Source organism: Phalaenopsis equestris, unplaced genomic scaffold (assembly GCF_001263595.1).
Source record: "Phalaenopsis equestris unplaced genomic scaffold, ASM126359v1 Scaffold000090, whole genome shotgun sequence".
NCBI classification, from domain to species: domain Eukaryota; kingdom Viridiplantae; phylum Streptophyta; class Magnoliopsida; order Asparagales; family Orchidaceae; genus Phalaenopsis; species Phalaenopsis equestris.
The window spans coordinates 1,569,487-1,640,712 of NW_018164532.1; the positions used below are offsets into that span (position 1 = coordinate 1,569,487).

A 71,226-nucleotide genomic window follows, 5' to 3' on the forward strand; every position below is an offset into this window, starting at 1 on the left:
TCCGGCTCTGTATCCTTTGCTGATAATATTCCAATTGAAGGGACGAGAACTCGAAAACGTAAAAGCCGGTGGGACCAGCCTGCGGATGTCACCATTCCAGATATTGATGTCTCAAAACAAAAATCGGAGATTCAAACTGAAGGAAACAACTCTTCAGATGTAGTCATTGCATCTATTCCTGTGTCTGTTGAGCAAAATAGTGATGATGATGGTGAAATGCCCCCAGGATTTGGGTCTGCCTCCATTAATGACGGTGCTCGGGTAACCAGCCCGAGTCCAAATGTTACAGGAGAAGTGATTGGGTATCCATCAGAGAGATATCTTCCAAACTTGACTGTTTCTTACGGCATCCCCCTTGACCTGATGCATCAACTGGGAATCCCTGAAACTGACGCAAGCAATCAGATCGATCCATCCTGGAAAATCGCTCCTGCTATGCCTTTCAAACCTTTCCCTCCCCTGCCGTCTTATCCTCGGAACGACCCCTCTTATTCATCAAACAGATGGAAAGCATCTTGTAATGGAAACTCTAGCAATGTTAACGGTGTAGAAGAGAACAATTTCCATTCTAGAAATGAAAGTGCAAGGTTTCCGAAGGACGACAATGGGAGAAGGTTCTTCAAACCTCAGCAATGGAATAACCAGAGGCCTCCGCGGTGCGGGTCTCGCTGGTCGCAGGGAGGGAATGGTTTCAGTTGAAAGGTAAAAATTCAGGAACAGAAGTGGTTTTAGACTTACTGGAAATTATAGGAAAGTTGTTGGTGGAGGTCTCAGTATTTTTTTTGTCCCAGACGGTGTAAATACTGCTGGTGTTCACTCTCAACTTGGCCGACAACGCAGAACCTGAGCTTGAGATTTGATTAATTGAAAACCAAAAAAAAAAAAAAAGAGTAAAAGCGGCAAATAGGTGATCCTCTTTCTAATTGTGATTTCTTTTATAGGTTTATATATATATATATTATGTCAATGGAACCCCTCATTTTTATTTGCAAATAAATGTTTTTCTTTTTTTAATTTTATTTTATGTCTGATTTATTTGCACGATATTTGAATGTAGTATTTAGTTTCAGTTCATCTCTTAAATTCCTTGTTTTTATTCTAAAATATGAAAGTTTAAAAAATGGGGGCATTTATATGCATTGCACACAATTCTTTTCCATTTACATATCTCACAGCTGAACTTTCATATTTACAAAAATAGCTTTCAGAACTTCAATATCACATAAAAACAACATTATTACACTTTAAAAAAATGAAATATGAAGTTTTAGGTGTGAGAGATGTGAAGATAGAAATGATCTACAGGACTTGGTAGGGAATGTTGGAGATTGGTATTGCCACTTCAATCATGATCGATGAAGACATTGCTTTTTACATTATTATTTTTTTTTTTGTACTTTTCACACAGTCGATCGTCCAAAAGCTGAAGAGAAGAAACTAGGCAAAATTACTCACTAAATATCATCTAATTGCACTAAATTTGTGTATTGTAAATGTATGATATTACATATGAATTGTTAAAAGAGACTTTTTTTTTCCTAAATACATGTATTTTACTTCCATATATGTTTATATTATAAGCAGTATTCATTTATTTATCTCATCTTGGACTCATGAAGATTTAATTTTACTTTCAGAAAAATTTAATAAGTTATATTTTAGTTTACTTGTAGTTTGTATTTCAAATTTGATGAAACAAGTCCTACAATTTAAAATCTTGAAAAACCCAATTAATCCTCATTACATATATCGATCTAACTTGGGCATATAGGTGTGTGTTATATTATTACATGGGAATTTAAGTGGCCTGTGTGTAAACCATCCTCACTAAAAATTTGAATACTTTTCTTTCCTTGCCACTCTCCTTCAATCCCCACTCATTTAAAAGCGCCTAATATGTCATAATCACCTCTGTTCCTACAGTCTTTTCACAACTGCCAACTACTTCCCATACCTTGTCCCTTAAATAAACCCTGCTCTCTCATGCTTCTACTAATACCCATCACCATTTCCCCACCTTTTTCTTATATTTTTTTTATTAAATTAAAATAAAAAAATTAATTTATTATCCCTTAAATAAACCCTGCTCTCATGCTTCTACTAATACCCATCATCATTTCCCCACCTTTTTCTTATAATTTTTTATTAAATTAAAATAAAAAAATTAATTTATTTATTATGTAGGTATTATAACCATCAAATTTAATCTTTTTCCTCTTAAGAGTTACTCTACTCCTTTCTCCATAAGGTCTGCAATCTTCCACTACTGGGGCTCCTTCAACTCTTAGCAGCATATAAATACTCGCATCTCAACCTATTTAATTATAAAAAAAATTCACATCTTTTTAACCAAAATAAAATAAAATAAATTCACCCAAAAAAAATCATTTTTTTTACAATATGTCTGCAATGTCTGCTTCAAGAAAGCTCAAAAATGAACTAAATACAAAATAGTAACACAGCACTAATCTCTCGCTAATTCCAACCCCCTTTGGCTGAAGACAAATAAGAGGATTAATTAATTAATTAAACAGTAAGGTCATGGAATAAAAATCCCCAGTGGGATGAAGGAGGAGGGCACATCAAACCACCTCTCACCCCCCCAAAATCCCATTATATTTCAGTTTAAATAAAGTAAAAGTAAACTGTACAAAAATCAGCCATGAATTCAATCAAAAGCTCGAAGAACGGCCACATCTCTCTTTCAAGTAATCTTCCAAGGAGGTATTTGATGTTAAGAAATTTACAGATTGATCCATGCTGCTTGAGGAGAGCTCATCTTCTTCTTCCACGTCGAGCAGAGCAAGATTGATGTGGGACTGAATGTTCGAATGGAGGAGAACAGAGTCATCGTCGGAGTCCTCGGAAGCCATTGAAGCCCTCAGCTCTGCTCTCGCCCACTCCACCACTTCATCTTCTTCACCTTTCAGAAGCTTCAAAACCTGAACTTTGGAGCTGTTATGTTAGTAAATGTTTTGATCACATAAAAGAGAGTTTTTTTTTTTTTTTTGAAAAATTGGGCATGTTCTTACAAGAGCTGCTGAAGGTCTGGAATGAGCATCACATAAAAGAGAGTTTTTGTTTGAAAAATTGGGAATGTTCTTACAAGAGCTGCTGAAGGTCTGGAATGAGAAGCTTGGCTGATGCAGAGAGAAGCAGAAAGGCACATCCTTTCTATCTCATCAATGTTATAATCATCACCCAGTGATGGATCAACCAGTTGATCAAAATTCTCTTCTTGAAGAATTGGTTTTGCCTGTCAACAAAAGCTCAATATATTCAATCCAAATATCCTTAATTTTATTTACATATCTAGCACAAATTTCTAATGTATTTACATATCTCACATCTAAACTTTCATATTTATATATATATATATATATAGCATTTTGATGTTTTAAACCTCTGCATGAAAGGTGCGTTTAACTTTTTAAAGTAGTCCCAAGTCCTTTTAAACCTTATATTACAAGAGTTCAAAGACTAATTTGACATTTTTATAGACTCGATGACAAAAATGATTTCATGTAAATAGTCAAGGAACTATTTTGACGCTTAAATCATGAAGTAGAAGGATCTGCGTTGATCAAGGAATTATTTGACTGGATTTAGCTTAAATCCTATCTAAATCATACAACCAGGCAACTCCCAAGTTTAATAAGTGACTCACCCACATCGCCAAACTCTCTTCGCCCTTCGGGCGGCTAGTGCATATTGGTTTCCTTCGAGAGAGAAGCTCAAGAAGAACAATGCCGAAAGCGTAGATATCGATCTTTGCATCGACGTTGCCATACATGAAGTATTCCGGTGCAAGGTACCTGCGGAGAGGCGACGAGCAATTTTAGCTTGAATGAATATGTACAAACTAACTTCATCGCGAATAAACACAACAATAAATTGTCTTTATGCATACCCAAATGTGCCTGCCAAATCACTGCAGTCTGTGTTTTTACTTGTTCGAGTTGATGAGGATGCCCACTGAGCCAGACCAAAATCAGACAGCTAAAGCAAGAAAATACAAGTATTTCAGTATGTTCATTCACAAAAATCAAAAGGAGAATTATAGTTTATAGTTATTGATTGTAAGGACAAAAAGATAATACCTGAGGCTCAAAATCATCAGATAAAAGAATGTTTGATGACTTTATATCTCTATGGATCACAGGCTCTCTATTGCTATCATTGTGCAGATACTCTAAAGCTTCCGCAACGCCGATCGCAATCTTATATCTGTCGGCCCAGGAAAGCTCAGTCTTGCCTCCTCTGATCCCTATATTCAAAAACAAGAACAATATAAGATTCTCATAAAAAAATAGATGAGAATAAAAAATAAGGAAACTTTACATTCGCACGACACAATTCTTATGGATCTACATATTTTACAACCAAAGTTTGAAAATTTATATTTATAACAGCTTGGTGCTATAAATCTAAGCATAAGAAATTGTATTTGGCTTTTTAAAAGTTTGTAAATGTAGAATTTTTGATGTGATGTTGAAGATTTGAGCACTATGAATGAAAATATTAAAGTTTAGGCCTTAGATATGTAAACTCATAGGAGAATTGTTTGGCATGTATGTAATATCAAGTTTGTGTGTGCCTACCATGACCATGAAGATTTTCATCCAAGCTGCCCCTTGAAAGGAATTCATAAACTAAGACGACGTGGCGGCTCTCAAAGCAAAATCCATAGAGGGAGAGGATGTTCTTGTGATGCAAATTGGTAATAATTTCAATTTCTGAAATGAAATCGTCCATCTGATTGTCCGATCGTCGCAGAACTTTGAATGCGAGCTCCTTCCCATCAGGCAGGCAGCCCTTGTACACCTTGCAGCTCCCTCCCTTCCCAATTATATTAGCTGCATTGTTTTCATAACTTGCATAAGAATTCATACAACAACGGATAGAAGTTACATACATTGCACCAAATTCTCATGTGTAAACATCAAATGTTATATCAGTAAATATAAAGATTTAAGTGTTGCATGTTGGAAAAATAATAAAATATGTTGGCCTACATATGTAATTAAATATGTATTATATGGTATTTTAAAATTTAACATTTTTAATCTTTTTCAGATAAGATCTGATCTTTCAGAAAAGATGTATTATTTCATAATTAAATAATATGATTATAGTCCTTAATCCAAATGATTAAAAAAAATCTTATTTCCATTATCTCTAACATCCCATAATCAAAAGAATCCGGAGATTCTTCTTAAAAGAAAATTCATATTAGATTCGAAGATTAATAACCCAAAACCATCTTCCTTTCATATCAGATTCTTGGTTTGCTTCCACATTTATTTATTATAGTGAATGCAACAATGAATTGATTAATTAAAAAGAGGAATTACATTCTTAGCACCCGAAACATTGTTATTTACAAAATCTACGACCTATGTGATATTTTTGAACCAAGGAACTGATGTATTTACACGTGCCACAACGATCAAAATATTGAGAATTTGATGAAAATGAAAAATATGGGATGGGGTTTTATCATGAATCTTGGTAATTGAGTGAGAATTTGAGAAATACATGGGAGTTTAGCAGTATGTGCAGTAATAATGTTAGTAATAGGGGTAGAAGAAGGCGAACCAAGAGCGAAGTTGGATGTAGCCTGCAGGAGTTCCTTGTAGCTAAACAGCCTGCAAACAGAAGAGTAATTCTCCAGAAGAGAAAGCAACTCTTTAGGGAGCTCCTCAAACACAGAGGCTGGGCTCAATGGATCCATAGCACCAACCCCCCCATCAAAACCAGTTTTTTTTACAAGATCCGATTTTGCCCGCCGATAATCAGGATGAACTACAGATGAAGCATAATACCGGCTTGGAAGCCGCATGACCCATTTAACAACCGAAGGTTTAGATGTCACATGCGGCCAATTCATCTTCTGGTTCAGAACTGGTCTTCTAAGAAGAAGGCACCCTGGTTTTCTTTCAGGAAATTCATGAATCGCCATGGATGAACAATTCATGGAGCTTTCATGATCCTTTGTCGGGTCCAGTTCTGAGGACACATCAGATTCATCAACTCGAGATTCATCATTGTCCAAGGAATCAAAACTTGAGCTTTCTACAGATTCGGTAAGCCGGCAAGAGATGGAGGGGCTTGAAGTATCAATGTTTATATCATCCATTTTTATGGAATCACGTTTCTGTAGAAGCTCTTCTGTCGACTTGATTCCTGTCACAACCCAAAAAAATTCAATTTTGAAGCTTATTCTGCTAATCCAACCAAAGAATTTCAGAGATATTTTTGAAAAAAATTGTAAAAAAATAAAACCTGCAGCATCTTTTTCGTAAATAATCTTCCCATTGTTTACAGCAAGCACCAAACAGCCGCGAGAAAGTTTCTTTGCACAGTACTTAGCCATGGATACGGATGAGGAACTGTAAATTTCAGCCAAAGAATCTCAATGAACAGAGCAGAAACAATATATAGTAAATCAAATGGGGCGGATGAGTTTACCATATAATATTACTGTTCTTGGAGCTTCCAATAATGAGCTTAGATGCTGAAACAGAGTACGCCTCCTGAACCAGCATCTTCCGGATGGAAGAACCCCGGCATAACTTCATCTTCAGCTCGACCTGAACCAAAACAATCACCAAAAACAGAAACTTTTTTAATCCCTGCTTTAAATCAAATCAAATCGCATAAAGAAGAAATGCCGAATTGGCAAACCAAACCTGCTTGAGATTACAGAAACCCTCATAAACAGCAAGCACGTCCTCAAAATGCTTGATAAGCGAAATCAAAGAAGAGGTACTCCAATCTGAATCCGCCGCCTCTGCAACAACAAAATTCGCAACAAAGATCAAATCTTTCCCGCACCAAAACAACAAAAAACATATATATATATTTTTCCTCATGGATTCACGTAATTACCAGTGGGAAGAACATGGATCGCGATTACCCGATCACCGGCCTCTGCAAGCTTGACAAGAGACCAAGTTAAAAGCTCCCTACCTCTGGAATCCATCTTCATTGCTACGATCAACGTCTTCCCCCCCTTCTCCTCCCCCGCAGCCATCTTCTTCCTCTCTTTTCCACTGAACAGTCAACACTCAGATGATAAAGAAGGGACGTGGAGCAGCTTCGTTAGCTTTCTTCCTTCTACGTTACAATAATGGCGTTTGCTTTTTTTCTCGCTTTCAAGTAATCAGCTTTTTTATTCACGTGAATGGATGGATGATGGATGCCATTCTTTGAACTTCTTATTACGCGACGGCATCAATTTTGTATGGTTGAAACTTAATTTTTTTAAAAGTTTAATCTTTCTTCGCGTTACATCTTCGTCAAAATTGAACTATTTTTTTAAAGTTTTTTTTTTCTTTTAAAATTGCCGTCAAAATTGGTTTTTTTTTTTTTTTTAATTTATTAATTGCAGTATGAGTGAACTGTGTTGAAATTATTTTTTAGATTATTTAACTAAAGTTTTCACAAATTTTTAAACTTTGTTTGCTTGTAATTTCCGTTGTGAACTGATTGCGATTTTTTTGATCGTGTCGGTCGCTAAATATTGGTTTCACATGCATTTTATAATTTATAAAACAAAAGTTTATTTACATGCATACCACCTAACTCTTATGTATTTATATATCTACCACCTAAATTTTAATTTTTGTATTTATGCAACCTGAAGCATATGATTGCCAGTCATACGTTCTTTATGGTAGATACATTATTAATTATAGATGTCATTATAAGAACTTGCATTGATCAGAATAGATGACAAGAATGAAGAGAAAAAGTTGTTAACATACTTTTGCACGTTGATTCATGTTAATCACCATACATTTTTTAAATAGAAGCTTGTGAGTGGAGGTGGTTAGCTCGATCGTGATCATTTAATCGTGATATTGGTATCCCAAATATTATGTGTGGATAAGTGTATTATTGGTCATTGAGTAATCCTCGTGTGATGGGTTGAGAATATAAGTCCGAACATAATTAAACCAAAGTACTTTGAAACACAACATTCACGAAAAAAATCTCTACAAAAGCCACTAATAATCAGAGAACCAAAAAGAAAATTTTTATTCTGGGGTCAATAGTCTCTCAGAGGAATGTATCACTCTAGTTAATTTCATCTTAAGGAATAACTAATAATACTCTCGATAAAAGAAGTTTCGCTTATATTAACATGTATATAGAAAAAAAGACCATCAAAGGATAGTTATTTCGTATGGGAACACCTCGATGTTTTCAAAGCTTTCGCTAAGCCACAGGGCATAGAGTAAGTCTCTCACATCCCAAATGAGTAGCGGCTCGTCGGAATCAGAACCTATGAAATAACCAAAATCACCTTGACGGGGATATCTCTATACGTCAAAGCTCACCAAGCTATAAGGACAGAGGGAATCACCATATCTCAAACGGGCGACAGCTTAATAGGAATCAGGTCTTTAAGATGATATCAACGAAGTCAAATGAGCGACAAGGCTTAAAGGGACTCATCAAGAGGAAAGGTAGAGTAATCCTAAAAGGTAGAGGTTGTCGAGTCGGGGTCCATAGTCTCGTCATCAATAACTACTAAGACCCTAAGTCTACTTGGTCGTAAAGGTAATCTACTCAACACGTCCAGATATCTCTGGTCAGCAGTTCTTGGATTTTATCGTACACGGGAACCTCGGTAGTCTTATGGTCAAAGGAACGAAACTATATTCTATAACTGTCAGGTGATGATCCAAGAAATGGGACTCATACATGCCGAAATGACAAAATTGCCGCAGGAAAAGAGGAAAAAGAGTGATTGGACCATAAAGCTAGAAAAATTCCCAATAAAAGGAATTATGCTTGTCAGGGTAGGAAGCCTTCTAACACCCTAAAAACATTAGATAACTACTTAAGTAGAAATCTATGATGGGCCGGTGAGGATGGAGAAGCGCGAGGGCTTCTCCTCGAGATATTAAAAATGATGCAGTGAGCTAATCAATTATAATATTCATGCCTTATTAAATGTGACAGGGGTGATAGTCATGCATACAACACATTCAAAATCTGACCCAAAGCCCATGCAAGAAAATAAATGTGTGAATTTTGACATCCTGAATATTTTAATCTTAAAGTTTTCATTGCTTTGAATATTTTATCGAGATTTTGTAGCAAATTTAGAATTTTAATTCTTGAAGAATCTATATTATATTCGTGATTACCAGACAAACTATAGAACGAAAAAATGAAATCCATTTCAAGCACGCAAGCATGCAATATAAAATAAGAAAATAAGTAACATCAAAATAATAAGAAAAGATCAGTGTTGCTCGGTCGGCAATATATCTCAAAAAAGAAAAAAAAAACTGCATACCACATTTACTTGCCCGATCCTAAATCTATCATCAATATCAAATGCAGAATTAAGATACGGGACACAAGCTATTGCTTCTGGTCCCCGTCACGTGGTTCTCACGACGAAATGCCTCGGAACCCTTGCCCTTATATTATTTTCGCTACAGGACTCTCCCTTTCAAAAAACAGGTGAAGATAGTTGTTACAATAATTGTGCTCCATAATTTTATACAGATGCATCAATCCTGAAATGATATGGATTTTGAGGTCGTAGATGATGATCCTACCTACATGCCTGAGGAAGCTAAACAACATCAAGTCAGACCTTCAGTGCAAGAAAAGGAACGTAGGATGAGCAAGTACAACACTTCTAAGGGAGAATGCGTCAAGGAGATGTTACAGTTGAGAGAGGAGTTTGCTAATGATTTGGTGAATGCAACGACCTTACTTATGTAGCATCTCCTAGTTATTTATAATTGATGATTCATATTTCATCTCTATGTTTTTTTCTAGATGTATTTTTTCAAAATATATATAACAGCTTGTGATGTATCTTTCTTTTTTGTGCATCGATAAACTTTACTTCTTAATTTTAAGTTTAATTATATTTTTTTTAGAATTTCTCTAATGTTGTATCAACTTAATTTTTTAATTAAAACAATGTTGTATTATAATAATAGAAAATATGAGCTCAAGATTATCAAGCACTTCAAAAGTTCCAAATTGTTATTGTGGTGATATGTGTGTTCAGTACTAGTCCAAGAAGGGAGGCAGCTGCCGAAGAAGATTTTATTCATGTTCCAGAAAAAGGACACCTGCTGATTGCAACTATTTTCGTTGGGTTTATGTCACTGACGAGGTATCTTCGGACCGTGATAAGCCGATGAGAGATGCAGAGATGGAGAGAAAATTGTCCGGAAGACTTGATTATTAGGATTTCAAGTCAAGCATCATTCTAGACAGTTAGTTTTTTTAGCAGTGAATCTGTTGCTATTATTTAATTCTGAATATTCTGAAAACTATATTTATTTCAATATATATCATATATAACGACAAAACAGTCTTTCTCATCAGAAATAACAGTAACATAACAAATCTCCCCAAACAGGTATCAACTTATTCATCAGCAGCTTTCTGATAGTTCATAAAAAGCTGCTTATCCAGGAAGCAACTTTACAACAACTTCTTTAAAAAGCAAATAAAAGAGTAGCGGTTGCTCTAAACACACCCTTATTGTCTTTTGCTTCTATCACCTCAACTAATATATATCCTTTTCAATTCTTCTTCTCTCCTCTTCAACATCTCCAATCATCTATTCATGTAGTAACCTCACATATGAAAGAAACTCTAAAGAAAAAAAATCGTCATCGTAGTTATCTTCTAAACATAGAAAAATGATAAATGGAATGAGTTGACCAACTACAATCTTGCTTGGGATGTTAGCATCCATATTCCTTTGAGGTTGCATTTATGATTGCCCTCCACAATCCTCACATGCTTCAAATAAATTTAATGCATAAGCAGAGGGCGAGAAGAATCATGTACATATAACATTCCTCATAATATTGATGTAAATGCCTTTTCATGCTACGGGTATAGTCAAGTTTGACCACAGCCTAGGATCATTTTCCTTAGTATGTTATAATATTTCATGCGAGAGCATTCATGTCATAGAGAGTAAGAGTCTATCATCTTAGCAATGTACAAATATTATACAAACACATAGATTAATAGAATAAATATTATGCAAACACATGGATAAATAAGTTGGGAGTAGTTCATAAGATATTAATTTTTTCTAATGAAAATAGATTAACAAGAATCAAAAATTTTTTTATTAAAAGTCTCTTATTAGCATATTCAATTAAAAAAAATGGTAATGAAATTAATTAAATGCATTTTAAAAACAATAAAATTCTTCTATATTTTACACTTATTTTGTAAGAAAGATTTTTTATGAGACTAACAAGTGTTAAATTATTAAATATCTACCTAAAACTTATATTATAGGGCCAGAGGTATTTTCACAATATATATATATATAATATGTTTTATTTATTTATTTATTTTAGAGCAATGATATTCCTCAAATTTCTTAAATCATAATAATAATAATATTAATATTATTATTAGTACTAGTATTTGGATTATGATGCTTCTTATTTTGTAATATGAAAATATGTAATATTTGATAAATGCCAAAAAGGACATATTACAGATATGCCCACAACATTTTTTATTTAAAAATTAATAAAAAAAATAAACAATGCTTTTGTAATTAGTTAACTAGAAAACAGAAATGAAGGAAACTACGTAGAAGTTAAACAATTCTTTTTTTATTTTAATTTTTTCTTAAAATTCATGTGTATGAAATATTTTTAATAAATAATATATCATATAAATATATTTATTATATATAGTAATATGAGAGGAAACCCTGACGTGACGTTGAACGGCTGATGTGATTTTTCCGTGCCGGTTTGGAGTTTGATGGCCGGCGGGTAACTTTTACATTGCTGGAGACAGATTTTTTTTTTTTTTTCCTTCAGAAAATAAATTTATTCGATAAATACATTTTAGAATTGATCAGGGTAATAAAAAATTATTATTTTCTATATATTTCAGCAATTGTAGCATAAAAACAAAAGTTTTAAGACTGTTTTTTATTATTTATTTTCTTTAGTTTTTTTTAGAATATTGAAAGGTTTATTTTACTTAAAAAAATTAGGAGTTATATATATATATATATAAAGAAAATCGGTATTTGACAGAACCCAAATACCGATTTCTCATGCGCATCATCATGTGCCTAAATATGCGAGAGTCATTGAGAATCGTACCCGTGACCTGAAGTGACTTACAGTGAACCCCGTCAACTAACAGACCACGGCTTGCGACACACACACATATATATATCAACACTTAGGATAGAATTGTTTATTCTTCTTTATTGGCTGCCCAGGAGAGATACTATTGCTATCAATACGGAAAAAAACTAATTATGAACAAAAAACTACTGGTCTTTCTTTTTTAAAAGATGATAGAAATACTGTTCATTATCATGCTTTAATCAAAAAGAGAAGAAGGCAAAATTATATTGTGCGAATCAAACATTATAATGATAACATTATTCAACCTCTTGGTCAAATTGAAGCTGATGGTATTAATTATTTTTTAAATTTGTTTAAAAGTGATGACAGCATCCTCTTTGATATTAATAATGACTTATTTGTTGATATTGTTAATCTTGTTGTTGGAATTGATTTTGCCATTATTCCTGATCATTATGAAGTTAAAGATGCTCTTCTTTCTAGTGATAGCAATAAGTTTTTTGGTCCTGATGACTTCACTTCTGCTTTTTAAATTTCATGCTCTAACATTGTTGGGAATGATGTTGTTCTTTGTGTGCAAGATTTTTTTATAGGAAGGGATCTTGCTAAGTATTTTAAATCATCTAATCTTGTTCTTATTCCTAAAAAGACGAATGCTAACAGTTGGAATGATTTTAGACTTATTAGTCTTAATACTGTGATTTCTAAAATCATTTCTAATATTGTGGTTATTATACTGCAAATTCATCTTATTATTTTGATTTCTTTGCTTTATTGTTGAAAATCCTTTGATTGTGCAAGAAATAGTTTTAGATCTTGATAAGAATTATAGAAATGGGAACATTATTTTTAAATTTGATATTAAGAAGGCTTTTGATACTATTCGTTGGGATTTCATTTTGAAAATTTTCAATGCTAGGGATTTTAATAATTGTTCTTCTTTTATTATTCAAAGAATTCTTCAAAATAAATTTTATTTTGTTCTGATTAATGGTAAGAAATGTGGTTTTTTTTTCTTCTACTCGTGGGATTAAGCAGGGAGACCCTTTGTCTCCTATTATTTTTATGCTGGCTTTTTAATTTTTGTCTAGATATCTTAACAATTTATTTAATAATTTTCCTACTATGTATTATTCTATTAAAGGAAATTTGGGAATCTCTCATCTTGCTTTTGTTGATGATTCGGGTATTTTTACAAATGCTAATAAGAAGTCTATCAAAAGACTCTGGGATGCACACTATATTTTTCAAAGCATTTTTTGTATGTCTTTCAATATGAATAAATGTTATTTATATTATTCCAAGAGAATTTCTAGTATCAAGAAGGATTGGATCAAGGACTTCACTAAGTGCAACAAAGGGAATTTGCCTTTTACTTATCTAGGCTTTAATCTAGATAAAGAAAAAAAGAAAAGTTCTTTTTGATAATCTTATTAAAAAGATCAATAAGAGAATCATGTCCTGGGATAACCTTCTTCTATCTTTTGATGGTAAGATTACTCTTCTTAAAAGTATTCTTACTTCTTTACTTTTATATACGTTGCTTTTCATGAAAATTCCTAATTGTTTGATTATGAAAATTGAGAGCAATTTCACTAATTTTTGTTGGCCTGGTAATGATTTTAAACGTTATTGGATGAGTTGGAAGAAAATGTGCAAGCCAATTCATAATGGAGGCTTGGGATTTAGAAGCATTACAAATTCTACGAACATCAGCTACATGGAGCTTTGGTTTCATTTTTGTAAAGGTAATTCTATTTGGTCCACTTCATTGAGGACTAAATATTGTGGTAACTCTCATTCCCTTTCTATTACTTCTAATTCTAATGATTCTTTTATTTGGAAAGAAATGCTTAAAGTTGCTCGTATTGCTGAAGATTTCATTTGTTGGGATGTCAGTGAAGGTAATTATAGTCTTTGGTTTGATTGGTGGATAGATTATGCTCCTTTGGCTAATTCGAATTTGGGTCCTTTCGATATTAGTTTTTCAATTAATAACTGTTAGAATAATGGTCATTGCAATTTTCATAAACTTTATAGTTTAGTTGGGAAGGATCAAGCAATTCTTATTGAAAAACCCCTATTACAAATGATATTGACAATATCAATATTAAAGGTAATTATGGAGTTTCTATTTCTAAAACTTTTGTTAGATCCTTGCCTTATTTCAATGGTTTTGATTTATTTTGGGTCTGGATTTATTTTATTAACCCTTCTCAGTCCTTTTTCATTTGAAGGCTTTTTCATCATATCTTACCTACCGATGATATTATTAAATTAAAAGGTTTACGTCTTCCTTCTCGATGTTTTCTTTATAAACATGGGGAAGATAATTTGGAGCATATTTTTATTTCTTGCACCCATGCTAAGGAAGTTTGGAATAATATTTTCACTTTTTGTAATATGTGGATGAATGATGTCATTAATTTTTTCATCAATGATTTCTTTAAATTTTAGAGAAATGTTGGTGGAAAATATTTTTTTTTACCTCTATTCCTATTATTTGCTAGAAATAAAACTAAACATAATGACAATTTGATTACTACTCATTCATATTTTATCTTTATTACTAATTTCATTTATAAAGTTTTTTTTTTTTTTTTTTTGGTAATTTTAAGAAACCTTTGGGTTTGAAATTAAGAAACAACTTTTGTTAGATGTAATATAGATATTCCTTACTATTGTAAGCATGTTACTAATTTAATCCATTGGAAAAAACCTTTGCATGGTTTTCTTAAAATTAATATTGATGAGAGTTGAAATAATTTTTGTTTGGAATTTGTGGAGTGTGTCAAAATTTTGAAGAAAAATGTACTTTTTGGTTTTTTGCTCCTGCTATAGCAATGTCTCGTATTTTTACTGAAGCTGCAGCCGTTATAGTTGCATTAACTTTAGTTGTTATTTGCGACTGACATTTGATTGATATTGAAATTGACTCTTTGGAACTTTGAAACTATTGTACTAACAAAAAAACGTATCATTAGAGTTTTATTATTCAAATGGAAAAAAAAATATTTGCTCTCCTTAATATTGTGCATGTTAATTGGTTATTTACCTATCGAGAAGGAAACCAATGCACAAATTAGGCTGCTAAACATGAGTTGGAGAAACAAAACTTCATAATTTTGGTTTGAATACCTCACAAGCTTTCTATTCTATTCATGATGATTGTTTAGAAACTTCTTATATTCGATGTGATAGTATTTTTTAGACTTTTTTGTGATTGTTTAGAAACTTCTTATATTCGTTGTGATAGTATTTTTTAGACTTTTTTGAATGAGTTGTATTTAATGACTGACGGTTTCTTAGGTTTTTATTTCATTGCGTGAGTGTAGGGTGATTGGTGTGTAGTGAAATTGTAGGTCGCAGACTGCTTTATTGGAATAAAATTTTCTACGGTATTATTTAATAGAGACAAAAATGAAATTTGGGGCACTAAAACTCTAAGTTTTTAATTAATGCAATGTTTGATATGTGTTGAATACACGTGTCCAATTTAAAAATTAAAGTCTTAATATAAAACAGACACGTATGCCATTAAAAAGTTAAATTTAAAGTTTAAAATAGGATCAAAAGATAGAATAAACTATTAAATTTTATATAATAAATCATGTTTATTTTTTTGGTAATTGTGTGAGAAATTATTAATGGTATTTTTTTATTTTTTAATTATTAATTATTTTATTTAATATTTTTATATTTTTCATTTTCTGACTATTATATTATTTTATGAATAATATGATAATCATTTATATTTTTTTGCTTTCTTAAGTATCATTATTTTTTCAACCTTTTAAAGAAAGATATGATCATTTTCTATTATTTCATGTTTTTTAAAAATGTAGGTACTTTTAATCAATGAGTTAATAGTGGGTAGGCTTGTTTAAGGCTTGTTCATGATCATAAGATAAACTAATTAATAGAATTTGAACACGATTATAGGTAATATATACAAGCACATATAAAGCGTGAGTAAAACTTGTTCGACGATTGATTATGCCTTGTTTATTCTGTTCAACGAGTTGCTAGTTAAAAAGCTCGATTATCCATACATGAACTGCACTCAAATAAGCTCAAGCCAAATACGAACAAACTCGAGCCCGGTTTATTTGCAGCCTGAACAATGACATTATAATTCGTATATATTATTCATAACTTGTTTATTTTGTTCAACGAGTTGCTAGTTAAAAAGCTCGATAATCCATACATGAACTGCACTCAAATAAGCTCAAGCTAAATACGAACAAACTCGAGCCCGATTTATTTGCAGCCTGAACAATGACATTATAATTCGTATATATTATTCATATATTTTATCTTCAAATAATATAATTTCTATATATTATTTAATCCTTAGTGGGGACCAAAAAAATAAATAAATAAATATGATTTTGAAATTCTATATATTTGATGTAGTTTAAATGAATTGGTATTATCCCAATTATTGAACTCCACAACTATAAGATAATTTAAAGTGTTTGCCATCTAGAGTTGAGATGATTGTTTAATATATAGAAAAAATAATAATGTTTATTATTATTTGAATTACATAATTTCTTTTTAATTAAAGAATTTGAAATTAATATTTAAATAAATAATTAATTTAAAACAATCCGAAGAGGATCCATTCCCGGCTGGATGGGAGGGTTTAATTGCTTCATCTGTTTGGCAGAACTCCGAAGCAAATTGGAATTTTGCAGGCCACATATTTTGGCGGACATGTTATTTCAATCGTCAATGGGACGGATGATCGTACTCATAGCCTTTTCTAGTGATTTTTTTTTGGACCTGACTAGATCGATCATTTTGTTAGGTGAGTTCAACATGACCACTTCAGCAGGTCGACTTAGCTCAATTTTCTTATATGATCTTTTGGAACCCATGGATTCAAGCGTACCCTAAATACCAAAGGAGGTATTTTGGGAGTCTACTTTCACATTGCGATGAATTTTGTGGATAACAACGTCAAAGAATGGACGAATCAAATTCCAACAAAAAAAAAAAAAAAAATCAAATTCAAATTATATCTATCATGTTGATTTGTTCTTAATTTCCTTGTTTTTTAAACTAATTTAAAAAATAAGAAATATTTATATTTATAACGTATTTTCTTGTTTATAAGAGTGAGCAGGACGAAGTGTATGTCAAAATTGAGTATATTATTTTTATTTTAGATTAAGAAAATAAGCTTAATTATCTTCAAATTATGACGGCTCACGCAAAGACACGAACATATTATAATAGAAATAGCTCTCTCCCTCTTTTTACTAAATAATTATTACATAATGACATATTAATAAATTGTATTTAATTAAAGCCTCTTAATTTTTAACATCCTCAACCATGTTATTGCATTAGCCCGTGATAAAATAGAGAAAATATTAGGTCAGGACTCTGATCATCCGGAGTCCAATAAGGAGGCACCACATGTAAAGTGATCAATCACAATATACTGTGATTGGTCTATTTTACACGTGTCACTTCCCTATAGGACTCCGGACCTAATATTTTTTCGAGAAAATGCGTATTTACATACGCTGTTTATTTATTAATGGAAGATTTAAGTTCACGTCACTGAAAAAGTATTTATAATTTGTATATCTAAGTGCTAAATTTCTTAGAGTATGCATCTCTCTATTTGCCACAATATATATAGGATGTGATTTATGGATAAATATGAATTCGATACCTTAAAAGGCGTGGTAAGCGCGGATCATACAATAAATAAGAAGATAAACTATACAAGGAGTCAAACTAAGTCATAGAGAATTGACTCACAACATGTGATGAAGTATAGAACTTGTCCTAGAGAGTTGTTGCTACTCAACCTCCATTAGTCAATCCTTATTTGTGGGCTGTCATCAAGCAACCCCTTCCAATTAGCATATTCCAATCAGCCTCCTCCACTTGATGTCATGGACTCGCCCTCCTTCGCTCAGCCTCCTATACTCAACCACTTGTGTTCAACAGAAGAATTGGGAATTCACCCCTTCAATTAGCATATTCCAATCAACCTCCTAACTCTAACAGGGAAAATTTATTAGAGTCCTCTTTCTTATTTTTGTTTTATTGAATTTATGTTTTTTAATTTCTTCAATGTGAATTCGCCCATAATAGTTGATAAACTTGCTCCTTGTAGGCAAGTTTTCTAAGAGAAAAAAGAAAATGGCATAAACTTTCCTAAGAGAAAAAAGAAAATGGCATAAACTTTTGGATTTTACTCGGCTCAATAGTTGAATACTATGGACAAATTTAGAGAAGAACTATAAGAAATATAACTCGGTCAAATAAGTAATAAATTTAGTTAATTTGGAGATTGAATACCACAAGATCTTGATCAAAGTAAAATTTAAAAATTACAGGTACTACTTTTGAATGAGAGCTACGACTATTATGCGAATGATAATCTAAATTTAATGAAAACAGATGAATTTCTTTGTAACCGGGTCATGTTATAAGGAAATAGTCAATCCAGTCCCACAAAAAGAAGAGACTTGTTTCACAGATAACACTTGAGAAACTTTATCTATAAGATTGTCACATCATTTGTCATGAAAATGAACTGAAAATCTATGAAACTACTCTTTTAAGGTGAGCAAAAAACTACTCTTTTAAGGTGAGCAAAAATTCCTTCACGACAAAATCTTGTAGGTGTAGCCAAAGTGTTCCCATGATAATTCCCTGTAAGAGAGCTAAGAGCCCTCAGATAGATGAATAGTCGACACATGATGAGATGCACTACTTATTCTTATTTAAGCAATTTTTAACTTCTATTTAGAGGGAATAGTACATCTAATAAATTTTTTATTCAGAACAAATTAATATGCACTTATTTTATAGAGATAAGAATGTTTGTTTCATATTCATTACTCTCTATTATTTTCACTTTTGTCTTTCAATAAGATAAGATAAAATATTTGCTAATATATATAACAAAAAATCCTCATTCTCAGTTTATGTGGGCGAGATTTTTCAGAGAACTTGTTGAACTCAACCACTCGCCCCTTGGCTCTCACCACTCGTCCCTCTCCTGGCATTTATTAGTGAACCCTCTTCAGTTAGCCTTCTCATCAGACGATCATATCTATAATCAACTCTCTCAAATCGAAAAAAAATTTCTATTCGGACTCCTGACATAGTTCTACGTGAGGCGCAGGGTATTCCTGAGTTATCTTCAGGTTATTTATGAGTTATTTTCCCGAAATAACCCAGAAATAACTCGCGGTCTTGATTTTTTTTGTTATTTCTAGGTTATTTCGGGATTATTATAAATAACCCAGAAATAACTTGAACTCAGGAATAACCTGAACCGCACGTAGAGGTACATCATGTGTCCGAACATAATCATATCTATAATCAACTCTCTCCAATCGAAATTTTTTTTTTATGCGGACTCTTGACATAGTTCTACGTGAGGCGCAGGGTATTCCTGAGTTATCTTCAGGTTATTTATGAGTTATTTTCAATAATTCGAAATAACCCAGAAATAACCCGCGGTCTTTATTTTTTTGTTATTTCTGGGTTATTTCGGGATTATTGCTGGGTTATTTCGGGGTTATTTCGGGATTATTGTAAATAACCCAGAAATAACTTGAAGTCAGAAATAACTTGAACCGCACGTAGAGGTACATCATGTGTCCGAACAGAAAATACGCGCCTCAAATCGACCCCAAAAAAATGCTATCTAACCAACTAATACGTATAAAATATGTTATCTCTAATATATTTTACTCAAAATACAATGGTTGTTTATGTATATTTTATAACAAAATAAAATCTAGTTAAATGGGGAAGAACCAATCAATATACATATATAGACACAACTAAAATTATGAGTAACATTTTGTCGATCATATAAATCTGATAGAATAAAAAAATAAATTTAAATAACAAAACGATGCCCATCTTTCACTGGAAAGCGACAACACGTAGCAGTGGCACGTGCGAATCTCGATAAATTAAAATTTAAAAAGAGAAATAAATTAAAAAATAAAAAATACCGGTTTGCGGCGGACCCACTGCCTTTAATGGCAACGAAAGGGCACGTGCACCGTTGCGATTGAGGGGCCATGAACGTGGCCTCCTTTCTGCGGACTTTCAGGGTCTGTTACAATTATAACGTTTAAAATTTTTGTATTTATTTACCTCATTGAAATTTGTAATTTATTTTTCATGCAAGCTTTACTTTGAATTACAATATTGTCCAAAATTTTGATTGGGATTGATTAGAGCTCAATTCATGAAGGAATTATCGAATTTATTAATACATAAGTTAATTACCATAATTAAGCATTAATTAAGTGTTAATAATGCTCTATATGAGTAGCTTCTTTTAAAAAATCAAAGGGGAGGGGGGGTGGTAATTTGATTTTATTGTCCCTCCTGAAAAAAATCAGGGGGGGTGGTAATTTGATTTTATTGTCCCTCCTGAAATATCATTGCTCTTCGTTGCCCTAACCTCTCTCATGTTGGTTCTAGAGAGACAATTTGCCCCTTATAAAAAAGGGGTTGCTTCCACCTTTGTTTGTTATCACTTGTTTATCTTTATCGAATATTGATGGACACTAACACTCGTGATCTTTATCCGCTTCTTTGGTGCTATTTACTTCACTCACAAAAAGTTATGACACAAATCTCAACGTGACGCCAGTATTCTCGAATAGGAAATAACATATAAGACCATAACCTAACAATATAAGACATACAATAATACAACAATTATAAATTGTATTGTGAAACAACTTACATGCCAACTCTCTACCCCATTACCAAATGCTCAATACTCTTAATTTCTATTGATGTCTCAATGATTTATATTTGAACATGTAATCACTAACAACAAATCTTTATTTATAAAGCACGACTTATGATACTGCAAAACAAGTATTTTGCAATTTTTATGATACGATAATTAGTTGCCTTAACAACTATTCTCTCTGTCCTCTATACGAGAATACAACCAGCTTATTATGATTGTTTTTAAGCAAAACTAATTCGATGTTATTTTATTTTATTTTAAAATACATTTCATTTCAATTTGATTTTCTCAAGTCTCAATCATCACAAGACCTACCACATGGACTAATTTCTTCCATAATACTTAGAATCATCAAAAGCTTAAATATAAAATAGATGGTAAGTGCAAAATAGGTAATTGCATAGGGATTCAGTGGTATGAATATAAATAGTCCTTAAAATTACTTCGCCCAAAAGTGATAAATAAGACTTACACCCTTAGAAAAATATTTCAAATTTAAGCTAAAAAAATATATATGTCCGATAGAAAGTGGGACAACATAATTGCACTCTAATTATTATTATTGTTAGCTCTATTATATCTAAGACCAAATTTGATATTCTAGTCTTTTTCACAGTGAGACCCACCAATTATAAAGGAATTGACACCAACTGAATATGAGATATTTCAATCTCATTAATTTTCAAAAGAGCAATGATATTTTATTGGTGGTAGAATAAGACTTTTAAATCATACATATTGCTCTTTGTATGATTTGAACTCATGAGAGGGAAATATGAGCCCAAAGAGCAATACGTATGATTTGAACTTATCATCTCATGATGAGAGACTACTTTTTCAGCGATTATATCATGGATAATGCGCCCTTTCACACTAGTTAGAAAAACATAAACTAAAAAATATTTCTAATCTCACTACAAATTGTGGCACAACTAAATGAGCAAAGTATTATAATAATTCTTAGTATTGAAAATAGTTAATTTGAATCATATGATATATTGCATTCTATTCGAAATAAATAAGCTTCTGACAAAATGGCAAATCAATAAGGGATTTACTGAGGGGCTGAGTGAAAAATCAAATCGGAAAAGAGCTCCTCGTCCTCCTCCTCCTCGCGATCTAGGCGAGCTTTCTCGTACTTCTCCATCCCAATTGAAGCTAGTCCTCCTCAGCCGACGCGAAAGCTCCCCACTTTCATTCCCCTTATGGAAAACCCCTCTTCTTCTTCTTCTTCGCCTCCTCCTATCCGCTCATCCTTCTTTGCTGTGCTTCTTTTTGGGGTTTTCGCTTCTGCTCCTGAAATCTCTTGCAGTCTCTTTTCTTTTTCATCCTGCTCTTTCCGGTTTTTGGGTGGAGATGGGTCGGGGAAAGATAGAGATCAAGAGAATCGAGAACTCAACCAACCGGCAAGTGACCTTCTCGAAGAGGCGGAATGGAATCATGAAGAAGGCGAAGGAGATCAGCGTGCTCTGCGACGCCCAGGTTTCGCTTGTCATCTTTTCCAGCCTTGGAAAGATGTTTGAGTATTGTAGCCCATCCACCACGTAGGTTGATTTAATCTATCGATTTCAAATTTCTATTTTGCTTTTGTTTTCTCTTTCTTATAACGGGGAGTTGTGGGATTTGAAGGCTGTCGAAGATGCTGGAGAAATACCAGCAGAACTCGGGGAAGAAGCTCTGGGACGCCAAGCACGAGGTAAAATTCGGTGAAACTGTTGTTATTTTTGTTTAATATGGCGGGGATCTCTGGTAATTTGCTGAGTTGGGAGTGCAATTGCAGAACTTGAGCGCGGAGATTGATCGTATCAAGAAGGAAAATGATAATATGCAGATCGAACTCAGGTAATTTGAAAAACGTCTCTTTGATTGATGATTAGGGACTGTTTGTGTCAACTGAGATTTATTAGGTTTTCCTGGGTTTTGAGCAGGCATTTGAAAGGGGAGGATCTGAACTCTCTTAACCCAAAAGAGCTTATTCCGATTGAGGAAGCCCTGCAGAATGGTCTCACCAGCGTTCGGGATAAACAAGTAACAGTTTTTCCTCTTTATTTTCATATGCATTTTTAACTATACCAACCTTTTTTTACTTTGAATTTGTGCATAAAAGGAGGCAGATGACCTCAAGCTTGTGAATTTTTTAGTGACGATTTTTTTTTGGTTGTTAATCTTGACAGATGGACTACTTGAAGATGCTAAAAAAGAATGTATGCTTCATGAACCAACAAGCCTTTCTGTTTTTGACTTTTTTATGTTGGTAACTGGTTTTAATTATTGGGTTCTTACACTTACAATATGCAGGAAAGGATGCTTGAAGATGAAAATAAAAGGCTCACATACCTATTGGTAATGACCATTCCACGTTATTCTTATTAGTGCTTAAGAAATTTTAAATAGGCATTTACATATATAGCACACATGGCTTATGTATTTACATATATCACGCCTAAACTTTCATATTAACATGCATAGAACTCAAATTTTTAATATCACATAAAAAATAGCCCTATCATCACTTTTTAAAAGTGAAATACGCATGCATAGGCTTAAAGCACTAAAATCCTTAGTAAATATGAAAGTTTAGGCGTGCGATATGTAAACACATGAGAATTTAAAAGCACTCGTGCATACACTTTTGCCCGACACCATTAAGATTATTGAAATTAAATTGTAACTGTTATGAGGGTGTCTAGCCTAAGGGCAAAATTGTCTTTTGTACGCCTAAGGGCAATTTAGTCTTTTCTTATTATTATTATTGTTGGGTATAAATATGCTTGTTATGTCTAGGGTTAGATTTTTGCAGGAGATTGTATTGTGAGGCTTAGGTTTTGGTTTTGGGAGAGATTTACTACCTCTCAAATTATAGGAATTGGAAGAATCATTGGTGCTTATCTTTGTATTCTCATTGAGTTGTTTGAATTATTGAAATAAGAAATCTGTTTGCCCTAATTTCTTTGGAGAAGCGTGCCAATTTTGAGATTGGATCGAATTAGTAACATCTTATAGGAACTTAAATGTTCATGTTGCCTTTTGTTAGCCTATTTGTCTTCTGATTTGCAGTTTTTTGGAACTGTTTCGGCTGGAAGTGTTAGCAATGATCCAATATTTAGATGCAGGCTGCTTTTGAACCATTTTTCGACTTGGAATGCTAATTTGTGATTATTTTGGTACTGAAATGTGATTTTGATCAAGGAGTGCTAGATTCTAAAACTTATACCAAGCTCAGGGAGGTTGAATATTCAGCTTTTTCGACAGAGTATTTAGGATTATAGGGAGAGCAGGTATGCCTATTAGCTTGCAGGTTTGAGTTAGATGGCACCTTACACGAGATGCTAAATAGTTATTGTTTAATGTAGTACTTCCCAAGTAGGATTATGAGATATGGAGAGTGATTGATGAATGTGTAGAACCAAAAGAAGAATAATGGAAACTTGTAAATTAAACTTGGGGATGGTGATACATTTAAGTTGGATTTAACTCAAATCTAGCTAGACATTAAATATGAACTTTTAAATCTTGGATTTAGTAAATCCCGATTTATAGGATTTAGTAAATCCATGACCAAACAATCCCTTGGAGGTATACCTTGGTTTAGGTGATGACTTCCTTGCTTCACCTTCTTTTGTGAATTGCTTTCCCTTTTTGTTCTTTTATTTCCATTACATTTGCCCCCATATTTAAGCTTGAGACGTGATTTAGAGAAAGAGAAAGGGAGAGAGTGAAAGAGGGAATTTAATTAGAAAAGTATGCAAGACTTATGCCCAATTGCCATCTAATTGTAATAAAAAATGAATGTAAATAATGATTCTATTTATAGACTCCAAGAAATAATAGAATTTTCATATTAAAACTAATTGCGTGAAAATGTCCTAAAAATAAGCTGATCTCCTATTTATTTTATTTGTCTGCCCTTCAACATTCTGTTAATAAAAACATTGATAAAACATTCGGCGGGAATAGCTTTATTAGTTAAGTATTTTTTTAAAATATTCAAACTAGGGTTTGGTTATTCGGAATAGTAGCAATGGTACGGGCCTTTTTTTTTGGCTCCTTATGTGCCTTGGTTTACTTTCCATGCAATTTTTCTAAAATTTGGTCTAGCCATTCTCCATATAAGATTGTTGTAGTCACATTGGTTTAGCCTCCTTGTGGGCTGGGTCTATCCATACTGGTTTTCATGCTCTTTATGTAGTTTAACCTAATTTAGGTTACATTAGCCCAACTTTAGTGCATCATGTTTGTTCACCAATGTAACTTAAATATCTAAGTAGCCAAGTTCAATATTGGGAGGGCCTTTTAAATCATGCATATTTTTTCAACTCATTTCTTCCTATAAACATTGAAGTATGGGGACTTTCTTAGTGTGAATCTTTCTTTAAAGCTTGGGTTTGTGTGAATCTTTTCTTATTTCCATACTTCAATTATTGCTGGCGAGTGTTAGTACGAAAAATGGCAAGTAACCTAATTGACTAACTTGAGCAGACCAAGTAAATATGATTTTATTGGATATAGCTCTCTTTTAACATGATAAATTTAACCATTAACATTCATAAAGTATTCAGTATAGTGTATATTTTCCAGATAAGTAGGTATTCCTTCTTGGCTTTTTTTATCCTTCCGTTGTCTCTATGATGGAATTTAGAGGCTCAACTATAGGGAATGCTATAGTTGCAATCAGAATAGTTTTAGTTTCTTGTAAGGACAAGTTTTATGCTGCTATATTGTGATTATATTGGAGATCATAAGGAGACAAAATAGTTGAAGGCTTTCTTATGAAGCAGACCTTGCAAAATTGAGAAATAGGGAAGAGAGAATAGTTGACAAAATAAAGGAGTTGAATCTTAAACTTTTTTTGCAGTTCATGAATGATGAAAAATATATTTCTCATTACTTATTTATGGAAATAGGGTTATAATTAAAATGGAAGACTAATTTCATCCAATTGATTAACATTTAAATTTAAGAGTATTAAAATATATGATTTATCTTAATTTAAATAAAATTAAAAATTTCTAGAGTTCTATGAAAGGCATCATCAAATTTAGTGGAATTATGATTTTCTACTTCAATTTGGATGCCAAATTTTAAGTCATTTATAAAATTGGGTTTCATCATCCACTCAACTTCTCTAACTTATCAATATAGTAAATCCTTAAATCTATTTAAATATTTAATTACACTTAGGGAATCTTTATGTAAAATTATGGTTCTTGGTATGCAATTGATCTTTATGATATATAGGAAATAAAATCTGCTTTGGCCTACCTTTCTTTTGATCGCATTTATTGTTGACTGCTTATCTTCAAAAATATTTTGCAAAGATAGTTAATTTATTATTAAGCAAACAAAATTTTATGTGCTATAGCTTATTCACTAATTTGAAGTAGTTCTTTATGTTTGTTATCCAATTTAAGTATGCATTTGGGTTATACCTTCCATTGAAAGAGGAACAATCAACTTAATCCTCCTATAATGATTGTTATAGCTTCAGCCTTATGCTGATGATGGCCATGTTCAGGATACTATCCAATTTGTCTGAGGAGGATCTACTCTAATGCATGATGATCTCATTTGACTTATAAAAACCTATGTGAACCTTGGGAAACAATAAATTTCAGATTTTGTGTAGAAAATTGTAGGCCATTGGCAATATTAGAAAGTTCCGCTCTTGAAGTGGCTACTTCATTTCCTTCAAGAAAGATTTTTTGCATCAAAATTTCAATTTTTATTTTAAGGCCATGAACCATCTCAACTAGACTGGCGGTCTCATCAATTCTAATTTTTATTTCAACCAAAATTACTGTGAGTGTTGTATCCTTAAATCCATGTTGTGTAACATCAAGTTTTCTTGATTGTGTAAGCATTCACATGCTTCATGATGCATAGGCGATTTGTCTATAACAAGGTATTGCTGAATGAACATTATGTGCTATTTATTAAAAACATAAATAAATTTGCAATGTTATTTTTATATTATGCCAATACAAATGATTATTTGTGAGAGGGGAAAGGGCTTTGAGAGGAAATAAAATAAAATAAAATGAATCAGGATATGGAATGAAGAAAAAGCTACCTGCTCCAACATAGTTCTCATAAATTTTTTTTTTTCGGTCTTGCGGACATGCCACTCAATTCCTGTGTATTTACATATCTAACACCTAAACCTCAATTTGTATTGCCTTCACTATGCTTGATATAAAAAGTAAAGTTTTAGGTGTTAGATATGTAAATATATAGGAATTTGATGGTATGTACTTTTTGATTTGCCTGTCATTTTTGGAACTCAGTGTTTTCAATTTGCAGCACCAACAACAAATGGCAATGGAAGGGAGTATGAGAGAACTCGACATCGGCTATCATCATAAAGATCGCGAGTATGCGGCTCAGATGCCAATGACTTTTCGTGTCCAACCCATTCAGCCCAACTTGCAGGGAAATAAGTAACTGTGTTAGCCTACTGCTTTCCTGTTGTTTAAATGAATTATTATATTAACTTTTGGCAGTTCTGTGAGAATATGAAAACTTATATTGCTAATTATCAGATATGTGCTTACTAGTGATATTCATATTGTAACTCTCCAAACTCATTAGTAACTATGGTTAAATATTTTTATGTTCTAGTCAATTTTGATATCTATGTGCTTCTGAGTATTCTCTCTGATTTTTTACATTGTTTTGTGAACTTAATTGTTTGTTGATTTCTTTTGCCAATTTTTAGATGACCATGTACTTTTATGGATTATTGTGCATTTATTTGCTGTGATATTTACATATCTTTTGCAAAATGAGAGTGTTATTTACATGCTCGTGTGGTCAATGGGAACAAAAAAGGGGTTATTTACTTGTCGCATAATTCTTATGAATTTACATATTTAACTCCTTAACTTCGATTTTTAGATTTGTAATACTCAAATCTTTCTTATTGCATTGAAAGTACCACTTTCTCTAACTTTCTAAAAGTGAAATGCACCTTTTGATGCATATCTAAAGTTCTATTAATGTCAATATATCAAATTTTAGTTGCTAGATATGTAAATACATGGGTAGGGGGTGGCTTGTATGTAAATCTTTTTAATTTTTTTTTATACGCTGATTTATTTGGAGAGCAAGTATATCATTATTCTTGGTTTGCACTAGAAATATTAAGCTGACTTTTTTTCCCTTGTAAGCGGTATTTTTGTAGAACTCCTGTTTTTTTATGTATTTAATTTCTAGGCCAAATTTGGCCCCATGTTGACATTGACAGATTATGACCTCCCATTTGGTGGGACTCGTACTCTGTTAATGTCAATCAGTGTTTGAATTCTGCTTATTTAAGCAGCACACTATTGAGTTGGAAGCCTAAACGATGTGTGCCAAAATATATATTGATGAAAAAAAAACTATACTGCCCAATTCACACTGAAGAAAAAAAAGAGAACTTGCAATATGTTGACATTAACGTCAATATAGGTGTATCTATCTAACACATAAATTTCAATTTTTACATTCATGCATCTTATTTATGCATGGACATAGGTGTATATCACTTTTAAAAAGTTAAGCTAGTGATATTTTTGATGTGCTACGAAGGATTTGAGTTATATAAATGTAAAAGCAAAGTTTAAATGTTAGATATGTAAATAGCTAAGTATTGGGCGGGGTACGCATTGTAAAAGCCTCCACTTTTTTTAATGCTGCAATAATGGAACCCTTTCTGCTTTTGAGCAGAACTGTGTGATGAACAAAATCAGTGGTCCATCTTACCCTATCCGTACTAGTGACATGAATATAGGAAGTAATTGTACTGTTGTGCTAGGCTACTCTCAGTGGGGATAGGCGTTTAAATCTGCATTATATGCTAGGCCCTTTGTCCAGTATAGGTACTGTCAATAATCAAACCTTTTTGTAGGTTGTAAAAGCTGTGAATTTGTCGTTAAACCATTTTTGGGATTCTCAAAAGATTTGATATCAATGATACAACATTCACCTCTAGCCTAGTTAAGATCTTGTGCCACATTTATGAGATTTGTACCCTTGCTGACATAATTCTGGTTTATTAGTTCAGTTGATGGATTTAGTAACTTAATGGTTATGAATAACTTGATTTATGATCAAGTTAATGTGAGAATTAACGGCCAAGATCATTCACAATACCAATCCACTCAAATTTCTTGTCATCTTCATCTATGGTAGTGCTCTCTCAAAAAATAACCCAAAAAATTAATGATTTGATTGATGCTTATGCCTGAGTCTAGTGTATGATGTCGAATGTTGGTCTATATGTGACTCGCTTTTTGAAATTGTGCCTCTAATGCTTAGGGCCCAAACTTTAATTTAAGGTAACCCTTTTTTGGGCAATAATGCACCAGTCTACCAGCTGTCCAAAAAGTTATGGCATTGTGTTACATTGAGTTGGTATAAAGGGTTTGGGAGTAGTGCACATTGGATTATTAAGCACTCTCTTCCTCCCTCCTTTTTTCCCTCTCTAATTTTTCTTTTAGTGCTGAGAAATCAAGGATTTTTGGGGCTGTCAATAGGGCAATATTGCTTTATTCTTCTTTGATTTTTTTTTTTTTTGGTTAGAAAGTGCTATAGGCTAAAAGGATATTACCCTATTTGGATCATGACAAAGTGGTTAAAGGCTCCTTGTAGTTATATGGCTTATCAATTAACTAGATTAAGTAGGTATTATAATTAGCATTTGGGGGAGCAAAGAGAATTTTATCGAGGTATTTTAATTTTTATATGGGTATATTATTAATTGCAAGGAATGACATAATTTTTATTTGCAGAGGCATTTATCAAGAGCAAATATGATGAACAAATAAAGCTATTACAAAAGGCTAAGAATAATAGGAAGACATGTTGATTTGTATGGAACTAAATCATGCCTACTTCCATGAGAAAGAAGAGATCGCTTGATCCACCATTTTTTGTCAAATCAAAGTGTATATCTTATCTTTAAAATAATAATAAAAAAAAGAAATATTCTGTAACTTTCTACCGGAAAACTTCTCAAAAGAGTGCTTTTTTTTTTGCATAATTATAGACTTATTCAATTTTTATAGCATCGATTATTCGAGGATCATAAAAAAAAAAAGAGTTAAAATTTATTTAGTCTTCTCTCCCATCTTTTTTTTCTATATTCCTTTTTATAAATTCCTGAACCACCAACTCTATTTTTCCTTTCTAATAAAACTATTGCAAGTGAAAATCTTAGAAATCCCTTTTTCTTAGAAGTTGAACTCATAATTATCGGGGCATTGTTTTGTATATTAATTAGAAGTTAATTGGAGATTATAAAGTTAAGTGTGTTTTTTATCGAAGCACTCTTGAGATGGTGATTTTTCAGGATGTTACATTACACCAACGGGATAAAACCCATTAGATTAGTCCAAAGCTCATAATATCTCAATGTTGGATGGTTAATAAGAGGTTTATGAAGCATATCTTTTACCCAACTAAGTAGATCCACTGATGTTAGAAGTACACCATCTATTATTGATTTCTTTTATACTCCTAAAGTGGCAGTTTCCTCACTCTAAATGTTGGTATAACCTGGCATGATGGGAAGTTATACAACATGAGATTGATTCCTCTGATCATTTCTAATCGTCATCCCCTTAGCTGTGCCATCTTCTATTCTAGAGCTTGGCTAGTAGCCAACAAACTAAACCTTGTTTTGCTTCTGCAAGTTTTATTGCTATAATGTGTAAGACGATACTAAACAACTCCAATCAAGGTTGTTTCCAACAATAAATAATTTGTGAAACTTCTCTCGGCCTTCATGAGACCTCATGTCCCTCTACAAATTTTAGAGGGTGTCTGGTCCACACTTTTAACAGGATTTAGCATGGATTTAACCTATATCCAGCCAAACACTAACAAAAAAAAAAGGGAAAACAAAATCCAACTATCCGATCACCCCCTCGTTCCGTCTGTTGTGTAACGTAAATTTGGATTTATTAAATCCGAATGTGAGGCGGATTAAATGAATTTACTCCACCATCTCCACTCCACTTTGTCGCAAGCTCGTATGATTTCATGGATTTGATAAGTCCTATTTAACGTAAATCTGCATCGCAGCCAATCACCGTCTTAAGAGCCGTTGCTCACGTTCTCCACTCCACTCCGTCGCAAGCTCGCATGATTTCATGGATTTGATAAATCCTATTTAACGTAAATCTGCATCGCAGCCAATCACCGTCTTAAGAATACCAGCATCTTTCGAGAACTTGCATATTGCATCAATAAGAGCGCTTAAAAAATATGTATATTTTACTTCGCCATTCTTATATAAATATAGCCACAAGCATGAGTCATATGTGAAAAAACGATTCCTATTGAGGACCCATATGGTACAAATGAATTGAACTAGAATTCACTAAATTTTACATTTATCTAACTTTAATAATCATCATAAGAACATCTAATATACTTTCAATTAACCAAACTATATAAGACGGTCATAGATTTGTATGTCCTCAATGCAGCTATCATTGGTGTGTTGCTTCATCTTCCTCAAAGTGCGTCCATCTATATTTATGTGCCTTCGATCTTATGATAAAAGCATGTCCCATCTCTCAACCTTTTAAGAGATTTACTTTAAAAAAATTTATAATTGATAAGCCACCAACACATTTTTATCATCCACGAATCTCAAGATAATTTTTTGAGCAAGAAACATTTAAACTTTGATTAACAGTCTTCCAGAGCTCTGATTTCAGTAAGCTTATAGTCAAACTAACCAGCTCGATGAGAAGGATTTAATGATATCAAAGTTAGTCAACTTCGAGTCAAATCAAGCCTAGATCAAGTCATTAAAACTTTATTTAAAGATTTTCGGACACATTTGGAAAGTCAAACATATGCCAAATTTGGCAATCTTATAGTCGAATCGAGCGTCTCGACAAAAAGAATCCAATGAGCTCAAGATCAATTAATTTCGACATAATTAAGACACCCAATTGCCCATTAATCACCGTTTGATTGAGGGAAGCTCTCCGGACCGTCCGATTAAAATGGTTCATATTCCTGCATTAATTGTACTCAAAACACTATAAATAGAGCCCCTCCTCTCTCATGAGGAGGGAGCTTAAGCCTAGAGAGCCTGAAACCTTGAGAAGGAGCTGCAGCTCAACATCATCGCCGACCACCGCCGACCTCCTTCGACCATCGTCAAGCCCCGTCGACTGCAGTTGACCGCAGCCGATCTCCGTCGGCCATCGTCTCTCGTCTTTGACCACCGCCGACCTTCGTTGATCTCTGTCAATCGTCATCAATTACTATCAACCAGACGCAGACAATCAACGCTGTAATTTAAAAAATATAGTTTTTCATTTTCCATTTGTGGGACAAGAGATTTTCATAATCATTAATCAATAGTAAATTTTTGCAATTGGGTCATGTCCCGTGGTTTTTACTTCTCCGGGTTTTTCACGTAAAAACTTCTGGAGTCAACACTGCTTGTTTCTCTTTCATCAGTGTGTGTGTTGAATTTTCGTACAATGCTAAGACAATAATCTGTTACTCTACCGCCAGAGATTTTCTAGCGTGCATCAATAGTAATATGAATAGTAATGACATATTACTATTGTTTTTGAGCCTTTCATCACTCAAAATGACGACATTCAACAACATGTCCTTTCGGTGTGCAAGAATTAGGAGGACATAAGGAGCTCTCCATTATGACTTCTTAAGGTGACCTCTTAGTTATTTCCTGTTCCTCATCGACATACCCTCTCAATGGCTTAAGGGTACATATAAAAAAGATGGTAAATTTACATACATAGCACACAATTCTTATGCATTTACATATCTCACATCTAAGCTTTCATATTGTATTTCACTCTTTCAAAATGATGATAATGCCATATTTGATGTGATATTAAAGATTTGAGTGCTATGTGTGTAAATATGCAAGTTTAGGTGCGAAATATATAAACGCTCCTTTCTTTTTTGGTTCAACTTTATGTCCTTGTTTCTAAGTTATCTTTATTGACTTCTATAAAATTCAGATTCCAAACTTTGGTCTGTAGAACAACTACTGAGCAAATGAGTCTTTTTTTCTTCTTTCTGCTTTTCAATTTATGACTTTCTGGACCTTAAAACCTTTGACTCCTCTCCTATTGTCTTAACTGCAAATTAAGAATTTCAAGTGGTTTCCTTCGTATTGAACTAGTTTACATCATTTTGAAGCTTTATTTTGGGGATTGGAATCCTCTCCAATTACCATGATAAATGATTATTGGACAGCTTAACTAGAGCTCATCTCGTCCGTTGAATCCGTTTTGAGCGGTTGGGACCTTAAAACCTTTAACTTCCTTGGGAGCATATGCCCCACTTTCAAAAAAGAAAATAAAATTTAAAAAGTTGAAATGGAAAAATATTAATTCATGAATTTTGGCTATCTATTCTTCAAAATATTTATGCTTGATTTTTGGTGAGCCCTTCCGTGGTTCAAGGTAGAGAAGGGTGTTCAAGTGTTTCCTTGGCTTATGTAAGTTTGAGAAGTGTGAAACGAACAATCTCTTAAACTCGTAATAACTTGGGATGGTTTTAGTTGGCAGATTGTTTAACCACCGAAGGGCCGGCTCCTTAGGGTGGTTAAGAAGAGACGACACATTATGGGATTGTTGAACTGGAGTAGAGCGATTGATTAATCAAATGACATTATGTGGTCGATTGGTTCGGTCCTCCCTTAGTATGAATCTAGGCAAGGCTAGACAAGCATTTAAATTGGAATTCTAATATGTTTGAATTAATTATATATATTTCATATCATATTTGTATTACAATTGGAATTCTAATTTGTCGGTAATTGGCTGAACGACTTGCTTGAATTTGACTCTGAGGCGACCTTCTGAGTAAAGATTGCGCATTGAGTTGGTCGGCCGAGGCACCCGGTCGAGTGGTGATCTCGTTTGCTGTGGTAAAAGTGGGTTGGCCGATTGGCCGGGATTAGGAGTTCACTTCTGCGTTCTTGCCAATTGGGACTGCGGGCGTGGTATGTCGTTCGAATCTCTCACCATAGCGTGCTAGTCGATTCTTAATTATGCGGTTGGTCGAAAGACGATAGGACGCCCAAATCGTATGGCCGTCATCTGAGCCGTTTGATTGATTTGAGATCCGCGCTGACAACTTTGGTGTATACGATATCGTTAGAGAATGATCACAACCACATGAATTAGTATGAAGTCATAAAGTGCTATATCTACCATAAATGTCTCAACCCCTTAAAGTTCAAAGGAGTGTTCTGTCAATATTGGCAGCACTTTAGGACCAGAAATATCATGAGCCTTGCTATACCATTCAAGTAAATGTATATAAAAATATTTTTTTTAATTTTTGGGGCATTTAAATAAATACTCTATAACTCATATGCATTTACATATCTACCATTTAGACTTGGATTTCTTACATTTCTAGCACTCAAATATTTTATTTCATTTTAAAAAATATCTTTATCAATCCATTTTTTTTTTGAAGTGGCATAATCAAAATATTAGGGGTGTCAAATGTAATTTTACTTTATAAGTTGACATCATGTTAGCTAATCCTTGAAGGAAAAAAACTTCTATATGCTATTCTTCAAGCTGACGTCATTATTATCAAACACCTAAAAAAAAAGGAATTTTTGGATTTATTTATTTTCGCATGAATATTCAATAAGAGAGAGTTCGGATGGAGATGCAAATAAGATTCCATTCATATGAATTAATATAGTTCAGAGCTCCTGTCATTGTTTTTCTTAATTTTTTAATATTAATAAAGTTGACTTTACTTCATGATGAGATTCCGTTTAAATAACCAAAGAAAAAAAGAAATATTTAAATGACTTGATTTATTGTCATCTTTTTATATTTAATATGGTTTAATTTGATTCCTTGTAGTTAGGGACTACAATAAAAAAGGGGAGTGTGTTATCAATTTTTGATATCGTAAGTATAAGTGTGGGATGTTAGCTCGAGCGCTATGAAAGTTTGTTTAAAGTGATGTCGGTTGGTGTCGACGTTCTTGGGCGGTCGATCGAGACGTAAGTGATGTCGATTGGTATGAGATGACCGATCGAGGCAAAGTGGCACTGAAGGAGTCGAGCAAATTGACTAAATCTATTATTTAATTATTTTTTAGTTAAAATCACCATTTATTCAAAACAAGTGATGGTGGTTGGTGGTCAGTGACGGTTAGCTAGAGTTAGCGGGCGATGATCGATGACAGCCGATGGTGGTTGACAGGGGTTGATTTGGCTCTGATATAACCAACTTTGGCTGATAAGTTCGTCTCATCGAGTCAATTAATTTGAGTATAATTTTGTTGAAATCGAAGTTTTGGATTACTCTTCCTAAGAGTTTGAATATTTATTGGTAAAAAAAAAATGCTTAAAGAAAAAAAAAATATTATTACTTTTTTCTATTTATATATTATTCCAAACGTGGCGATTCTCCCAAGTGCTTTTAAATTCGCGTTGAAAATGCAAAGAGATGGAGGTTGGTTTTGGCCACCCAAAAACTTGACTCCGACGACGACTCTGCGGCAGCATTGAAGACACGTCAGCAAATGGGCGACGTGGAAGGAAACACCATCTTATTTATTGATTTGGCCGACCAAATAAGTGGGGACTGTCGTCAAAAACAGAAAAGCGAGTCTCTTCTTACATTTTGACTCCGATGAGCACGCGTCTCTTCAACTCGGATGTAATCCTGATTAATTACATTATTATTAAAATTATGAAATATATAAATGCATAAGAATTAGATGGTATGGATGTAAATGTCTCTAAAGTTGAATAAAATCTAATCTTACGAGTTTAGTCCGGTAAATTGATTAAGTGATTGATGAGTTGCTCGTAGATTAACTTAATTAATAAATCACATTCATAATCGTTTGACAAAATAAATTTGTTTGAACTCTTATAATTATTTAATTATTAATGAGTAATCTCAAACAATTGTTTGATTAGTTTATGATCATAATCATTGACGCTTAAAATTCATGAAATAGCTTTTTAAGTACTTAATTATTGTTGAATATAAAAGTTGATTGAAGTTCTATGCATCAAAAAATAAAAGCAACATGTGTGTCGCATCCTAGAAAATTTGAGGTGATAGAGTAATGAAATATCGTTTTAGCGTTGCTTGAATATTCAACACATATTTAGATAAAAGAAAACAGACAGTTGAGACACCATAAATTTTTAGTAAAGAGAAAAAATCACGAGGATTGACATAATTATAAAACTCTAATTTATATTGATGATTACGGAGACCCTTATCCCACATACGAGAAATTGTTGCTAGGTTTCTCAAGTTACTACGTCAATGCGCTGATGAACTTATTGCTGTGAACCTATGTAGACCAATAGCAATTGGCGGCATCCGGTCGGTGATGGTTGACTGTGATTGACGGCGATTGATGATGATCAACTGAGATTGGTGATGATCGTTGACGATCGACAGTGGTTGATGGAAGTCAGTGGTAGTCAATGCGGTCAACAATGGTCGACGACAATTGGCGAAAACGATAACGGTCAGTAATGGTTGATGGAGGTCAATGATGGTCAAAAGCGTTCGACAATGGTGGTGCTGGTCTTCAGCTCATTCTCAAAGCTTCAGGCTATTCTTTCCCCTTATGAGAGGGGTGGAGTTCTATTTAAGAAATTTTGGGTGCAATTAATGCATGAATATGAATCACTTTGATTGAAAAATTAAGAAAATTTTCTTTGATTAGACGATATTTGATGGACATTTGAGTGTCTTAACAATATAGGAAATGAGCGATATTAAGCTCGTTTGATTCGTTTTGTCAAGATGTTCGAATCGACTATAATCTCGTTAGATTCGATATTCATTTGATCTTTCAAATATACTTAGAAAACTTTTAAAAAATGATTTAATGACTTGATTTTAACTTGATTCGGCTTGATCTGAACTTCAATGACAAAATTTCTGAACAAATTAAAGAAAATTGCACAGCGTTTTTCTCATCCCAAATGATTTCTTTTTAACAAATTCTAAAAAATTTGTCTCTCCTCTCACCACTTCCTCCCTGTTTCTTCTTCACTGGGCCACTGCACGTTACTGTACAAGTGGAGGTAGGCAAGAGAGAGAAACACTGCTGATAGGATTTGCATTGACCGGCCTACGGGCACCATCACTGAATGAACGGTAGGATTCGCATAGCATTTCATCACGTTTCTGATTTCCACCTCTATAAAAGAAAATCGCCCAAAACCCCAAAACCGCCAATTTTTTCGATCCTTGGAGCTTAACTAACACTGCGCAGGATTATTACTCGGCTGCATCTGTTTTTCTTACATGGAAATCTCTATAGAACAATACCAGCCACAGAAACAGGAAGGAATCAAAGGCTTCGACGACGATGGCCGCATCAACAGAACCGGTAAAAATAGCTTCTTCTTTCTCTTCTGTTTATGATTCTTCTCGTTCAGAGGAGCTAGAGAAGCATTAACAAATAAAAATTGAATCTTTATTTACAGGAACTGTGTGGACTGCAAGTGCACATATCATCACTGCTGTGATCGGTTCCGGCGTTCTATCGTTGGCTTGGGCTATCGCACAGCTCGGATGGATCGCCGGTCCGATTGTCATGATTATCTTCTCCCTCGTCATCTTCTACACCTCTTCTCTCCTCGCCGACTGTTACAGAACCGGCGATCCCACCACCGGCAAGCGCAATTACACTTACAGTGAAGCCGTTCATTCCTATCTCGGTTTGGTCCCCTTCGCTTATCCTTAATAATTCAAAAGCTCCCAGCTTTGATCTAACTCTTATATATAAACACTGTCTCAGGTGGAATGAAAGTGAAACTCTGCGGATTCATACAATACCTTAATCTCTTTGGAGTAGCCATTGGATACACCATTGCTTCCTCCATCAGCATGACGTGAGAAGCCTGAAGCTGCTGATCCAATTCTAAAAGTTACGTTTTTTATCATTTAAATTAAACTAACTTCTTAGCTTCTTCACAGGGCTATTCGGAGATCAAATTGCTTCCATGACAAAGGACACAAGAGCCCATGTCATATTTCAAGCAATCCATACATGATCATCTTCGGTGCTGTACAGATCATCTTTTCTCAAATTCCCGACTTTGATCAGATTTGGTGGCTCTCAATCGTAGCTGCAGTTATGTCATTCACTTACTCTTCCATCGGTCTTGCCCTCGGCATTGCTCAAGTTATTGGTAAAAACTCAAACTTGTTCATCAATCTCTACTCCCCGCAAGCTCTGTTAATAAAACAGTTCAAAAAACTCTTTTTTTTTTCCCCTGTTTCAAGCAGAAAACGGTAGATTCAAAGGCAGTCTTACTGGAATCAGGATCGGCTCGGTGAGCCAAACTCAGAAGATTTGGCACAGCCTCCAAGCTCTCGGAGACATCGCTTTCGCATATTCTTACTCCATCATCCTTATCGAAATTCAAGTACTCACCTCAAATCAAACCATTACAACAAACCTTCCTCTATTCAGTCAAACATAATCTGTGCTGTCTTCCTCTGTTACAGGACACAGTGAAAGCCCCGCCGCCATCTGAAGCCAAAGTAATGAAGAAAGCGACATTATTCAGTGTGGCTGTAACCACCTTCTTCTACATGCTTTGTGGCTGCATGGGCTACGCTGCCTTTGGAGACTCCGCACCTGGCAACCTTCTCACCGGCTTCGGTTTCTACAACCCCTTCTGGTTGCTCGACATAGCAAACGCAGCCATTGTTATTCACCTCATCGGAGCTTACCAAGTCTTCTGCCAGCCTCTGTTTGCGTTCGTCGAGAAATGGGCCAATCGGGCATGGCCGGACTCCAAATTTATCTCCAAGGAGATCAGAATCCCGTTGAGTTCCACCAAATCATATAAGCTAAACCTTTTTCGGCTGGTATGGCGTTCGGCTTTTGTCGTGCTGACTACAGTGATCTCCATGCTTCTTCCTTTCTTCAACGACGTTGTTGGTTTGCTGGGCGCAATTGGATTTTGGCCGCTTACCGTTTACTTTCCGGTAGAGATGTATATAGTTCAGAAGCAGGTGCGTCAATGGAGCTTGAGATGGGTCTGTTTAAAAATGCTGAGCTTTGCTTGTCTTGTCATTTCGCTCGCCGCCGCTGTTGGATCCGTCGCCGGCATAGTTTCCGATCTTAAAGTTTATAAGCCATTCAAATCGGGATCTTGAAAAGGGATAAGACGCCGCCAAGGTTTCGTGGACAGGAGAGTTCACTGTTCCGCTCAAGTTTTTTTTTTTAAAAAATCTCTTCTTGGCCATTATAGAAAGCTTGTTTAGCTGGAGAATTTTGGAAGAATCCGTAATAAAGACGGGAGCTTTTGAATGATGATAGGGTAAAGTTAGAATTTTTATAAATGAGGTCGGCCGCGAAGCCTGACCGTATTAGGTCAACAGATGTAGCGGATTTTGTTAAAAAATAATGGATAGAGCATGGCTCAATTAAATGCTTTGGATTTTTTAAATTATTATGCTACATTTTTATAAGAGTTCCGTGTTCATGCTGCAGAAATTTTAAATATTAAAATTTTTGGATTATTTGGTTTTTTATTTTTAATAAATTTACCAATGAGATTATAAGTTTCAACATACAGAATTAAAACAACGAGCTTCCCTCACCTTGACAGTTCTGTGACCTGGCTAACGTAAATATATTACATATGTCACTTGTAATATTTTTTTCAGCTTAACGGAATAATTAGTAAAGGAAATAAAAAGAGTGTTTCTTCTCCTAAAATCCATCTCTTCATATTTACTCCTACAATATTTAACTTATGTTGATTCCAAAAGTGTCCCAAAATATATCTAAAGAATAAGAATATTCTACTCTCATAAGTAATCATATAAAGAGATGACACAATAACTAACAATAAAAATGAGCGTCATTTATTAATCACATGAACCACAATTTATAGGCAAAAATCACAACATTATAAAAATACATATTACTTTCCTCATCATTGGTTCACAACAAAACTTTGAAGCTAATAAGATCAGATATTGATTGTATCGATAAGAGTTGTCGATTTTCTAGTAAGTTTTTATTCGATTGAAATCTATCCTGAAAGAGTGCTCCCTGTCTGTCGATCAACCTGAAGGCTGATTGCCATTTTATATGAGCTTGTCCCAATGTCTTCCATCTATGGTTCGAACAAGACACTTCTGTTGGAGCCAAAAAATGATCGTCAAAGGCTATGTTCAATCGGCCGCATCTTCTTCCCGAGCTGTCCACGTTCGTTGAGTTTGGTGCTCTTGAAAGAAAAAAAGAAGGTGATGTGTGCCAAATTGCAGGTAATGGTGAAGATTTTAAATTTTTATGGCACATCCATCTCAAATCATGAATTAAATGGCGATAGAAACAGCTACCATAGCTTTTTTTTTCTTTTTCATTAATTAAGGAATCTCCACAAAATTGGCAAATGATGCTGCCACTTCACTCTAATATAAATTCATAAATATACATATTTTTTACACGTGCATATAAACAAGCAGTGATAAATATTTTGAAAAAAAAAGTGTGATTGAATCCGTGGGTGGGATATTTAATTATTCACTGCCATAAAATAAAGAAAGATCAAAGTTATTAATTGCCATATAAATACCAGCACAAGTGTGTAATGTTAACAATAGGAAATTCTAATTTTCATTTTGATGATATATTCGCATTATTAATGCTTTTATTATAGTTTTCATCTCCTTTATTAGTCTCTCATATTCACTATAAAAAGGCCTTTACATATCAACTTGAGGCTTATATGTATCATCTTCTTTCAAAATTCTCTCCAAAATAGGCTCTGTAATTCTTGTTCCTCTCATATATACCCTTTTCTCCCAAGAAAAGAGAGGAGGTCTATCTATAGCATCTATGGAGGGACATTTTACAAGTTCTTTGATGACTAACTTCCTTAATAACTCGATCAAACGATCTATATTGATTCTCATAAATCATACGTAGTATTTTAAGGATTTGGGTGCTTTAATGAAGAATTTAGATATCTTGGGTTTGTTGTGTTTCTCTCGTCAATACACAATATTTAATTTAAAATAAGTCAATTTGGTGTTTCATTCGACGGTTCAATTGACTATCCAAATTATCTAAACGTGCTTCAATAACATGATATGGGTTTGATTGAACTCGGATTGAACTATTTTTTACAACATTGGGTGTCTTGTCGAGTAAATCGACTGGACTATAAATTTGCTAAAATATGGACCCATGTTTTTGCTTGATCTAGATAAACGCCAGTTGATGTGGTATATATATATATATATAAATCAAACATGAGAACGATTGAAGAAACGAAAAAGTAGAACGAGAAAAATTCACACCAGAAAAGAACACACACAACGAAACACACAGATGTACGTGGTTCGGTAAATTGCCTATGTCCACGGAGTTGTAGAAGATTTTACTACTTGAGCAATTTACACCAGCCGATCACCTCGACTTACAAGAGGAATCTCTCACTCTTCGTGACTCTCTCTCTTCTTCTCTCTCTGTACTTCTCTCTTTACACCGAGATACACCGAAGAAACTCTACACCAAGATAAATCGAAGAAGACAAACTTACAAGAGAAATAAACCCAATTTTTCTTCTGCCACAAGCCACCAAGAAGAAGCCTAGAAAGAATAATCTTCTTCTTCCTTCTGCCGCAAGAAATTGGTCCTCTTTGCACTTCTCTTCCTCTGCCCTGAGGAAACCTTCCTCTACCCCGAGGAAACCGAAGAATAACTCAAAGCGTGAGTTCTAAACCCAAAGAAAGCCATCTGAAGCTTTTATCACGAACAGGAGAGAGCGAAGAGATGTTTCACTTCACAAAAGATGAAAGCGAGAGTGATTATTTGTGAAGAGGTGTGACTCTCCAAAGCAAAGTACCGCCTCAGCATAGTGGACCGGGCTCCACCGTTTCTAACAACTCATTGAACTTGAATTTGAATTTGGAGAATATTTTTATCAAATATGGATCGTGATTCGTGCGCGATAAAAATTTGTTGATGACAGATCAAGCAAAAATATGCTCGAATATATGTCTACAAAAATATGTTAAAGAGGTGTTTTGAAAAATGTTGTTAAGTTATATTAAACATAAATTAATATGTGAAGGCTAAATCTGCTTGATGTTTTGAGCAGGTTATGATAAACAGAAGTAGACAAAGCTATACCATACAATTTTTATGTATTTAAAGTTTGATTTCTACACTTATAACACTTTCGTGTCATAAGAAATGTGTATTACAGGAACAATTAAAAATTGAAGTAAAAAACTAATTGAATGCGTCTTCTCTTCTAATGCTGCCATCGTCTTCCTCCGGTTTCAGCTGTTGAGTGGGCATTGGGAGCAAAATAAAACAGAGGAGCAAAGTGAATATAAAAGGTTCTTCACTCTACTCTCAATTTTACTTTGTTCCCATGGCCACTAAGCAGCCGAGGCCATAGGAGGAGGATGGCAGCTTCAGAAACAAAAGGTCAAATCAGTCATTTTTTTCTTTTTAAAATTTTCAGCTTAGGATGCGCTATCGTGATAAATAAATCGCTGACTAATGGCTAACATCCATCAATCATTAAAGTTAAATACTTCATTATTATTGATGTAGCTTTCTTCCTACCAAGTGAACGGCTAAGTCAACCTTCAATCACATCAACTGAGATGTTCTTTATCAACCAGCCTCTGCATGTTACATGACAAAGGAATAGAATTACAAGGTTCGAGAATAATAGAATAAAAATTTAAGAAAACACAATCAACATAATCAGAGAAACATATAAAAATTTTATATGAAAAAGTTTGAAAATGAGAAAACACAATCAACGTAATCAGAGAAACATACAAAAATTTTATATGAAAAAGTTTGAAAATGAGAAAATATTGGGAAACCACACCACCACAAATTTTACTATGTAATTCAAAAAGTTTTACAAAAGACTCACACAAGTTTATCTCCACACTCACACGAAGAAACTTACAAGACTTGCATCAACATTCTTCCCTCTTAGATCCGAAGAAAAAATCACTCCGAATAACTGGATCCATATCTTCGACAATTCTCACCTTCACCAGGATACTTGTCAAAGAATACAGAAGAAACAAACAATAAAACTCAACAAAAAAAGCTTGAAATAGGGAGCAAAAACTATAATCCTGTCACCAACTGTTTTAGGCGTCTTGGCGCCTAAGCACCGAGATCTCTGGTAGCTAGCGACCTGGCACTGGAAGTGAGAGCCTAAGCTCCCACATTGGGTGCCAAAGGCCCAAAATGGGCATAGGATTTCCACCTTCTAGGTTTGAGAACACCCAATGAGCGCTTGAACAGGCGCCATAAGCACAGTCTGCGAGAAAGCAAGCCTACCTTTTACTCATGGGTGCTCCAATCAGAGTTCACACCTAACAATCTCCCACTTGAAGAGGAGTCCGGTCTTCTGTACCTACATCTCCATCTGAACACCCAATGAGCGCTTGAGGGCCCATAGCCCGGCGCCTTGCCAAGGCGCTGGGAGCACTTTCTGCGGGAAAGCCAACCTACCTATTGCTCATGGGTGTTCCCATCAGGTTCCACACCTAACATTACATCACTCGTCGACATTTGATGCCCAATTGAGGTGTACTGTTCAACTATATTGAGACTCGTCAATAAAAAACTCATCATGTATTATATATTTGAGGGTTATTATTTCATATAAAGAATGCCTTTTGAATTTATGTTTTGATATATTTGAGGGCTAAGCTCATAATCAATGACTTTGGCCTCTTATTTTTGTAAATTTCATCACTGAAAAAAGAATTAAGAAAACCTCATATTAAATGATTCAAGCAAATATTATTCTGTAAATATACACATTGCAAACATTCATACATAACAATCTGATTTTTCAATTTCCTTACAAAGAAAGAAAAATACAAAAACACACTTAAGCAATTGTCTATATTTACAAAATGTAAACTTCAATTTTACATTTTCCTATTCTATATTTACAAAATCCCTATTCCTTAAAACTCCCATCATTTCATTCCTCCCTTTAATTACAACATCAAAGACATCATCCACAGCATCATCAAGCTTCTCTATCCCTTCCTTAAGCTCAATTAAACTTGTCCTCAACAACTTTAAGCTGCTTAAGTACCTCTCCTTATCCTCAATTCCATCCATCACCTGAGTCTGAATATCCACCATCATTCTCCTCACGATGTCATGCTCGACAAGCTCTGATCCCGAGCCGTTTTTGATAACAAAATCTCTTTCATTAAACTCTCGAACAAGCATCGAAAGCATTTCGATAAATGGCTTCAATTGGGGACATCTAGAGGCTAAATCACAACCACCTAATTCAATTGAAACTTTAGAAACAATTGTTGAATGAAGAAGCACTGATACAACAACCATGATAGAATTGTTACTCTCATCTTCAACACTGATTCCTTCACATTGCTTGATTGTTTCTTCCACAGTATTAAAGTTTGAATATTTTTTGCTCTCAAATTCTATAATTTTTGATGAATAATTTTTGTTAAGTTTATTGATCATGATATCTACCAATATACGGTATCGATCAATTCTCGAAACAGCTAACTTGAGAGAGTTGCAGAAATCTAACATTGTTATGCTATCTTTCATGTATTGACTGAACCAATCACCTTCTTCAGTTCCAGAGCAAATCAGTAGGTTGGATTTCTTAATCAGAATGAGTAGCTCAACTTGTATCTTCTTAAGAATTTTCATGGCTTCGATGGAACAATTAAGAGAGATAGAGCCGATCGAAAAAGACTTACTGAGTTGGCTGAGATCTTCTGAATATGAATAGTAGAAGGCATCAAGATCTTTCGATGAGATTCGACTTGAATTGATCTGGTCGTAACAAGATGAAAAGAGGAAGCATCCCAATATAGACTTGGCCATAATCTGGACTGAACGTTGTGCAAGCTTAGAGTTTCAATATTACATTAGAGATTGAAGGATTCTGGAGAGCGAGAGAGAGAGAGAGAGAGAGAGAGAGAATATGGTTCAGCTTGAAGGATTTTGTTAAGGCAAATGAGACAAAGTTTATCTTGTAAAGAGACAAGGGATGTTGAAGGAGTCACGAAACTGCTAACTTGCTGCCTCTTTTGTGTTCAACTTAAGCCAAACTGTGCTCACACTAGGCTTGATGGGACTGTGGGAAAGAAAACTCTGCATTAAGATATCCCAATATGTGTTTAATATTGAGTTGGAAAGATAAATGAATAATATTAAGATATTAGGATCAGATATGAGAACTTTTGCCCCTTTCTATTTTTCTATATCTCTTTTATTTTTAGCATTTACCTGTAAATATATCATATTAACCCATGATCAGCACACATCTCATTCTAATATGCTACTTTTATAAATGACATGGCACGACAATTAATGTATTAAAAAGGATTGCTTTAATGCAGAAAAGAATAGAAACTTCAATCTCAAATAATTGTAAGGAGGAACAAACGGTCAAATTCTTATAAAGATGAAAGGGACGTGGTTTTGTTGGGTGCAAGTTTTCAACAATTCAAGTATAAATTACTTGTTTGTTTCTTGGATTGGGGATTAGCTAATGAGGTGCACGTAAAAATACTGTTGACCCAGCGCTCTGCTTTTAGATTAAGGAAAGGATTATTATTTAATAGACCAACAAATAAAAAAATGTCTTTCTTTTGTGAAGCTGAAATTTATTATAAATATGTCCCATTAGCAGGTAAACATTCATTAAATTCACTATATAATGTAAACATAGAAGTTTAAATGCAAGATATGTAAATACACACAAATTTAGTGGTATGTATGTAAATTTGGTATACATTAAATATGAATATTGAACAGGTAATTGTCCCAAGCAAAAGTTAAATGAAATGATAACCCGCAAAGAAAACATGAGGTCCCACAAACAGGGTTGGTGGAAGGGGTGGAGTGGTTGGGTTGCAAAACATTCAGCTTATTTTACACACATGGCCCTTCTCCGGCTGATATCATAACTATGCATTTTTCTGATAATATTATCGGAAATAATCAAAGTGAAGGAAAGCATACATAACATAAAATCAATTTCCATAAAAACGCCAGAGTTCATGATGATAAAGCTGTGTTGAAATGGCAATTCAGATTAAAGAATGAGAAGGAATGTTCAGTGTTGAGGAAATCAAGAGATTTTCTGGAGATTTTCTGGCATGGGTAATCACCTTATCCCTAGGTCGGAGGTTCTTCTTTTGTTCCCCCTGCCCGAGGAAAAATTATTTCATACAAATCTCCACCATTTATCACAACAAATATGTATTTTAATGGATTTCAAAAAAATAAATACAAGGCCTACCAAAATATATATTTACTGTGATAAACGATAGAGATCGGAAACCATATACAATTTTACGTGCGGTGCCTGGGAGTAACAGGGCAGTCAAAGCCGCTTCTGCTATGCCCAGCTTCTTGTGAGGGGAGTCAATTTTATCCTCCGGAAGTGAGGTCCCACCTTCGCCCGAGGGAAGAGAGGATCTCCAAGCAAATGATGTATACATATTAGTATTAAGAGCACATCTTAATGCATAAAATTTATGCGATGTTTTTGAATGTCTCCACAATTTTTTTTTTCCTTTTTAATAAAATCCATTGGCATATACTTGGAGCTTGAATCACAGTAGGAAACTACCAAACGCGATCAACTAAACTTCATCGCCCCTTATGCATGAAAAAATAAATCGGAGCCGGAGCAGGAGCCGAGCAATGCGTAGCTTCGCCATCCAGCAACGCAGCCGGCGTCACGATGACAGCCACCGACGGAGATACCATCGAACTTTATCTGTCGCACATCGAGCTCTGCATCTCCACCAAAGATCTCAAGTTCGGCCGTCTTCTGCACTCTCGCCTTCTCAAGACCGCGCTCCACCTTCACACTATCCTATCCAACCGCCTCATTGACATGTACGCCAAATGCGGCTCTCTGCCTTGCTCCATATCCTCCTTCGACGACCTTCCCTTCAAAAACCACCAATCCTGGAACACCCTCCTCGCCGCCTTCTCTCGCGACTTCAGGTTTCTCGATTCGGCACGTCAGCTATTCGACGAAATGCCTGAGCGAAACATTGTCAGTTACAACACCATGATTTCGAAACTTAGCCATCACGGGAAGCACCATGAGGCCCTCAAACTTTTTTCTGAAATGCAAAGGAAAGGTATTGGCATGGATAAGTTCACTGTTGTCGGTATTGCTCCAGCTTGCACAGGCTTGGCTCATCTCCATTCTCTTCGTCAGCTACATGGCGCTATTACTTCCAACGGGTTGCAGCTGAATTCTATAATGTCAAACGTACTCATTGATGGATACGGGAAGTGCGGTCATCCCAACGCCGCTCGACAGGTGTTTGATATAATGCCTGTGAAGGACATTGTTTCATGGACCTCCTTGATCACAGCCTACACGAATGCCAACAGGCTTGAGGACGCCTACAGAGTTTTTCTCAGCGCTCCATCACGCACTGCAGTTTCATGGACAGCTCTTATTTCTGGCTTCGAACAAAACATGCAGGAAGAAGTTGCAGTCAACCTGTTCGAGCAAATGTTTGAAGAGGGTATCCGCCCCACTCCCTTCACTTCCGTATCATTGCTGAGTGCTTGCGCGCGATTAGGACTCATCGATCGAGGAAAGCAGCTTCATTGCTACATGCTTCGAAGATTTATAGATTTTTTCTGCTTCAACATCTTCACTCAGAACTCGCTTATCGACCTTTATGCGAAATGCGGCGACATGGAGTCAGCCACAGTAGTTTTCGATCGCATGCCTGCTCGTGATGTCATCTCTTGGAACTCCATGGTTACAGGGTTTGCTCAGAACGGGCTTGCCACGGAGGCCTTTGATGTGTTTAAGAGAATGCTGCGGGTTGGAATAAAGCCAAGCCATGTAACATTCCTGGGCGTGCTATCGGCTTGCAGCCATGGTGGGCTGGTAACAGAGAGCCGCCAAGTTTTGAGATTAATGGAGAAAGAGTTTGAGGTTTTCCCTGGAGATGAACACTACTCTGCTCTCATTGATGGGCTTGGGAGAATGCGGCGGCTTGAGGAGGCGATGAAGGTGATAGAGAGCTTGGAATCTGATGGAAGGTCAGGCAGTGTGGGGATGTGGGGGGCCTTGCTGGGTGCTTGCCGGGCTCATGGAAACATGGAGCTTGGAAGGAGAGCTGCAGAGTCGCTGTTTGTGCTGGAGCCGGAGAATGGAGCGAGGTATGTGACGCTGTCGAATATATATGCAGCTGCTGGACAATGGGATGAGGCAGGGAAGGTTAGGGTTGTTATGAAGGGGAGGGGATTGAGGAAGGAGGCGGGTTGCAGTTGGATTGAGGTGAAAGGAGGAAGGAAAGTGTTTGTGTGTGAGGATAAGTCTCATTTGCAGACAAGAGAGATTTATGAAATGGTTTTGGCGTTGGTTGATCGGATGAAGGGAGAAGAAGAGTTTGCAGAAGGTGAGTTTTTTATCTAAATCTTCGGCTATCATCTTCTCAATGAAAAAATTGGTTTAGGAAGATAACTGAACCGATGTGCTTTTCTGTAGAAAAAAATTTAGATAATATGTTGTTAGCTCCGGAATTATGGGAAGATATAGTTTTAAAATGAAAAAGGTAAAAATATAATTGTTGGGGGTTAGAAAATTCATTTTTATAAGGTTCAGGAATCAGCATAAAAAATTTGTTTGTTTAATTGAATGCAGTAATGATCACTAATTAAATATTTCAGTTTATATGATATTTAAAAAATGATATCTTTTATATTGTAAAAAAATGATTATTTTTTTGACATTCCTTATTGGTTGTAGCCAATCCACTTAAATTAAATTAAGGAAAATTTACATACATATGTACCACACAACTTTTAGGTATTTACACATCTAACACGTGTTATTGTGATGCTAAAAATTTGAGTGGTATGCATGTAAATATGAATTTTTAGGTGTTAAATATATAAATATGAAAGAATTGTGTGGTATGGATGTAAATGCCCCTAAATAATTTGTGTTATTAGATTTACTGTGGCAATGACATACAAAAGGTGCCACAAGCAAAATAGTATCGACCGAGAAAATCAAAATTTATAATATTAGAATAATTATTCGGAGACCAATCCTCTAATCAATTAAGACTTGAGAGCTCCATTTTGTCGAATAACTTTACGAGAAAGTACAGAAAAACAACCACCGCTAATTTCTACTGGTTATATATTTGAATTACAGACACATAAAATATGATTAACAACACAAAAACACAACCCACCTCAAAATAATGGACAAATAACAAATTCAACTCCTCATTTTAGGCCGCACTAAAATACAAATCCTCAAAAAATATTCTGAAAAATTAAACCTTCCCCAAAAAAATTTCTTTTTTAATATATCATGAATTATTTTATATCAATACCTTTTTTTGTTTTTTTCGTACGATCAACCCATTCAATTCCGGCAAACAGCTTTTTTTTTAGAAAAACAAAACGAAAAAAAAAATAAAGGATTAACAAAAATAATTTTCTAATTTGACCAAATGTTAAACAAGCGATGAAAATAAGAACAATTAAGCAAATATATAAGAAGAAGATGCAACGAAAGCTGAAGAAGAAGAAGAAGAAGAAGAAGAACCTCAACAGCAATAATGTCATCAAAATCAAGTGCATTAACAAAAATCATAACCCCTCTTCTGCTAATCATATCTCTAACCTTTCTCCCCCTTCCATTCCTCCCGCCTTCAACAAAAATTCAATCTTACCCAGAAACCGAATCCATTAAATCATTCATCCAATGCTTCCACAACCTCACCAATGTCTCAGACTTGATCTCCATCTCCAACACCTCATCCTACCACTCAACCCTCCTCTCCTCCCTCAAAAACAACCGTTTCCTCTTTTCCGCAACCACATCCATGCCGTCGCTGATCCTCGCCGCCAAATCCGATCCTCACGTTCAAGCCGCCGTCATCTGCGCCGCCCGATCAAACCTCAACATCCGTCCTCGCAGCGGCGGCCACGATTACGAAGGCTTGTCGTACTGCGCCCACCAAACTAACTCTTCCTTCATAACACTTGACATTTCAGCCCTACATTCCATCTCCTTCGAAGAACTCTCCGGCACTGCTTGGGTTCAAGCCGGCGCAACTCTCGGCCAACTTTATTACGAAATAGCCGGAAGAAATAAAACTGCCGCCTTTCCGGCGGGATTCTGCCCCACCGTCGGCGTTGGGGGACACGTGAGTGGCGGCGGTATGGGGAGTTTGACTAGAAAATATGGCACCGCAGCTGATAATGTTGTGGATGCTCGGCTTGTCGACGTCAAAGGTCGAATTTTGAACAGAGAGTCGATGGGGGAGGAGCTTTTTTGGGCGATAAGGGGAGCCGGCGCCGCCGGATTCGGCATTATCGTGGCTTTCAAGATCAGTTTAGTTGAAGTTCCGGAAAAAGTTACGGTTTTTAATGCGGTAAGAACATCTGCAAATCAAAACGTTACTGAATTGGCAGGGCGTTGGCAGGAAATTGGCCATCGGCTGGATGTGGATCTCTTCATAAGATTAATCGCTGAGGCGACGGCAAAGAAGGATGAAACGACGGCGAGCATAAAACTTACTTTCAGTTCTCTGTACTTGGGCGGGAGAAAGGAGGTTCTGAGATTGGCGAAGCAGAGCTTTCCGGAGCTCGAGTTGAAAGCTTCAGAGTGCGTGGAAATGACCTGGCTTGAATCATTTTTGTTTTTCAATGGACTGTATGGGAAGTTTCCGGTTGAGGCTCTGGTGAATAAAATAATTGAATCGACTGGTTCGTTCAAGGCCAAGTCTGACTTTGTTCAGAAATCGATTCCGGGGAGTGGATTGAACAAGATATGGAGATTTTTAATGGAAGCTTATGAAGATGGGGAGTGGTTTGTTCTGATAATGGAACCATTTGGGGGGAAAATGAGCGAGATTTCAGAGGATGAAATAGCTTTTCCTCATCGAAAAGGTAATCTGTACAATATTCAGTATATTCTGAAATGGTTGGATTCGGAGGAGGAGAAGGGAGGGGGGATAGAAAGGCGTCTGAGAAGAATGAAGAGTTTGTATGAGCTGATGGCTCCTTATGCTTCGACTGAACCGAGGGCTGCTTATTATAACTACAAGGATATGGATTTGGGAAGGAATGCTGAGGGGAAAAGTAGCCGTTACTCGGCGGCTGCAGAGGGTTGGGGGAGAATGTATTTTAAAGGGAATTTTAGGAGATTGGCCGAGTTGAAGGGAAAGGTTGATCCACACAATTTCTTTTGGAATGAGCAGACTGTTCCACCGCTGCATGCGGATTTTATGTAGACAACAACTCGAAAAAGACATGTAAAAGAAACATAATGAGCAACTTCTCATTTGTTATCTTTAATGACTTCACTGTGTTAAGAAAAAAATAAAATTTTATATAAACTTAGAATCAAAATATAAATTTCTCAAACTAACACAAATGCTATTTAGAAGCTCACAATGCTTTTCTTAAAATTTGATTCATAGCCCATAAAAATATGGAGTATTTATCAAATTTAGAAATAATCAACACGACACATATTATTCACCAACCAAACTAATTTCAGCCAATCATTCTTTCACGCCTAACACACACACACATGTCTCACCTAGCAGTGACCTTTCAAAATATCCTTTCCATAAGTTTTAATTACTCAAAAAATATTTATTTTTAACACAAGAAAATTTATTTCTGACAAACTCCCTAAAACTTGTTTTGTAACTCTAAAACATTTCAGAACTTCACGAACATTTCTTGCTTCAGTGGCTTAGTAAATATATATGTCCATTTGATCTTGAAAAATAACGTACTTCAACTCCACTTCTTTTTTGCAACATATTCTCGGGTGTCGATGTGCTTGCTTCTACTGTGAAAGATGAGATTCTTTATCAATGCAAGCTTTGATTTATTATCAATATGTATCTTGATGAGCACCTTTTATAGAAAGTGTAATTCTTTCAATTAATTCATTTAGCTAAATTGCATGACAAACACATGAAATAACTGCAACATATTCAATTTCACAAGTTGAGAGTGTAATAATAGGCTACTTCTTCGATATCCAAGTCAAGACAGTACCTCCCCTAAAGAACATGAATCCGGTGACACTTTTTCTATCATCCAGATGTTCATTCCAGACGTCATCACTATATCCAATAATTTTATATTTGTTAGAGAAAGAGTAAAGTAAGTCTTAATATATCAAAGTATTCTCTTAACAATGTTAAAATTGTTATCCTTGGAGCTTCGATGTAATGAATTATTACTCCTACTGCATAAGTAAAATCTAATCTTGTATAAATTAAGTAGTGTATACTTCCGATGAGACTTTTATAAAGAGTCAGATTTACCTTTTCTTTTTAATCATTTTTGGATAATCTGACTCCATATTTCATGAGTTTTTTAAAATGATTAGAGTCATCCATTTTAAACTTCTTAAGTACTTTTGTAGTATAATCTTCTTTAGTGGTAAAGATGTCTATGTCTTCTTGTCTCACTTCAATGTCGAGATAGTATGTTATAAGCCCAGTGGCTATCATTTTAAATTACGTGGTCCTTTCTTTCATGAATTTATCAAACATTTTTAGATTATTGCATGTGAAAATCAAGTCATCTACATACAAACACACAATTAAAATTTCTTTATTTTGAACATTAATATAAAGTGAATGCTCAAATTAATACTTCAAAAAATTTTGGTTTTTTTTAAACACTTTTCTATTCGAGTATTCTAACCTCTTGGTGCTTGCTTTAAACCATATAAAGTCCTTTTCAATAATAGAATATTTCTTCTTCTTGTCATTTTACTTCATATCCCAAAGGTTTTTCAATACAGATTCTTTTCTCAAAAACTTCGTTCTAGAAAGTCGACTTTACATTCATTTGATGGATCTTCCATGCACATTAAGCTACCAAAAAAATTATCAGTCTGACGGTTTCAAGAATGATAAAAATAGCAAATACCACATCATAATCAATGTCATATTTTTTATTGTATCCCTTAACCATCAATCATATTTTGTTTATCTCTATATCTCTTTTAGCATTCTTCTTCACTATATGCACCCATTTAACTCCAATTGACGCGTCCTTGTGGAAATGCAGTGAGATCCAACATATCATTCATAGCATCTACCCAGTTCTTGTTTTTCACTACATCTTTATAGCTTAAAGGTCCACATTCACCAAAAACAAAAGAGAGTAATGCCATCTTGATTATTAGTTACCTCATAAATATCTTATAACTTTAAAAAATATGGTGTCTTCTAATATGAACTTTCACTTAAAAGGTGACAGATGTTTATCCTTTATATGTTCTTGTTGAAATTAATGGAGTGATAGGCTCCTGTAATTCTTCTTTTATAATCTCTTCAATTATTGGTTGTTCATTTATTTCCCCCTCTTCAAGATAAGGAAGAAAAATATATTCATCTCTTGTGTTCTCCAATCCCATGCACCTTTTTCATTAAATTGCACATCCCAACTAATGAGAGTTTTTCCATTAATTGGATTGTAGAGTTGGTGACCTTCAAATACATCACATATCTCACATAACATTGACTTTTCAACAAATTTAATTATTAAAAACAAATTATTTCTAACACAAAATAAATTTAATTCTACCAGTTACACATAGAAGCAGCTTAAATAAGGCCTGGGAAAGAAACTATGGGAATGTAAGGCACCATAATCGCCACTCTCTCATTCGTCATCTTTAATGGCTTCACCTCCGTCATTGTCTCCTCCTCCTTCTTCCTCTTCTTCTCTGAATCCAGCGTTTGATCACTGAGAGTACTATTAAACCTCACAGGTTCTGATTTGGCAGCCGATTTGAAGCAATGATTGAAGTTGAAACCCATCAATTATTTGTTTTTTTTTTCTTCTTCTCCTAATTAATTTGATGAACTTTAGATCACAGGGAGAAGGCTTTTATAAATAGAGAAGATTGGCCTTTCAATTCTATCATACTCCTTAATTTATTAGTTATTTCCATGGGGGTCAAAATCTTAAAGATTTGTTATAATGTAAAGTTTTGGGAGACAAAGATGCATGCGTAGCTGATGAGACAAGCAAGTACAGTAATATTTGATATAAATGCAGGTCGACAATCTTCCCTGATCTGCAATATTGATCATATGTAATTTTTGTTCGTTTCTGTTATTATTATTATTTACTATTATTTTAGTTTTGCCATTTTTACTGATTAAATAATTAGGTTTATTTATTCTTAAATATAAACAAAACTCAAATGTCTTTCGGAATTGTTGAATCCAAATCTGTCCGATTGATCATCCCCCAAAAATAGAGCGTAAGAACCCAAGCAAAAGAAAGTGTGAGAGAGAAGAAAAGAGGAGGAGAAGATGAGAGGAGGACTTGGCACCTCGGGGAGAATGGGGGTGTTCCCAAGTCTCGTGGGCACATTTTATTCTATTAAAAATAGAGTTTAAAAGCAGAAGAGCCAAATGCCCCTTTATATGAAAGGGCGCTCCTTTTTATAGATAATGGAAGGGTCAAAAGTGAATTACAATATTATTCTTATTTTAGAAGAATAGTAAAATATATTTTAATTGTTTGTGTTGGTGTGTTTTGTTGGATACTTCATGGATCTATTGGGATCCATTGGCAGAGCAGATATCAACCGAGAATAGCCAATTCGTCGGGAGTAGAATGTCAATTGCCTCAAGATCCGTGAAGACTATTATTGAGTATAGATGCATGACAGAAGCATGTCATAATGAAACAAAAAATCATAAAACCTAACAGTGCCTTGAAACGAAAACTGTGGCTTAGGAAGTGATCCACTGGTTAGGCTTGGTAAACAGGAAAATGATAATTGTGAGAATTAGAATTAGCATTTTCAATTAAAATATTTATTATTTAAAAATAATTAGCTATTTAATCTATGCCATCCATTCATGATTATATGACTAAAATACTTAAAATAATATTATTTTTATTATTTATTTTATATTTTTCAATTTAAGAAATTTATAATTATTTTTTACTTTATAGTTATAATTGTTTATATTAATTATTTAAATTTATTTTTTTCTAATTCAAGCAATAGCAAACCAATTACAATCAAACACAAATTTGCCCGTGTTTAACTAATTGATAAAGTGAGCTAAAAAAATTATTCAAGCTCCATAGCGAGTCAAGCACGAGGTTCGTGAACAACGAGTTTTTTTTACCGCCCCATATATCACCTACCTATATATGAAAATGTATATTCTACTAAAAATTTAAAATGGTGATATATTTGATATGATATGAAAGACTTATGTGTTAGATATTAAAAAAGAAAAAAAAGTTGAAAGTTTAGATATTTGATATGTAAATATGTATAGGAATTGGGTGATATGATGGGTAAAAAGGGGCTACGTTTGACTGTAATCATGAATGGATAAATATTTAAAACTCTCCTGACCAAACAAATCTGGTTAAATTAATCCACAAATCTGATACAAAATAAATGTATTGCCTATTAATTAATACATGCGTTGCCTCAATCATCAATGGCGCCGGGCTTGAAAGCTAGTGCCCAATAATCAAGTCTCATTGGACTCCATACAAGTCGTGTAGTGATCAAACAAGTCGTTTGAATAATTCAAATTGTTTTTAACGTTTTTTTTTCCTTCACATAACTAAACAGCATGAAAATACTTGTTAAACTATCTCTTGTACATAAAATATAACTTTTAAAATATCTCATTGAATTACTTAAAAGTGATAATAAATTTATCATAATATTATTTTCAGGGTCATTTACATGCATGCCATCCAGTTTCCATGTATTTACATAGGTTTTACATTTATACCATTCAATTTAATATTTGTAACAATATCAGTTTGGTAGAATTTTTCAAAAGCTTATCATCAAATTAATAATAATAATAATAATAATAATATAATAAAAACAAAGAAAAGAAAATGTGGATGGACGGGGGACGAAGAGGACGAAAGGAGATTTTGTAGTGTAATAATAATGGAAGACGTGAGGGAGGCTGATTCAGGATTGAAACAACAGTGACGAAAGCGGCTACGTTTGACCTCACACATTTTAACTGTAGCTTTCCTCTTTCCAATTGATTTCTTCTCTCTCAAAGGAAAGCAAAGAAGCGACCGGGAAAGATAGAGAGATGAAGAGACCAGCAGAAGAAGTCAAAAGAGATGATGGGTTCCCTACAACAGAGATTAGGGCTGCCGCAGAGGAGCTCTCTGTAGCAGTGAAGCAGGAGGACCACAACCCCTCCACACTCCTCTTCCTCGCTCCTTCCAAGTCTCTCCTCCATATCCTCGGTTTGACCCTCCTCTCTCTCTCTCTCTCTCTCATTCTCTACGATTCTTACAGTTCTGAAGTTTAATCTGAACTTTTTTTTTATTATTATTCAGATAAGATTGGGCCAACAATGGCGGTACTGAGGCAAGATGTCAAGAGAAATATAGAGGTCATATTTTGCTCCATGTTTTTTCTTTTTCTTTTTTTTTTTAAATCAAGTTCAGTTTAACATGCAGAACTGATTTATTTTTAATTTCTAATTTTTGGGGTTTTGGATAAAGAGATTGGAGAAGCTATATTTAATGGATCCATCACGTTATTCGAGTCTGGGTGAGATATTGAAGAAAGAAATGGAAGATGGGACTGCAAGAAAGCGAGAAAGCTGCTCCAGAGCTATACTATGGCTAACCAGGTCATCTTCTCAAAATCAAAACCACTTTTTTTCCAGTTTATTTTACAATTTGATCCCAAACTTAAGTAAATAAATACAAAATCTTCTGAATTTTTATGAAGAAATATATGTGATCAGGTCAATGAATTTTAGCCTGGCGCTGCTGCAGTTCCTTGAGAAGGAACCTGAGTGGGGACTGGACCAAATAGTGGAGGAATCTTACCAGTCCACATTGAAGCCATGGCATGGCTGGATCTCCTCCGCTGCTTACAAAGTCTTTATTTATTTTCAATTACTCTTTTGGTTTGCTCAATTAATTTCTAATTCTTCAAATTAAGTTTTTTATAGATCTGAGCATGAATTGATGGCGCATAAATATTTATCTGTCCTAGTATTTGCATTAAAGTTCTAATTGTAATAATAATGATTGTTGATAATATTATTAGATCATATATTTTTTGGGAATTGATAGGTAGCTTTGAAGCTGATACCAGAAAAAGAAGAACTCACCAGCTTCCTGATGGGCAGCGGGCAAGACAGCAACAGTTTGAGAGATGATATCCACATGTTGACCTCATTGCTCAGGCCTTTCTTAGACGAAATTAATGTTCTTTTGGTCAGTATGTAAACATACATATATTTTATTTTTAATTAAATTTTGCTAATAACTTTTCTTTAAATCGATAAAAAAAAAAAATTGCAGAGAAAGTTCCGGTTGGACAAGATAAAGTCTACCTAAGAAGTTCTTCAATGCTGTACATACTTGTAGATACTGTACACATGTATGTGACACAGAATCAAGAAAAAGCTCATGTTAAATATGTAAGGAATTCACAGTTTTGAGGTTTGGTGGAAATATATTGCAGGGTTGTATAGATGCTTAAAATGATATTGTAAAATTCGGGTAATAATGTATCAACTTCAATATATTGTGTTTATGTGTGACTACTAACTTCTTCAACTTGTTTAATACAACACAACTCTTATGAATTTACATATCTAACAGCCAGACTCATTCTTATATTTCTAACATTCAAATCTTTTATAAATGCAAAATACACTTTTTCATGCATAGAAAAAATGATATTGATGTAAATATCAAAATTTTGGTGTCAAATATGTAATTACATAGGAATTGTGTTGCATGAATGTAAATTTTGCGATTTTTTTTAAACTCAATTATCAGTTCAATGGTGGTTATCAACAAGGGAGATATCATTTGTTAGAATCCTAAGTTTAAAATTTGAATTTAAAATTATTTTAAACGCATTTTACAATGAAAAGAGTACGAAATATGAATAAAAGAAGGAATAAATAAGCCTCATACTTATCACATCGGATAACGTTAGCTTAATAAAGAACACTTGATGATGGAATCATTAAGTTGACTTTATATGCTGATGGAATAAGTAATTTAGTACGAGTAGATTAGATAATAGAGAGAGAGAGAGAGAGAGCTCTTCATTCTAACACTTTTTCTGTAGAAAAGGAATGAAGAAAAATAAGAAATATGAAAAGAAATGCCGATCAGGTTATATTAGTCATGCTTATAGTAAATCTAATCTGATGTCTACTTATATTAAACTAATCAAAATTTTCTTATGGAATAAAAATTGTTGGAGGGGAAGGAGATACTGAATTTGATAAAGTTCTGTGACATAAAAGGGCTCATAAATAAACTATTACACTAGACAGATGAAGATTGAGTCATGATTTCACTGTTGTCCTACTAAGGGAGAAAACTCCGACATTATAAAATGAATGAAATGACCACCTATATAAAAGAATCATGAACATTACATGTGTAACTCAGAAGGCAAAAGAAAACATATTTTGACTACCAAATAAATGCAGAATAGATGATCTTAATACACGCATATAAACATCTTTTATGAATAAATGTCAAATTATAATTGATCTAGTTCCATGCTCATTTCAGCTATTGCTTGGTAAACCATTTGTCAAATAAGCTCAGTGTGAGGCACTGTGGCAAGGATCTCACTGAGAAAATGATTGATAGGGTCTAGAAGTAGGGGCATTACAAATCTTTTGGTGTCATGCGTAGAAAATTTTGGTTGAACAAATTGTATTTTTTTTAATTGAATTATAATTACTTTTGAAAAAAAATATGAATTGTGTTGATGATGTATTGGATCTGCTTGATTGGTTAGTCCGTCCATCTACTTGGCTGGAATTAATTTAATATATTATATTATAGAGCCAATTAGGCAATTGATGTTGTTACAAGTGATTTCAAGTCCGATAAGTGACATATTTAATCAAGTTGTGTAACAGCGACCTTTTTAATGAGGTGACACAATAATTTATGTTGCTTCAAAACTTTATCCACAAATCTAAAAAATTGCTTAAAAGTCCTTCAAATGAGTTCAATTTGAGTCATATTTATGAATGCTCAAAGAACTAATCAACTAATATAATTTTTGACCTATATTAATTATGTAGGATGGTGGAGAATGATTCTGATCATCATTAAAAATAAATCGAAGGGACAGTGCCCATTGATCAGGCCAACCTATCAGACCAACTATCCAGCTGTTAGTAGTGATAGAGCCTCTTTAAGTTGGTCAGGTGGCTCAGTTAAGTCAAATAGGTTTTAGCCCAAAATTCCTCCTTTTAATTATAGACTGCTAATTTAATTAAGGGACAGTAGTAGCTTGAAGAAATTGGATTCAGAATAATGCTATGAATACAGAGAGATTATAACCTTCCAAGGATTAAGGTCAAACAAGAATAATAAATAGCTCAAATTGGGCTTAAGGTTGAATAAATTCAAGTACATTAGGGGATAATTAGGTGCATAAGGATTTCATTGGGCTTCAAGCTAGATCAAATGAAATTAGCTTTGAGTGAATTTGACAATGAATGGCTCAATTGGATAATTCTGACTCAATTTTGATCAGTATAACTCAGATTTCTAATTCCTAAAATAAATTCAATTCAATTTAACAGATAGTCAGATTATTAAACAAATTAAATCATGCCCGTCCATAATAAAAAAGTAGTAATGATGCACATATCCATGCCTTGCAAAAGACAGTCCTCATTTTTAACGCACCAGCCACCACTTCCAACTTGAATGGCGTCATAAAATCAATTTAAATGTGCAAAATTAACAACCTCACAGAACCAATTACAAAAACGAAAAAGGGCTACTAATAAAAAGATTGGCAGCAGTAAGTTATGAAACATCACAATAATTCGAAGTAAAGTCTTTTATCTAACATCATCAAATTCCAGAGAACATGATTAAAGGAGATGAAGATGTAATCATTTTAAATACTGTAGCAGCAACAAATTGGAGATAATCCGTGCAGGAAATAAAGAGTTGCCACATAGTTTTCGAACTAAAGTTCTTTGGCCAAAACAATTTCAAAATAAATGGTAACTGGTTAAAAAAAAAAGTCTTCCAGCATCAGAACACCGCCGCAAAACTAGTAGAATTCGCAGGTAGAGGGTGTACCCAAGGACTTACAAGGGTTGACATGGAGTGGGGGGCTGGAGAGAGAGAGAGAGGGGCGGGGTTGGCCAGAGAGAGAGAGAGAGAGAGAGAGAGAGAGAGCTTACCTGCTTTACTGCGAGTCACATATTAAGGTTTAGGTCCTTTGGGAGAGGCAGAGCTGCTGCTGGGACTGTTGCTGACGGATCTTCCTCTAGCAGGTCTTTTAAAGAAGAACAGAAACATAAAAGAAACAGTGCGTTAACACAATGTCTTAGGCTTGATGCTTAGAACGTATATGGGGCTGCTACAAATATGAAAGGTGAGACACGGGAACCACATTTAAAATATATCTTAAAAACTAAAAATATGGTAAAATAATTACACTATATAAGGATGAATGAAATGCAATCCGATTTATATAATTGTTGCTTTGTAAAGTTAATTAAAAAAATTAGCTTTATAAAACATACACAATCTAAAGAAATTAGTTATTGAGGTATAACTCAATTGTTTATTTATTTATTATTATTTTTTTAATTTAAGCCTCATATTGGTTTTTTTCTTATGTTTCTCATCATCACCATCTCACTTAACCCTCGACAAATATATTAATTAGTTATTATGTTTTATGGTCAAACATAATGTGTGTCAAAAATGTGTCACACAATGTCCTACGCGTGCTAGATACTGCATATTATGATAATTAAAAAAAAAAGTCGGCAAATCATAAATGCCGAGCATTTTTAATAGAAAGTGAGGCTAAAAAGATAACCCGGTTGTTAAAACATAAAATATAAAAATAGTAATGTGACTAGTGGTTTCTAGGAGGGTTGAACTTATCATGTGATTAAGTTTTGTTCAAAGCAATGTTACAGTTGAGATTGAATATAACAAAAATATATAGGCCTTAAATAACATGAGAAGTAAACATAAGCCAATAGGATAATAATTGAAATTAATGTCTGCAAAAATATATGAAATGGTAGGAGGTACTAAAAACTGTGATATGAAAGCCCTCCATCAAATCATAAAAGTTAAACATACCTTCTTGGACTGCGACTTTTGGCTACGTTGCGAGGTCCCTGTGCCAGAAATTCTAAGTCAGCTGCTATGTACATTTAGAACTGTTTCAGATGAAGGGTAGTATAGTAAGAAAACAACCTTCCGAGGACTAGGTGATCTGGAGAAGGATGAAGATCTACCTCGTCTTGGAGGTGCTCGAACGCCCCTGCTTTAACATTAAAATATATAATTTAGAAGTCAATTAGAAATGGGTATCATTAATATGATCCAAAACATAAGCTTGTAATTAGTTAGTAGTTAAAAATAGTTTAATTTGTGATGTTAATTCAACATGAGGTGACATTAATTCTAAAAATAGCTCCCATTTAGGAGGAATGAGAGGAAAAACACAGCTAAATCACAATCAAGAGTTCATCATAGAAATAAACATTTTATTAGGAACTACAAAATAGCAAGTATTTAGAATTAGGTGCATTTCAAATAAAATGTAAAATACATCTATAGCATTTGGAATACAAAAGGTTGGAAGACAGCGGGGTTGTCTTGGTGAACTGTCAACAGGCAGGATCATGTTTACGAGATTACAGTAGTTTTAAGATTGCAACAGCAGACAGTCATAATCTAAGAGAGTATTACAAACTCCTTATAAAAATATTTGAATTTTATTTTTCCTCCAACCAAACACATTAAATCCCAAAACTTAAGCATTTTTTTTACTAGAGCTCCTAATACATCCAAATAAACAGTCCCTTAGTCAAATGATAAAGCCCCTCAAAAAATAGTATATATTGAAAATGTATAGAAGTCAGTTGTACAAATGGACAATTTTAACTTCACCAAAAAGAAGACCATTTGTTAAATGATAAGGTGAAACACACTCTCTTCATCAACTTGTTTGAGCTATTTATCAATAAAAAAGCTTTTTCTCCACTAGAGTACCAATTATCATAAGCACAGCCCCCTTGTGAAACCCCTTTAGAATGAAGCCAAACTCTTAAACATCAAGATGCATTTAGTGTAACGGTGGAATTTCATTAGAAACTCCAATGTGTGCTCGTCCTAGAGCACTCCTAGGATGGGTGATTTACTGGTAAGTTACACCAACGAGGCAAAATCGTGAGGCCATTTGGCCAAAGCGGATAATAACTTGATGGGTGCAAGTTCGGGTTATCACACATCAAGTTTCAATTAAAAACTAAATGAACAATAGAATAAGCTTTTCTGTGCCACTAAAAGGGTATTCAGATTTGCATTTCTAAGATGAAGCTTACAAGATAATACTTTATTTATTAAAAAAAAAAACACATAGCAACTTTAATGAGAAAATCATTAAAAACAATAAACGTCTGAACTTTCCAGGAAAAATTAAATAACAGTAGGTAAACTGGTATTCAGCACCATAATTAATAGCATATGAAACATAGGAGCCATAAAAAAAAACTCCAAATAATTATCATACCTGCGGGGAGACACTGACCTAGAACGGGAACGAGCAGGTCTCCGAATAGGCGAACGGCTACGACGGCGCATTGGAGGTGATCTCCTTGGTGGACTCCTAGCTCTCCTTGTTAATGGTGATCTGCAATAAAGCATTTAAATTTTATCATGATTGTGAAAATAAATCATATTTAAAATAATTAATTAAGTTTTGAAATTGCAGATCTGAAATTAGAACATCACGATACTGTGAGCATAAAATTGGTAATCAAATATTGTCTTTCAGTAAAAGGGTAAAGTACAAAGCAGATTTGTTCAACATTTGCAGTGTTCTGATACGAGGTAGCCTGGAGTAACTAGTATTTTTGCACTCAAAACACCCGGAAACCAACAATGAAACAAAAATAGCTGTATGCACCCTCACAGAGATTATCTAGCACTCATTAAACACCTAATCCAGCAGAGGTATAGCCTCAGAAGCCTTGCTCCCTCTCTCTTTAAGCAAGCCTAAACTAATAGATGAATAGTAAAGAGATGGATAGGGAAAGGCATGTAAGAGAAAATTGAGAGGTTGGGAGGGGAAGCTGGGGTGGGGTGGAAGGAGCTCACGCACAGGCAGTCCATAGATGTCATTATCTTACTATTTACTTTGGTTGTAGCAGAACAGAGGTAAGAAGGGTAAACCCAGAGGGCAATGGGGGAGGAATATACAGTATGAGAGAGAGTGAGAGGGAGAGGGAGAGGGAGCGAGGCCCTGTAATGCCTTTCCCAATCTATCACTCTGCTGTCCATCTCAGTTTAGCACAGCTTACTTCTTTTGCACTGCTACAATTAGAAATAATAGTGAGACATTTTGATAAAGCACGAGAAGATTATTTATAAAACATTCCAATAATTTGAATGATTTTGGAATTTGTTTAGTGTTACTTAATAAAATTTTTAGAATCGTCTCCCTCACTAGCTTTCTTCCTAACCACTATAATGTTGCTACAGTAAACGTTTACATTTGTTCTAATAATGTAAAACTTTCTTCCCTCCTAAGAGCTACAATGTTGCTACAATAATCAAACCCAATCCATTTTTTCTTCTCTCAAATTCCTCCTTTCTTTAGTTCTCATGTATCTACGAGAAATCAAGCAAATCAAAAGCATTTAGAGGATCAAGTGAGAAACTCTAAAAAAGGTGCATAATTAAAGTGGCATCAAATCAATTCCTTCTAATACATCAGCTAGCATCTGATCAGAACTTTATGATGGTAATAGTATCTAAACCATAGACTAAAGTTTTGCACTGTTGGGAAAGAAATAAACAGTGAAATATGGCTAATGACTTGTGCTTATGCTCAAGATGTGAACCAAGCTCCACACCCCCCACACTTCCGTACTCTCGTCTTTTCCTCTCTCCCTCCCCTTCGACCATGACCCATCTATTTTCTAGCCACAGCCACAACAAATAATGAGATATGACTACCATTTCATGTGGGGGCTAGCACCTCCCTACCACTCTCCTCTCTTGAATCTAGATTCACCTCCCTTTTGCTCCCTTCACCTCTTAATCCAAATCTTTTGTTCATACATATTTTATGCATATGAATGCAAATGTCCGTACCACGTGTTTATAATGATAAGTATGGCATATTTTTCCACTCATATATGCAAGATTATAGACTTGTTGCATCTCAACATTATATGTCTATGTAGTATCATAGTCTACCTTCTGGTTGAGCTTAATGGTTTTAAATTTATCTGCTGTACTGTCTGAAAAAAAATTAATAGGTCAATGCCAACTAAGATTGAATCGTAGCATTAAAGACACTGGAGTAGAAAAAAAATAACACATAATTGGATAATAAATTTTTTTTGAAAACTGAGTTAATTTAATCATAAACTCACACTCAAACTTGTATATGCAAGCCTACAACAAATAAACCCTGCACTGGAAGCCTACGCTTAGACCATGGGGCTGGAGTGGTAACTGTGATAAAGATTTTTTATCACATCACTCAAAATTTAATTGAATATTCAAAAGATTAAATCAACTTTATATATCTTAATACCATGAAACATCATCTTATATTTTACAAGATTCCATAAACATTGGCCATTAAAACACAATGAAAATGGCAAATAAACTTCATGTTCCACAAGTACATATTACTAGTAGTCCAGATTTTACATTAATAAAACTCTGTTAAGCCTCTTCCTATTCCGCTAAAAGAAAACGGCTGCTTTTCTGTATTGCTTTTGGATGATAGTTTTCTCCCTGATTTATGCAAAACAGGTGGCCCAAATTTGTCGTCAACTGCAGCAGCTCGAAATTACTTTTAAAAGGTAACCTTCTCAATGGCTTGAATGCACCTAAAAAACAATAGCAATCATTTTCATCACTCCGGAAAAAAAAAACAAAGATTGCCGCAAGGATGTCTTTCACTGCTTCTCCGTAGTTTGTCAAAGATTACTCCAAAACTTATTTTGATCCATCCTAAAACTTAAGACTAATCTTGATGATAAAATCACATTGTTTTTTGCCTTAGATTATTGAATGAATTTCATAATTTTCATATAAGAGCATTCTCTTCTATAAATTAAAATAATAAAATTGCTGGTAAATATTGTTAAGGGAATGAATGTCATAAGCAAGAGAAAGCAACCAAAGAAACAAGCAGCAAAATCAAAACCACATATGCCCCGATATAGCTTAGACTACTTCATTAAGAACAGCTTCCAGCAACTACCTATAATGTTTTATCAATAACATCTGCAAAATCAAAATTGTGGGTACCAAATAGTCTGATTAGGACGGGCCATGGAAGCCGTTGTCAAGGTCTTAGGCTCGATTTTCACTACACGACAATAAACTCCCACCTTGTGAACTAACAGCTGGGTTAAAAAAAAATAGAAGCACAATACTAATTAGAGCGTCACGATCTCCATTAAACAGCTTCCTACAACAGCTTTCCGAGATAAGCTTTTTATCATACTTTATCAACAACAGGAAACAAATAAATAAACCTAAGCTACTAGAAGCTCAATACTGTATATATGTGTGTGTGGGTGTGTGGGTGTGTGTGGGTGTGTGTGTGTAGCAAACACTTCTATAAAAAGTAAAACGATTCACCTCCGCCTGAGAGGTACTGGAGAGCGCTTGCGGGGAGGACTGCCACGTAGCCTTCGTGGGGAAACACTGCAGCAAAGTTTTATTTGGCAATCTGCTGTCAACTAGCGGCAAAAAGTCAACAAAATGTGATGACAGAACTGTATAGTTATGACAAACCGTGCAGGTGATCTAAGCCGCCTGGGAGAGGGCGAGCGTCTCCTAATGGGAGAAGCAGCCCTTCTGCGAGGTGGTGTTTCTCCACGGCGATGAGGAGGAGAATCTGCTCGACGGTGTACTGGAGAATCCAGACGGCGGCGAGGAGGAGAATCAGGTCGACGCCTAGGTGAATCAGGGCGACGAACTGCAACAGGAGATCGCCTTCGTGGCGGCGGTGATGGTGGTCTACGACGTGGAGAAGCTGACCATGGAGGAATATTAGTTGTACATATGAAAGCAGTGTGTATAGAGATGAAAAACAAATACCAATCTAAGGTATTATAATACTATGATTGACTAAAAGATGATTGCACAAATACTAGCCAGAAATAGGATGAGCACCAACAGAAAATCAAGACAATCAATAGATAACAGAAGGAATGAAGGCAATAAATATCAAAACTGTCAGGAAAATAAAGCATACTAAATATTAAATTATAGGCAACAAACAAAAATAATAATACAGCTGAGCATTAAAAATATATGCAAAAAACAACAAAATTAAAAGTTTGCATCAGAAAAGTAAATTTTATTAACCAATTTAATACAGAGGAACATACACTCCCTTAGACGGGATGGAACTTCTTTCTCAGGTCCAGGAAGTATCTTATCCCGTTGAGGTGCTTCCCTTTTTGGAGGAGGAATCACCTTTGGGGGTGAAGAAATCTTCTGCCGCTGTGCTAAAGTAAACTTTACTGACACCACATTTCCATCAATTTGACCCTGTTATGGGATAGGAAACAGTATAAGTAACACAAATTAAAAGAGAAGAAAAGGAAAGGGCGCAAATAAGTTTAAACAATTAACAGCACATACACCATCCATGTGAAGACGGGCTTTCTCAGCATCTGTTCTCTTCTTGAATTCAACATAACCATAACCCCGGGGAAGGTTGACCTTCAGAAGAATGAAGAGTGAGTCACAAATTTTAAATCAACCAGGTTCCCAAGCAGACACAAAAAAGCCACTTACATTTCTGTCCATTGAAAGCTCCACATTGACCAACTCACCAAAATTACCTGTGAACATGCATTTCAACATCAACTAACAGTGCCTTTGATGTCATAGAAACTGCTCATGTTAATGATCATGCTTCCCCATGTTGAAGGTATATGAATATATAGTACAAATGTCAATATCTCCAACAGGATTAGGCAATTCCGCAATTTTGTTAGAAGGCAAGAATTGGTTCTCTCATCAGTCACCATCATAACTATCTAAGGTTCGCCTTTTTAATCATTATTTAACATTTGTTCATGTTAATTGTTACACGACATAAATATGCTCCTGCAAATCATTTGAACAACTTTTAACAATGTTGCCTTAAGTTTCTTCCCCTTTCTTCCCAATTCTCCAACACTAAAGCTACTTATCCTCTAATTCGTTAATTTTATACCCTTCCTACCTAAAACATATTTTAAACTACGTTATCCTCTGTAGATGTTGCTCCATCTATTTCTCTACCATAATCATTCATTAATTTACCATTTCAAATTTATCCATAAATTAATCTAAACATTCCCATTTCCATCATATTCAACTAAGCGATCAACAGCTTTTAACTATCAAACACTTGGATCAAAACAACATACTCAAACTAGTGAAAGCTCTATAAAATTGAAAATTTAAAATTCAACAATATCTCATATCATATAATACTCCCAAAGTACTTCTAAATTTGAGCTTATAAGCTCTTTTATAACCTATTATTTTATTCAAAAAAAATATATGAAACTTAATCTATTACGCCTATGAATCATTTCTTCTTATAATCATATTGATTGAGTCCTGCTGAAAACCAAGCCACCCAACAAGGATGTTTATTTATAAGGGACCTTAGTTAAACAAAACCTTCCAATAATACATTTAAAGAAATTCTCCATAAAGTGCGGGTTTATAATTTTTTAAGAGCTTCTCAGGATGAATCCTGGCAGCCAACACTGGCTCACAATATGCCTAGATGATCCTAAGAACTACTCCAATTGGTCAGAAATAAATTTGGCAGATTTAAGATAAAATGATTCATAAATTAAAAGCCTATGATATAAAAAAATGTAGTAAAAATCACATGCATGAAATTATATCTATGATTTAAGTTTCCATCTTAAGAACAGCAAACCGCGAGAATATTAAGACCATATTTGTCATAAGCTATATGACTAAATAGTAAACTAACATCAACTCATTGCAAACATAAATATAGTAAAATATGAAAGTCAATGTGAAGGATAAGTTAAAAAAATTATATTTACTCTAAATAACCCAAAGACATATTGTTGACATTATTTTTAATTTTTGGTCAACAGTTCTCTCCTGACCCCCCTTCCTAGCATCGAGTGGTTGGTTTTCGACTGGCTTAGGGCTTTAGTTAGTTGAAATGAGCTTAAGCTTTGCTCAAATTAAAATTAATTCAAATTTAAACATAATTTAATTAAACTTAAATTTAAAATTGAACTAAGTTTAAGTAAATTTAAAATGGACCCAAATCAAAACTTGAATATAAAATTTAAATTAAATTTAATTCAACCTAAAATTTATCTTAAAATTTTTTAATTAAAACTTAAATATAAAGTAAACCATAAAATTTTTAATTAAAACTTAAATCTAAAGTAAACTGAACAAACTAAGAGAAATCAAAATTAACTTAAACAAACTAAATTTCAAATTAAAAAATAAATTTTAACTTAGCATCAACTCATATTAAGCTGAAAATTAAAACTTAAACTAAAATCTAAACCTAATGTAAATAATAGAACTAAAATTATATACAAATTTACATGAACTCAGAGATTAAACTATTAACTAAAACAAAACAAAACAAAACCCAAGCTTAAAATAAACGAAACTAAATTAAATCTAAATTCAAAAAACATAAACTAATCTTAAAATAAACTCAATCAAATTTTAAAACGTAATGTAAAATAAAAAAATAAATATAAACTAAATAAAATAACTCTAAACCTAAGATAAAAAAATAATAAACTTGGATCAAACAAAAAATTAAAATAAATATAAACTCAATCAAATTCTAAAACGTAATGTAAAATAAAAAAATAAATATAAACTAAATAAAAGCTAAAGTAATTATAAATAAAAGCTAAAATAACATATAAATTAAACATGACTTAAATCAAACTAAATTTTAATTTGAAGTTTGAATTAAGCTCCAAATATGACAGAAACAGCAAAACCAAAATTAAACTTGAACTAAAATAAAACTAAAAACGTTAAGGCAAATCCTATGCCCTATTGCCCTCCTCAAATCCCAACCTTTGAAAGGGAGGAGTACAGGAATGAGATAAGTTCCCGCAAGAATTATGGCAAAAATAATAGATTCTATTTTGTCGACACAAAATCAAAACGTTACAATTTTGAATACATAAAAGATAAACACATACACTTCGAGAGATAAACGATCTCTTCCAAACACTAACCCTAACCCTAAGATTTAACAGCAATCACGCATAAGATAATCCTAAACATATTAATCCATATTTCTACACCACAATAATAACTAACAAATGACTAAATTGTTGTTTTTGTCTTATGCCTAAAATAAGTTATCAAATTATTTGGTGGATAGCGCATACTACACCCATCTAGCAATACTCCCCTCCCAAAAAAATGTCTTGTACTCAAGGTAAAAGAGAGAAAATTGTTGTTGGATAAAATCATATAGCTCCTATGTTGCATCATGATATTGCAATCCTTCCCATTTAATCAACACTTCTTTCCCAACAGTTGATTTATGGTGGAACCCTTTTAACTAAAGAGGCCCTAATAAAATTTTCATTCATATCATTATCATCATCTCCCAAGAAGTGTTTGATGCATAAAACATAATATATTGGGTTAACCATATTCTTGTTCTGCATAATTTCTCTTAATATTCGATCAATTGCATCACCCATAGTGACTCTCACTGAACGAATCTCAACCGATTGACTGTCTTGGACGATATCAAAAGGTGCATTAGATATTGGACTAGTCAAACGATGTTGCATTGTGTCCCTTGAATTCTTCCAACTTTAACATTTCCATACTTGTAATTCCATACAAGCACAGTCTTCTGATGATCGAAGCTAGACCTAGGAATTCTTTATGTAAAATAATCAAAAACATGCTTCATGTTGTCAACCCAATACATGTTAAGATGTTCTGACATTGTATTCATTCCCTCTCCATCGACGCAAAAATATCATATTTTCTACTGCCATCCACATATTATATTCCCCTAAATTATCATCTATTACACTGCTATCACTTTCACTAAGAACAACATTGATAGTTTTTGGATCCTTGTAAAATGTTGTCGATATATTTTTTAAGTCTACGTGAAGCTAGCTCCACTTCCTTAATCTGATTGCCTTCTCTTCTATCAGAAGATCAACCAACTCAATTAGCGTTGAATTGAAACCTTGGGGATAGCGGTGTAGGCGCACACTGATGAATCAACCCCCGATCTCAAGGTTATTGCTTGCTCGTGTTCCCTCCGAGGCAGCAATCCGCTTGGCAACTAAAAATTTTTTGCAAATTATTGTAGGAGTTGTTGAATTGGTACCAAAATTTATGCCAACTGTGCGTCATATATATCTTCCATGCAATGCAACTCAATAAAGAATCCCAAACCCACGACTTGTATTGCTCTAACCATGATATTGAGTGTCAATAAGGTCTTGCAAAAACTAGGATCACCGCGAAGCACCGACATCCTCTCTCTCTCTCTCCTAAAGCACCATTGACAGGAGTTTCCAATTCATCCTACTCTCCTCTAAGGACTGCTACCATTTTACACCAAATATCACGTCGTTGCTCCCTGAATCCAAGAGAAGAAAATCATCATCACCCCAATACCTTGAAGTGTTCAAATTATCCCTTTACAAACTCCCTTACTCTTCTCCACCTGTCCCGTCCCAATCATGACTCAAAAACTATTTGTTTCAAGTATCACAAACCTCAATTATTTCACTATTGAGTACAGATGAAGTTGTGGGTGGCCACACTATCTACCAACACCACCACATCTACGATTGAAGTTTCATAGTGTAGTTCAGTATTGACCACTGAATTTAACGAGACATTTGTCACATCCAAGTGAGAGTGTTCCTCCTCCACGATAACCTCCTCTTTTTCTTCATTCCATGCTTCTCTTGTCACACACTATGAGAAACTGTAAAGTCAAAGGTCTGATCATCGCAATTGTGTCTTAGAGTAAACTTCTCGTCACACTAAAAACATAACCCCTTGGCTCACTTCACCTAAATCTATCTCTATAAGATGTGAATGTCGCCCTTAAGTGTGGCCCATTATTCCTGTCCCGTGGAACTTGGTATCAACGTGATTATAGCATTTTGATATGACACTCCACTTATCCTGCTTCTATTAAGTCATTCCATTGCATTTTATTTTCAACTAATTCTGTTAGTTCCATAATTT

The 71,226-nt window shown here is 34.3% G+C and overlaps 9 protein-coding genes across 14 annotated transcripts in view; 6 read left to right on the top strand and 3 right to left on the bottom strand.

The window, feature by feature from the left end:
- The window catches only part of LOC110020099 (histone-lysine N-methyltransferase ASHH2), a 54,443-nt gene extending 53,555 nt beyond the window's left edge, over positions 1–888 (top strand). For 2 of the 3 annotated variants that reach the window (XM_020718078.1, XM_020718080.1), the window contains exon 18: positions 1–888. This exon is cut by the window's left edge and continues 261 nt beyond it. In XM_020718078.1, coding sequence (XP_020573737.1) covers positions 1–699 — 699 coding nt within the window. In that variant the 3' untranslated portion in view covers positions 700–888. The other variant, XM_020718079.1, reaches the window with a different exon arrangement.
- A 1,488-nt stretch (positions 889–2,376) lies between these two features.
- LOC110020086 (probable receptor-like serine/threonine-protein kinase At5g57670) lies at positions 2,377–7,203 on the bottom strand. Its single transcript, XM_020718057.1, has 11 exons — positions 6,892–7,203; positions 6,693–6,793; positions 6,472–6,593; positions 6,286–6,392; positions 5,599–6,186; positions 4,602–4,856; positions 4,101–4,267; positions 3,911–3,999; positions 3,668–3,815; positions 3,107–3,256; positions 2,377–2,942 (listed from the first exon to the last, which is right to left on the bottom strand). The coding sequence occupies exons 1-11, from the start codon at positions 7,034–7,036 to the stop codon at positions 2,673–2,675; spliced, it is 2,142 nt and encodes a 713-aa protein (XP_020573716.1). The 5' UTR covers positions 7,037–7,203; the 3' UTR covers positions 2,377–2,672.
- Positions 7,204–21,963: 14,760 nt separating this feature from the next.
- Positions 21,964–27,511, top strand: LOC110019973 (MADS-box transcription factor 2). Its single transcript, XM_020717890.1, has 7 exons — positions 21,964–22,427; positions 22,513–22,579; positions 22,664–22,725; positions 22,812–22,911; positions 23,058–23,087; positions 23,182–23,226; positions 27,184–27,511. The coding sequence occupies exons 1-7, from the start codon at positions 22,240–22,242 to the stop codon at positions 27,322–27,324; spliced, it is 633 nt and encodes a 210-aa protein (XP_020573549.1). The 5' UTR covers positions 21,964–22,239; the 3' UTR covers positions 27,325–27,511.
- Positions 27,512–36,873: 9,362 nt separating this feature from the next.
- Positions 36,874–39,331, top strand: LOC110020045 (amino acid permease 3-like). Its single transcript, XM_020718014.1, has 6 exons — positions 36,874–37,263; positions 37,361–37,594; positions 37,675–37,768; positions 37,854–38,068; positions 38,166–38,305; positions 38,388–39,331. The coding sequence occupies exons 1-6, from the start codon at positions 37,179–37,181 to the stop codon at positions 39,042–39,044; spliced, it is 1,425 nt and encodes a 474-aa protein (XP_020573673.1). The 5' UTR covers positions 36,874–37,178; the 3' UTR covers positions 39,045–39,331.
- Positions 39,332–43,830: 4,499 nt separating this feature from the next.
- LOC110020082 lies at positions 43,831–44,858 on the bottom strand. The gene has a single exon (XM_020718053.1). It carries the CDS (start codon positions 44,764–44,766, stop codon positions 43,831–43,833), a length of 936 nt encoding a protein of 311 aa, XP_020573712.1. The 5' UTR covers positions 44,767–44,858.
- A 1,552-nt stretch (positions 44,859–46,410) lies between these two features.
- On the top strand, positions 46,411–48,500 carry LOC110020054 (pentatricopeptide repeat-containing protein At2g13600-like). Its single transcript, XM_020718027.1, has one exon. The coding sequence runs from the start codon at positions 46,637–46,639 to the stop codon at positions 48,344–48,346; it is 1,710 nt and encodes a 569-aa protein (XP_020573686.1). The 5' UTR covers positions 46,411–46,636; the 3' UTR covers positions 48,347–48,500.
- A 1,000-nt stretch (positions 48,501–49,500) lies between these two features.
- Positions 49,501–51,185, top strand: LOC110020083 (berberine bridge enzyme-like 22). Its single transcript, XM_020718054.1, has one exon. It carries the CDS (start codon positions 49,506–49,508, stop codon positions 51,183–51,185), a length of 1,680 nt encoding a protein of 559 aa, XP_020573713.1. The 5' UTR covers positions 49,501–49,505.
- A 4,646-nt stretch (positions 51,186–55,831) lies between these two features.
- On the top strand, positions 55,832–57,510 carry LOC110020020 (glycolipid transfer protein 2-like). Its single transcript, XM_020717967.1, has 6 exons — positions 55,832–56,187; positions 56,281–56,336; positions 56,449–56,579; positions 56,697–56,832; positions 57,031–57,174; positions 57,262–57,510. The coding sequence occupies exons 1-6, from the start codon at positions 56,028–56,030 to the stop codon at positions 57,295–57,297; spliced, it is 663 nt and encodes a 220-aa protein (XP_020573626.1). The 5' UTR covers positions 55,832–56,027; the 3' UTR covers positions 57,298–57,510.
- Positions 57,511–59,897: 2,387 nt separating this feature from the next.
- LOC110020022 (serine/arginine-rich splicing factor SR45) overlaps positions 59,898–71,226 on the bottom strand; it is a 20,790-nt gene continuing 9,461 nt past the window's right edge. For 2 of the 4 annotated variants that reach the window (XM_020717974.1, XM_020717972.1), the window contains exons 4-12: positions 66,763–66,809; positions 66,607–66,687; positions 66,351–66,513; positions 65,752–65,992; positions 65,596–65,661; positions 62,501–62,620; positions 61,180–61,249; positions 61,063–61,100; positions 59,898–60,238 (exon numbers count right to left, since the gene is read on the bottom strand). In XM_020717974.1, the coding sequence (XP_020573633.1) occupies positions 60,166–60,238; positions 61,063–61,100; positions 61,180–61,249; positions 62,501–62,620; positions 65,596–65,661; positions 65,752–65,992; positions 66,351–66,513; positions 66,607–66,687; positions 66,763–66,809 (899 nt within the window). In that variant the 3' untranslated portion in view covers positions 59,898–60,165. Of the gene's footprint in view, positions 60,239–61,062; positions 61,101–61,179; positions 61,250–62,500; positions 62,621–65,595; positions 65,662–65,751; positions 65,993–66,350; positions 66,514–66,606; positions 66,688–66,762; positions 66,847–71,226 lie in introns of those variants that run through there. The other 2 variants (XM_020717973.1, XM_020717975.1) reach the window with 2 other exon arrangements.

Bases quoted from the DNA above. Each gene is read 5' to 3' on its own strand.
- LOC110020086 (XM_020718057.1), bottom strand. From the start codon at position 7,036: ATGGCTGCGGGGGAGGAGAAGGGGGGGAAGACGTTGATCGTAGCAATG. The intron at 6,187-6,285 runs GTTTTATTTTTT...GGGTTGTGACAG, and splicing joins TTACGAAAAAGATGCTGCAG to GAATCAAGTCGACAGAAGAG. The intron at 3,257-3,667 runs GTGAGTCACTTA...TTTTGTTGACAG, and splicing joins AAGAGAGTTTGGCGATGTGG to GCAAAACCAATTCTTCAAGA.
- LOC110019973 (XM_020717890.1), top strand. From the start codon at position 22,240: ATGGGTCGGGGAAAGATAGAGATCAAGAGAATCGAGAACTCAACCAAC. The intron at 22,428-22,512 runs GTAGGTTGATTT...TGGGATTTGAAG, and splicing joins TATTGTAGCCCATCCACCAC to GCTGTCGAAGATGCTGGAGA. The intron at 22,580-22,663 runs GTAAAATTCGGT...GTGCAATTGCAG, and splicing joins TCTGGGACGCCAAGCACGAG to AACTTGAGCGCGGAGATTGA.
- LOC110020045 (XM_020718014.1), top strand. From the start codon at position 37,179: ATGGAAATCTCTATAGAACAATACCAGCCACAGAAACAGGAAGGAATC. The intron at 37,769-37,853 runs GTGAGAAGCCTG...GCTTCTTCACAG, and splicing joins GCTTCCTCCATCAGCATGAC to GGCTATTCGGAGATCAAATT. The intron at 38,306-38,387 runs GTACTCACCTCA...CCTCTGTTACAG, and splicing joins TCATCCTTATCGAAATTCAA to GACACAGTGAAAGCCCCGCC.
- LOC110020082 (XM_020718053.1), bottom strand. From the start codon at position 44,766: ATGGCCAAGTCTATATTGGGATGCTTCCTCTTTTCATCTTGTTACGAC.
- LOC110020054 (XM_020718027.1), top strand. From the start codon at position 46,637: ATGACAGCCACCGACGGAGATACCATCGAACTTTATCTGTCGCACATC.
- LOC110020083 (XM_020718054.1), top strand. From the start codon at position 49,506: ATGTCATCAAAATCAAGTGCATTAACAAAAATCATAACCCCTCTTCTG.
- LOC110020020 (XM_020717967.1), top strand. From the start codon at position 56,028: ATGAAGAGACCAGCAGAAGAAGTCAAAAGAGATGATGGGTTCCCTACA. The intron at 56,580-56,696 runs GTCATCTTCTCA...ATATGTGATCAG, and splicing joins GCTATACTATGGCTAACCAG to GTCAATGAATTTTAGCCTGG. The intron at 56,833-57,030 runs GTCTTTATTTAT...GGGAATTGATAG, and splicing joins TCTCCTCCGCTGCTTACAAA to GTAGCTTTGAAGCTGATACC.